We start from the raw sequence: 72,089 nt of genomic DNA on the forward strand, positions 1-72,089 counted from the left end.
TTATGAATGTTTTGATGCTTTTAGTTATTCATGCATGGATTTAGATTAGAATATACATAAATGATTAATTGGTGAAATAAGATTAATTTTTATTGGTTCTTGATTCACCGCTCCCCTCTTAGTAACCTATCCTATCCTATATTTTCAATAGATATCATCAAATTTTTTTTTAGATAACAAAATACCTTTGCCTTTCTCTATCTTCAAGTATAGATTGCTTTATCATCAGTCCTTTCAAATCCAATCTTCATAAGATAATTATGAAGTCTCTCATACCATGCTCTTGGTGCTTGCTTCAAATTATATAAAGCTTTGTGTAATCTACATACCATATTTTTATTGTTAACATCAACAAAACCTTTAGGCTGTTCTATATAAACTTCTTCCTCTAATATACCATTCAGAAATATAGACTTAACATTCATTTGATAAACTTTGAAACCTTTGTATGCAGAATAAGCAAGAAGAGTTCTTACTCCTTCTAATCTAGAAATAGGGGCAAATGTTTCTCCACACCATTTTCATCTAGCTTGTTTCTATATACCCACTTGGTACTAATCACAGTTTTGTCCTCTAGTCTAGGAGCTAGAGTCTATGTTTTGTTTTTCTCAATTTGTTCAATCTCTTCTTCCATGACTTTACTCTAGTCCACATCTTCTAAGGCATATTTCACTATTTTGGGCTCTTTCATGCTTAGCAAACATGTACCATTTCTCAAATTTTTCCTTGTCATTGGTCTAGCATCTTTATCTTCAATGATTTGTGTAGTAGGATGATGTCTCTTGACATATTTAGACAATCTTGGTTCAACTTTGGTTTCTTCATTTGGTCTCTCAACTTTTGAATCAGTATGTACATCTCTGTCAAGTAGTTCAACATCTCTTTCATGTACACTAATCTTAGAATCAAAATGTTCCTCAACTTCATTCTATAACTCGACACTTGAATATAACTTAGTTCCTAAATGTAGCTCGACATTCATGGTATGTGACTCAATAGTCACTGAAACTTGTTGTTGGTTTGTAACTTGATTTGAAGCATATTATTTAGTAGGCATACCTTCATAAAAGTATACAAATGATTTGTATTCTTCTAGTTCCTTCATAGGTTTAGCCTCATATACTTTTGTATACTCATCAAATTTCACATTTACACTTTTCACAACTTTGTTAGTTTTAGTATTTAAACACTTAGAAGCTTTAATTCTTGTGGAATAACCTAGAAATATACCTTCTTCACTTTTTGCATCTAGTTTACCATACCTAAATTCTTTGAGAATATAACATTTTCTTCCAAATACCTTAAAATATTTTACATTGGGTGAGTATCCATACCATAGCTCAAAATGTGTTGAATGAGTGCCTTTCTTGACTTGCACGTGGTTCAAGGTATAGACAATAGTACTTATAGCTTCTCTCTAGTATTTTAAAGAAACATTTTTCTCCATCATGAGTATCCTATCATAGTCTATTATAGATATATTCCTCCTTTCAGAAATTCCATTTTGTGGAAGGGTTCTAGGAGTAGATGTCTATCTTTTGATTCCTTTTTCATTATAGAACATCTCAAATTTATTTGATGTAAATTCTACTCCTTTTTCAGATCTCAAACATTTCATACTTTTACCTATTTTCTTTTCAACTCTTGCTAAGGACCACTGAAACATTTGGAAAGCATCAGATTTTTGTTTTAGAAACAAAATTGTCATCATTCTAGAATAATCATTAACAAGAAAAATAATGTACTTATCTCCTTTGTAGCTCTTTACTTCAATTGGTCCACACAAGTTGGTATGGAAAATCTCTAGTATTCCTTTAGAGGCATGAGTCTTACTCATAAAACTTGACTTTGTCATTTTGCCTAACTAGCATTGTTTGCACATTATATTGTTAGGCTTATACAACTTAGGAAAACTTCTAATTTTTCTCATGTTATTGATACTAACAAAATTATAACAATTAAAATGACATAACTTCTTGTGCGATATCCACACATCATCAAATTCTACAACTAAACAAGTAGCATCCTCTATATCAAGGTAGAATAGATTACTTCTAGTTTGACCACCCTTTCTAATCAATTTTTTGTTAGGATCATATATCTTAGAAATATTTTTTTCAAACTCAACCTTACATCCTAAATTATTTAGTTGTAACATGCTCAACAGATTATAGTTAAGTTCTTCAATATAGTAAGCATTGTCACATAAAATCTTTTTTGTGATCTTGATAAAACCTTTTCCTTTTATCAAATATGGTGCATCATTACCAAATCTTACACTATTTCCATCATAATAATTCAAGGTAATGAACTTAATTTTATCTCTAGTTATGTGATGTGAACACTCACAGTCAATGATCCATCTATCATTCTTGTTCACACAAAACACAAGTGTAGTTTCCTCATCTTCATTAGATTCATTCTTCATTGCAACATACACCACTTCATGATCATGATCATCAAATTCATCTTTTGTTTCCTCTTTAGCAATGTAGCAAGACTTCTTGCCTTTGTCTTTGTAATCTTTCCTATCTTCATCTTTTTGATTTTTGTACTTGTCACCACCTTTGTAATATTTCTTCTTTGGACATCTAGTAGCAATATGACCAACCACATTGCAATTAAAATAAATAATAGGTAGTTTACCTTTAGACTTGCCTTTACTTCTATGAAATTTCCTTTCCAATAGTGCTTCAAGTTGATCTACATCCTCCTCATCTGTCTCACTATCACTAGACACATATTTTGTCTTCTTCTTCTTCTTCTTCTAATCAGGTTCCTTCAATGACAACTTAGCTTTGAAAGTAGATTCTATTGATATATGATTGAAAAGATCATTTGGGTAGAAAGATTGTTGAAGAAGACTGTGTGTTTCAATCATTATTTTGTCACTGATGTCAAACCTACTACATTCTAGTAAGACAATTGCTTATATGTTTCAAGCATTATCACTTAGTTGATTGATGAAGAGGATTTGATCAACAGGATGTAACAAAAGTACTTAGAGGAAAGGTTGAGTTATGATTATGTATTGAAGTGCAAGAATCAGTTAAGATAGCGATAACATAATGTATTGATGATCTACTTGAGGTTACAAAATGACTAGCTACACTTAGAAAGTTTAGAAGAATAAGGTTGAACAAAGTTCATTTACCAAGCTTGACCAAGTTGATAGAAGGTTCGGTTCAAAGTTAGTGCAAGCCAAGAAAAAAGTCAGTTGGAGCCAAGTAAAAGAAAATTCTAGTGGATGCTGAGTAAGTTAGTAGATGCCAAGAAAGGTAGTTGGTTCCAAGTAATTTTTAGTTGATGCCGAGCACTAGTAAAATCTAGTAGATGCTGAGTAAGTTAGTAGATGTCGAGTAACATAGTATGTGTTGAGCATCAGTAAATTGATAATGTCAATCTGCTGCATTATGAAAAGATTGAAGATTCACTAAATAAAAGCTGATAAGTTTGTTTTCTTGGAGCTTGTGAATCAGGAGGAAGATAAGGTTGATGAGCTGGTGGCTTGTAATCTTATGTAAACTATTTTGAAGGTGAATTCAAATGGATTCTAGGAGAAGTTTCTAGAAAAGACAAGATATGGGGTAGATACATTGTATCCTACCTAATCCATCAAAAACCCTAATTTTGGTGATGGATAATGAATGGAAAAAGTGTTCTAATTTTATATATGTAGGGATGTTTGGTCATGAAGTAAAAGAGGTGAGAGGTTAGAGAGTTTTGATGTGAAAATCTGGCAATGTGAAGGTAAATGGTTTGCTTCATCAAGTGACCCAAGTAAGAAGTTTGAAATGGCGTACTAAGAAAGAAGGCTTAAAGAGGATGAATGCTTGAAGGGTGAACAAGCTACCAGAGCTGAAAATATTAGAAGCTAAGCAAATTTGAGGACTGAATAGTGATCTATAATCTGCAAGCAAGGTTGTAAGTTGTATTAGATCAAAGCTCTACTGTTACTTTCTAACAATTGTATCAACATAGGGTAAATCCTTTGGAGTAAGGTTGACTTAATAGTCATTGGAAAATCCTTTAATAGGGTGGCATTACAAGTGAATGGCCGAAAGTCCTCTAATAAGGCTCACTTTTAATAAGGTGATTGAAATCCCTTAACCGGGTCACATTTAATAGTGTGTGTTGTAACCTTTAATTGGGTTGGCCTCTAATTGGGTTCCCACATTACTTCATTGTGTCAAATGTCTTGATGGAGATGCTGTGTTTTATGCTTTACATTTTTGCATGTTGATTTGACAATAACATATTAGTTTTGGTTAACACACAATGAATGCAGCCATAGTTAAGAATGTTTTATGGGTTCACTGAATTTTGAAAAGTTTTATTTGTACATCTAGACCTTGAATAACTAATTCACCCCCCATCTCAATTATTCTAAAAGAATCCCAATAGATTCAATATTTTTAGGTTTGTAGTTATCAAAATTAAATAGATCAAAAGAAATGAGCCTACCTACTAGACCTTCAAGAGTTAGATCATTCCCTAGTACACATTTAGTTCTTGTATCACAGAAACTCTAATAGCATAGATGGGTAGTAGTGTTCTCAAAAATTTTCTTAGTAAATTATTATCATCTATTTTACTAGTAGCTCCTCTTATTGAATTACCAACATCTTTTTATCCTAGAGCAATATTTTTACCTTCTTGCATTCTTATATCATCAAACTTACCTTTGAGACTTTTAGCTTTAGCTCTTAGAACATTCTTGTCACCTCCATAGATGGTGTGTAGAGTATCCCACATTTTCTTTTGACTGTCACATCCTTTGATATCATCAAACTCAACATAGCTTAGGGCAGAGGCAATCTCCAACATTGCTTGGTTGTATTCTTTCTTCTTTTTTAGATCTTCAATAGTTAAGACTCCAGTAGGATCAACATGCTCAACAAAAATGGTAGATTGTACATGATCTCCAAGTCCTCCAAGGTGTAGCTTCATCAGAGTTTTACATGTAGGAAATTTATCTCTATTAAGCTTGGGTACTTCTCTTTTTGACATCTTGATCTTTATGTTTCTAGTACCCTCAAACTAGTCCTCTTAAGCAGATGGCTCTAATACCAATTGTTGGAATTCTTTTGAATAACTAAGATGGGAGGTATCAGTTATCCAAGGTCCATATGTACTATTAAATCTTTTCATAGCTTAGTGAGCCCATAAAATATTTATCATCATGCATGCATCTATAAGATTATGCAATCACTTAACACTTGTAGGTTACTATCAAATCAACTTACATAAATACAAACATAAAACATAATAGATTCAATAACACACTTGATGCAATGATTTATGTGGAAACCCAATTTGGGAAAAACCATCAGTAACATGCTACCCTTTCTCACTTTTTTGAAGTGATGTCCTATGAAAGGCCAACCCTATTAAAGGTTACAATGCACATTGTTAAATGTGACCTTGTTAAAGGATTTCAATCACCTTGTTAGGAGCGAGCCTTGTTAGAGGACTTTAGACCATGCACTTGGAATGTCACACAGTTAAAGGATTTACAAATGACTATTAGGTCAACCTTAATCCAAAGGATTTACCCTAGATTGATACAATTGTTAATAGTAATAGTAAGGTTTGATCTGATAACAACTTACAACTCCATTTGCAGATTATAGATCTTTGTTTTAGTCCTTCATTCTACTTGGCTTTCACACACTTAAGCTCTGATAGCTTGTTCAACCTTCAAGCATCCATACCCTTAAGCCTTCTTGCGTTGCTTACTAATGCAAACTCTTTTCTTAAGTCACTGAATGAAGCAATACCCTAGACTCCTTGTCTTCCTTAGGTTCTCGCACATGACAACCTTTGCTTCTGACCAACCATCTCTAAAAATAGTGAATTAAGATATTTTCCCATTCATTCTCCATCATCCAATTTAGGGTTAGGATAGATTAGGTAGGATTCAATGTATCTACCCTTGATTTCATTTCATTCCCTTCTAGAAACTTCTCCTTTAATCCTCTTTGAATTTGCCTCAAAATGGTTTACCATGAATTCTGTGCCACTAGCTCATCAGTCTTATCTTCCACATAATCCAAGAAATCAACTTTAACAACTTAGATCCATCAAATTCATGATCTTTCTAATAATGCTGATACTCACCATTAAGTAGCTTTTGATGCTCGACACATACTGCATTTCTCGACATCCATTAAAAAATCACTTGGCACGAACTAAAGTTTATTGGTGCTTGACATCAACTAAACTTTACTTGGCATCAATTGTTTCACTCAGCTTACACTAAAATAGACTTTTTCTCGGCTCCAACTATTTTTTTTCTTGGCTTGTATTAACTTTGTTCGACACCTACTATCCACTCGGTCAAGCTTGGTAGACAAACTTCATTTAACTTGTTCTTCTGAACTTGCTCAATGTAACCAACCTTTGCAACCATAAGTAGATTATTAATGCACTATGATATCACTATCTTAGTTGATTCTTGTACTCCTTTTCCATATCATAACTCAACCTTTCCTCTAGGTGCTATTGCTACCTCATTTGATAAAATTTTCTTCACCAATCAAATAAATGATAGTACTTAAATAATATAAGTAGTTGCCTTACTAGAAAATAACATGTTTAACATCAGTGACAAAAAATTGATTGAAAAACATTTATCATACTTGTATCAATATATTTTCAACACAAAATATCCTATCAAGGCATGCTATCCTAACCAATCACAAGTAGCATCAAATTCTTGCAAAGGAAGGATAATATCAGGATTACCTCGTGAAATACCTTTGGGATGAATTTATGAGAATGTTTGTTCAATGGAGGCGCCATGGCTTTTTGAAGTAGCAACATAAACACCAGTATCAACAACTGGGTCACCACTGGCTAGGGCCATTATAAACTAGCTTAAAAACTCCTACACTAAATATGGTTTGACAGGTGGTAAACACAGAAGGAGAGCTTAGAAAGGGATCCATAAGCAAGGAAACTCAAAGAATGCATGAAACAATAGAAGAGCCTTTCTCTATCCTCATTCCTTTTTTTTAAACATGAAGGGCACACTTTTTTATGTGAGAGGAATATTTATTTTCAAAATAGCTTTAATTATCCACCACACACCTTTTTCCTCTTAAACACCATTGTTGATCTTTCTTAGGTGATATGCTTGTGCATGTAGATCACTCAAGATGCATTCTCCACCCTTCATTATGCCTCTTTTGCCTCTTAATCTCAATTGTCAATATTTCTTTAAAATGAGGCTCTCTTCTCATTTTGTCAATCTTAGTCACTTATTCTATTATTATGTTGCATGTTTTCTTAGTGACTTTGGAGCTTTGAAGGACTTGGAGAATTCTTGCACTTGCATTCTCATACCTGCATTAACTCAACTTTCATTTACACTCTATATTAGATCACATATCTTAACTAGGATGATTTGTAACATTATCATTTTTGTTAGCTTAGTTTACATGTTGCACTTCATTTAGCTTAGATCATGCATTTTCATTGCATCCATTGCGGATTCTTGGATATTAGTCTCCTTTCTCTTGTCTTTGAATCTTTCATTTTATGGTGCACCTTGCAAGGGTTTGCAAAGTTAGGTTTATTTGAGAGCCATCATCATAGGTAGGAAGATATAAGTCACTTCTCAAGTCTCTCTCTCTCCATGAGATTCTTTGGGAATAAGGGTTTATAGAAGTGTACTAATTTTTGATATACATTTTATACATCCACCATGGGGCTGGACAACCTTGTCTAGATTCATTTTTTTTTAATTTTTGTCACTTTTTCTATTTGTAGGTTTGGGTTTTATTTTGCAGATAGAAATATCGTATGATAATTTTTCACTAATCATACAACACTTTTTGTAAGGGCATATGAGACATGGCCAATTGTTATTTTCATACTGGTTCTTGTACTTTGCCATACTATAGTTGTAGATTTTATCATACTATTTGATACATAATATTGTATCAAGCATAATTATCGTTTCAATATACTAGGAAGTATCATAACACACTTGTACAACCAATACTATCATTCTACCTATTTTAGTTATCTTATTTGGCTTATAATTTTCTTTTTTCACTTCTTGTTTGCTAAAGAAATTAGCTAGATAAAAATGGGCTACTAACATTGTTGCAGGCTTGTCTAAGCTAAAATGAAAAAAAAAATTGTATTCATGTTATTTCATTTCATGCGAGGCAATTACTAGTTGTTCATTTTATTAAGCAAATAAGATCCATTAGTAAGGGTTCATTATTGATAGGGAAGTATGCTCTTCACCTTTTAGGTGAATTATAAATCTTGACCCTTCAAAAATCAAGAAAGTGGCTAGAATACTCCACCCTTTAGTGGTCTTAATTAACCTTTCTTGGCATGGTTGGGGGAAGCATTGGGGAGTGGGAAAGTATGCTCTTCATCTCTTGGTAAATTAGAACTCTTGGCCTCCTTAATGTGGACCCATTTTGTTAATATCCTTATGATATTTTTACATTTAGAGTTCCTACTATTGGTGAAAAGATACCAATAGGAATGACCCAAAGTGGGAACAAGCAAAACCTAGCTAATTCAACCCACTATAATCACAAACCTCTTGACAAAGGCTAAAGGATTGGGGGGCATAATACTTGAATTCATTTAGTGAGATTACTTGTGATATTGTGACCATGAGGAAATTACTAGGTAAGTATGTCTAAGGTACTCTTGTGACCACAAAGTACATTATTATGTCCCATATCGAGTGCAAGAGGGGTGTTATGAACATAGCCATTACTAGATGCTTTAGGATTCTAAGGCCACCCTTTTTAATTGCTCAATATCTTGGTGCAAGGATTGATCCTAGTATATTACCTTGATCACCCCAAGATTTACACTCATCATATGTGTCCCTTTGGTTGTGTTAATAACACTTCCATGACAAATCCAATATCTATTGTGGGTAATCACTTTGTGTATGGTAGGGGGCATCAACTTGCAGGTAGAGGTATTGAGTAACGAGTTATATCCTTTAGGTGGAATGTGCTTGATGTGCATTTGAATATTCTAGAACCATAGAAATATTTTGAACATACACATGATGGTAGCTTTCATAGGGTTTTTTTCTTCAAAACTTCACAAGTGTTTGTATTGAAAAGGTTTCTTTGTCCCTTGTCCAATTGTTTGAAGACATATATTTCTGAAATTGCTTTTAAAACACTACCTTGTTGTTAAAAACTGAAAAACACTCTTCTATAGCTATTATGTTTCTCAAATTGATAAATAAATTCAGTCAAAACATAGGTCTCTTAGGCATGAAGTCACTAAAACTATCTCTGTTGAACAACTATCATATTTCCTACTTGAGAAGAATCATACAATACTTCTCAAATCTTCAAAGTGTCATTCTAGCATAAATATACTATCATATTTCCTCACAAAAACTATCATACTATCATAAAGTGTCATTGTTCTATACTATAAATTCTTGTATGAAACTACTTGTTGAACTTTTGTCGTACTACTTCCTAGGTTTTGTTGCCTAGTCCTACTACTTTCTCAATTTGACTTTGGCCATCTCCTTGGCTAACTTAGGTGTGTTCATATTTGGTCATATTGGATTCCTATGCTGAAATCTACATGTTTGGATATCTTATAGGCTGAAAATGATCACCTTGGATCTTTGGGTACATACTTGACTTGAGAGATTGTTCACTTGTCATTTTTGCTTACTTTATCTATTTTGTCTTTTGGCTTCTTTCCTGGCTCCCAACTTGAGTCAATAGTGTTGTAAGCTAGTTGGACACTTTTGACAAGCTATTTTCATTATTACCTCCTTTTGAAAAGTGAAGATTTTTATCTTCCAAGTTTGAACTCCAAGTGCTTTGTGTTATCCTACTAGGCTAAAAGCTAAGCTATTACATGTCGGTTACAAATAGGCTCCAATTTGGTCAAGGTAGTCATCCTTCTTTCAGCTTTGAATAATTACCTTCTCCAACTAGGTGTTCATGTAAGAAATAGTTTAAGGGTGAAACTATCTTTGACAAGGTTGAGGAAGACAAATCCACCACTTGGTATGATCCTCTTATCCATTTTGGTAGTTCTTTCGATACTCCACTTGATACTCCAAGAACTAAAAATAATGTGTCTTTCACCATGAATTTGGAAGAGAGAAACCCTCAAAAAGAGGAAATAAAACATACCAAGATGAATAGGAAATACTAGAACAAGAAAGGCTCAAAGAAGCAAGACACATAGCTTTTAGAGTGACTACTCACATCTATGATGAAATAAATGCTCATGATAACAATGCTTGTAGCTTTGGGAATCACTGCACATACACTTTTGAGAACCAAAATATTAATGTTACCTATAGAAATCCCTTTTCAAATCATGTAAAATTTGGTAATAATGGAAAAAATACCCCTCCAAGGACTCCAAGGTCTCATGTTGATGGATATGTATCTCTACCTAGATAATCCCACCATGAAAAACCTTACATGGGAGTGAGGTAGAAAATGAGATTACTAGTGAAGAACTCTTAAGATTCCAAAAAGATGATCATCTTCAAAGTCTTTTGCTTAAGGTGTTAGAAAAAAACGGGGACCAATATTCCCAATACATGACTTCTAGAGGATGGAAGCTACCCCATGATTATGATGTGTAAATCATTCAAAAGAGAGAACCAATGAAAAATGATATCTTGAGGAAAAAAGTCCAAGACTTACAAAGTGTAGGTGCACTTTTAGTACCCCTATTTCAAAACTTCAATATTTGGTTGTCTTGGTTAGATTTCTCATAAGATGCCTAAACTTTCCTCTAATATGTCATTGTAAAGGATGAAGATCATAATCTTGATATGCGGATGTGAAATGCCTTGTTTGAAATTTCCAAATTCAGATTCCATTGCCTCAATTCTGACTCATAATTTTAGTTGAAATTAGAAAGGAGAATGCAGAATTGGATTACAAAACCAGCATTGGGATGTAGAAGTGGAAAAAGAGAAATCTGCTACACATTTCCTCTTCTGAAAGTAATATTCCATCAAACATGTTCAATAAAGATTATGAGTTTCTTCAAGAGCAAATGGGAAGGGGTCAGAATATTTGATCATATGCATAACCTACACTCAAATTTGACATTTGAAATAGCAAATAAAATATTTGAGCATAGAGAGGTTACATTGGCAGAATATGCACTTAGATGTTCATTTTCAACAACGAGAAGCTGTTTGGTCATTTTCTGCAAGGAGAAGTGGCATTTTCATTTTTTGCAAGGATAAATACATGGTAGAATATTTCAACAAACCCTTCTCTCTATTTGGTAAAATTCCTCTTGGGAGCTTCAATGCCATGTTCAATTTCTCTGGTTCCTAGCAAACTGATCAAGCATCCACCAAGAGCCTTGTTGTGGATGGAGTTTCCATTGCATTGTTTATAGTTTGTTTGATTAATTTCCCTTGGTCTTGCGAGAAGAATTCAAGCGTGCTATTCCATTGACATGGGAGCCCACATATTTAGTAAGCTTTATTAAAACATATGGGACACATATTGTTACATTTGTAATAGTTGGTAGTAGAGATGAAATAAATGTTAAACAACATCACACATCACCATTATCTGAGAGAGAAATGCATGATTATGTAAAGAATATTGCAGATCAAAGGTTTTCTGATCTAGAAAATTCTCCAAGTTTTGGTTTAAGAACTATTAAGGAGAAGATTGCAAATCAATTTCTATTTAATAACCAAGAGATTCATCCACATCCTACTCATACTACTTCATATCTCACTACAAAAGAAGATGTGAGAGTCATTTTTAGGAGAAGGGGAGGTAACGAGCTTGTACATAGTCATAAGAATAGGCTTCAACTGTAAACTCATCACCAGATGTCATAGACATGGAGTTTTCTCCCATAACTTCTCTTGTGGATGCAGTTCCTGGAAAAGATCATCTTATCCATGCAATCAATCTCTATTTAGAGTATAAATTTCCAATTGAAGAGCTAAGGTATTTCTTGAAATTTCAAGTTCTTCGTGTATGGGCTCCACTTCCTAGTCAACTTCCTAGGCAACAACGAAAGGAACCAATTTTCCTTTCTCTACAATTTAGTTTGATGGGTCCTAAACTTTATATTTGCAAATCACATGTATGTGTTGGTAGAAGATCAGTGACAAGCCTTAGATTGGGCCTTGAAGGGAAAAAGTGCAATAGACTTGTTGTTCAGTTGCAACATTGGTTGTCTCTTCCTAAGATTCCACGATCACATTGGGATGCACATATACCAATTGGGCTTCCTAAATGGCAGGGACTAGAAGAACAAGATAGCAGATGGTTTGAACCTATTAAATGGGGAAGTGAAACTCGATATCTAATTGATAACATGAAAGGGGAAGTTGACTAAGTTTAAAGACATGTAATAATGTTTATGTACTCAAAAAAGTCCCGAGCATTGATATAATAACCTTTATATTGGTCAAAACTGATGTTCTAAATACATTTTTCATCTCGTGCCCCATTGGATGCCATAGCATCATCTTGCGAGTGTGAAAGTCCAATATCTAAGCCTAATATAAAGGAGGTAAAAGTCTCAATCGCCATTCACACATGAATCGACACCAAGTTCTATTTGGGGAATTGAAAATAGAGCATGGAGGTCATGACAGTGGATAAACCTTGTGATAATGTCCGCGGGTTGATAAGGAACAACACAAGTTGCCAATAGAGTGATGAACCCAAGCCCAAGCTTCATAGGAACTCGAGGTTAAATTTCTCGACTATAGTTGACTTCATGAACTATCAAGTGCAAATAATTCAGAGCATTTAGATTAAAAGACAATACATTTGTGTATTTAAAAAGACTCATATTATGTGCCCATGGTAAACATGCAAAGGTTATTCCTTGTATGTATTAAAGGTAGCCCGGTATTAATGATTCTATTATATTAACCTAAGGCATCATCACTATAATATCAGTATCGAACCCCAATCAGCAGTTGTTTGCTAATATGTTGAGATGACATATCATTCATCAATCAAGTAATGTGGATGATGTAATACAGATATTGAAAAGTCTACAGGAATGATATGAGATCTTTCACAAGCTTCGTTACACTAATGAGTCTCTGGAGTCTGCTGCCAAGTCATCACATCAATACATCAGCGATCATTTCCTCCCTGACAAAGCAATGGATCTAATTGATGAGGCTAGTTCTCGTATGCATCTTTGTCATTCATAGCTCTTTGAAGAAGCAAAGGAGCTTGAGAGAGAAATGAGGCAGATTACAAAAGAAAAGAATGAAGTTGTTCGATGTCAAGATTTTTAAATGCTAGAGAGCTATGTGCTTGCGAGATGGAGTTGAAGGCACAAACCTCATCCATATCACATCAAAGACAAATATATGCAAAAAGTTCATTCGCATGAGCATAATTTTCCAATCCTAGATTTTGTGCAGATTGACTGCTTTGAAAGTGAAAAACTAGCATGTGATTTATTTTGTTATCCACTGATGATAAAAAGTAGACATCTTACTTATGATAGCCGATGCAATGCTCTGAAGAGGATATAATTATAGCTTTTTCTGCATTAGGAAGTTATGAGCGTGGGTTGTAGGTAAAGAAATGTGCACCATTTATCAAGGAACTAGCTGTAATTGTGGTAAGCAGAAGATAGGACACTATTTTTTGTTTTCCAATAGTTGAAAACATAATATACTGACAAGTCATAAGATTTGAAGAGGCACATGTCTTGATGAAGTTAATGAGGGATTGAATTGGGTAGATACCAACATCATACATTTTACATTAGAGCTAATTAACAAAAGCTGACACATCATATGGTGATTCATTTTTGAAAGCTTTTGAAATCTCAAAGTGACATGTGGCGTGCTCAAAAAATGAAGAGCTTGTCAAGATTAAATTTTAATAACTGAAGAGGTAGAGGAACTAAATGGTCATGAGAAGATTAACCAATCACTTGAGAATTTATTTATGGTAGATCTTTTGGAAGGGAAAGGGGTTCTTCTTTTCCTGCATATAGTCAAAGAGCTGGATTAGAGGAGAGGGCATGTTGGTTTAGGTTTTTCATTTCATTGCATATAGGGATGGGAAAATTTTGGTGAAGTTGGTTGCAGAGACAATCAATTTTAGTGCCATTATTTTACCATCCACTTTCATCATCTGTATTTGATGTTATTTCATTGTGTTGAATTGAAGACGGGAGAATAAATAGAGCTTTGTTTTTTTGTTTTCAATTTAGCCAAGCAGTAGAATAATCATAGAATTATAACTAGTTGTAAAATTGCATCAGCATACTTCATTTGCATTTCATAACTCACATAGTCATTCTTCATTTGCATTTCATAATTTGCATTTTCAAATTGTTGTGTTGGGAAATTCATAAGATTGTGAAAATCATCAACATAACATCTTTGCATTTAGATCCTGCCGGAGATTTCACTTGCCTGGGTGGAACACGGTTTCCTTTGCTATTCTCTGGTTAAGAACATACTTGCTGTAGGAATTAGAATTGAAACAAAATTCATTAAATATTTTTCACATAGGGAGCTGTACCTTAATTCAGAGGGAAACTAGTTATTCTCAATAATAGTTTTCCAACTGTTGTGTAAAGTTGTTCTTCAATACAAATTGGACAAATTAAAAGGAGAATAAGAAGAAGAACAATATGTTTACCAACACAAAGAAAATTTTCATGCATGAAGATGGAAAAAGAAAAACCTAAAACTTCATTCATTGAAACCATATGTGCACTCCCTTTTGAAAAATAAATTTATATGATGCCCATATTTCTAAATATGACACTTGTATGATGACAATGGAGATCCACATGATCATGTTAGACAATTCTATGCACTTAGTATAGACTTTAGGCATGAAGACACATACCTCATAAGGCTCTTTCCAAGAAGTTTGAATGAACAAGCCATGAAATGGCTCACAAAAATCTCTCCTCCTCTTAAGTCATTTGATGAGCTTGTGCGACGATTCATTCAATATTACTTGTACACCATCCAACACCATGTTACTATGATAGACTTATGCAACATCAAGAAAAAACAAGGGGAACTTTTGTAACATATTTACAAAGATAAAGAAGGTTACACTATAGATATCATCAACAACTACCCAAAAATAAGAAAATTGATATCTTCACTAGCACTCTTGTACTTGAACTATATTATGATCTTAGGAAACAAGCGTTCCTTACATTTAATGACATGATTGAGAGTGCATATTGTATTAAGGATGTCATTATTAAGAAGGGTGAAATAATCCTAAAAAAAGATTAAAATGACAATGGAAATGGTAAGGACAAAGGAAAACCTTGGAATAAGAATAAGTATATTGTTAACGATGGGTAGTTGATGCACCTAAGACCAAGGAACACTAGTAGAATTTTGGTAAATAAATGACTATGTGACTAAAACTTTTAATCACAAGACTAAAAAATTTAGTCATGTGACTAAAAGTGATCAACTTCTAGTAATGTTTTACAAATTATAAGTGACTAAATAAATGATTAAAATGGTCATCGAGTAAAAACACAAGGTTAGACAAAGATAAGTGACTGAATAAATGATCGAATAAATGACTAAAAAATTGGTCACTAGTAATTAATCACCCAAAAAAATGACTAAATGAATGATTAATGATTCTTTATCATATTAATACATTCTAAATAATTCTACTTAGTTTTTGTAATTTATAAGTATAAATGACTACTACTCATATATTATTTTTCTTTTGAATTTGATCATAATGCATAGAAAGTAAGCCCTTCCATGAAAACCCTACCTAAGCACACCATTTGGACACCTAGGTTGCTTTGTGCACAAAGTACCTATTAAGCTCAATAATGAACTCAAAAAGAAATCAACAAATGATAAACTCAAAAGACACCAATTAATGATAAACTAAAAAAATATGCCAATTGATAATGAACTAAAAACAATCACAAAATGATGTTAAACTATTTCAAAAATGATATGTGAGTTCCCTCAACCAATGAAAATGAGAAAAATTAATACTCTCCTTGGATTAAGTACATTAAAGAAAACAAATTAACTCCCCTTTTCCACAAACATCCTCCAAAGTGTCTCAAAAAATATAAAATTGATTTATAACACATAAATTGGTAAATAATAATTACAACATGGTAATGAAAAATATAATTTTATCATGTTTTATGTTCATTAAATAATATATAAAAATTAAAATTAATTTTCTACATGATCTTCCACCATAAATTATCTCGTCCCTGTGTTGCATAACTTTGTTGATTGAAGACTTTGCTTAAAAAAATTCCTTCCCTTGAATATGGACATTGAGATGTTTATCAAGGGAAACCAACATTGAGCTACTTACTAAGGTGTCTCCATTGTGGACATGATGCAGCTTGTAATGGAACCTCTAGTTGATGCTTCACCCCTACCATTTATAGTGAAGTGTGCCTCAATATTTAAGGTTTCATTCTATTAATTTTTAGGTAGTCTCGAGTGACTATGAAAGTCACTAATTCCTCTTATCCCCCTTAGGTTGATATACATTTCAACCAACTAAATCAAATATTCTTACCTATTTTTGGGTTCTATGGAGATATGATAACTTATAAAATAGCACTTGCACCTAGAGGAGCAAGGGTACGTCGATAGTGACAAAAAGTGGATGCTTATAGAAGATGGTTTCACATATATTATTTTTGGTATAATATGGAAGGATATTTTTTGTTATAATATGAAAGGAAATTTAAAAGACAAAAATAAAATAAACATAGTTAAATAATAAATAGTGGGTCGCATACATACTTTGTTCTTTAATTCATTTGTCATTCTTATCGATACCACTAGTTTGTCGTAGAAAAGAATTTCTCTATCACTTCTTTGTAGAAAATTGTGAACCTTTGATGCAAGAATATCAACGTGGTATGCAAGTTATTAATAATATTATTTTTGTGTTGTTACTTCTAGGGATAGATGGAATGCCACTTGAAAACAATTATTGAAATTCTAGCCATTTAATATCCATGACATAAAGGTGAAGAATAGAGTAAGGGATTCTAGTTAAATTAATCATTTTTGAAATTTCACCACAATATTTTAAAAAAAAACATAGTTAAATAATAAATAGTGGGTTGCATACATACTTTATTCTTTAATTCATTAGTCATTCTTATCCATACCGCTAGTTTGTCATAGAAAAGAATTTCTCTATCACTTGTTACTTTTACGGATAGATGGAATGCCACTTGAAAATAATTATTGAAATTCTAGCCATTTACTATCCATGACATAAAGGTGAAGAATAAAGTAAGGAGTTCTAGTTAATTAATCATATTTGAAATCTCACCACAATATTTTCTCTAGTACACTCGAGCTCCCCATAAGGAAGATCCAAAATGTATCTATTCTCTAGCCAATTGAGTTTTGGGAAATTGTTGTATGTGGATGTGAAGGTTTTCATGGTGCTTGGGATGCAATCATCTAGATTTTTCTTAACAAACACATAGAAATCATCAAAGAAACCTTAAAAATAAAAAATAAACATGACACCCCTTCTCACTTGCCATAATTTGACACTTCTCCAATAAATGAATATAACACTAAGGATCTTCAAGACATGGCTTTTCCAAAAATCTTCTTGAATGGTACTGCATTACACTTAAAACCTTGATGTAAACAAGTTGAGATACATGAATATGTTTTGTACTTGATGAGATTTCATGATAAGAGATTGGGAAGTCATTCAATGTTCAAATATTTTGATTGAATCTTATTATGGGACATCATAGCCAATGACTTTCTTCTCTTTTGGATGAACAAAAGTATAGAGGTTATGTGCCAACACCCCTTGATAATCTTCACCTCCACTGACAATGATTTACCTATACATGATTAGATGAAGATACTTGGAGTAAGCAATTTATTTTGCAAATCTCATTATCTAAAAACTTTAAACCAATGTGAAAATCTTAGGAATTTCTTAGTGAGCAAGGTAAAATATAAAGTCCAAGATCTACTTCTATTAAAGTTAAATGTTAGAAATTAAAATTAATGCAATCATTGAATTTCTTTTACCTTATTGTTTGGGTTTGTTTTTAGTTTAACAAATGAAAAGTTTTATAACCCTTGTGCTCAAAATCTCTAGCATTAGAAGTTGGTAAAAGCTATTTATAAAATTCCTCAAGATATAGAAGATACTATATGAGATTTTCAACATCCAAGAAATTGGACGCACAAACGTCTTGTACCATTCCATATGAGTGCAAGGATCAAATCTATCCAACAACAAATTGAAACCCTAGAGATCAAAATCATTCAAAATGGTGTGGACATGATGAAAGGTAGAGTTGCATCTAAGCCTCTATTTTTAGAAGCTCAAAACAAAGCCATGTCTACTTCTATCTCAATCCATATATATAAACATTGCCTACTTTGCTTTCTCTTCTAACTACACTTGTCTATTCATTTCTTGCTACTCCAACTATATCTTCAATATATGGAATATGTGGAAGACCAAGATTTTTAACCATTAATAAAGGATTGATCATATTAGTTAGAATATTCTCCAACCACAATAATTGTTACAAAAATAATTGGACTTCATACGCTTAACAAACAAAATATAGAATAATACAAATAAAATTAATTATAAAAATGAAAGTCTATGAAGTATCCTAGCATTAAGCCTCAGAATCACAACTCAAAATTTATGTTCTTAATGTTGTTACATTCATAAAGTTCTTGTTCAATCAACCATTTGGTTAGGTCTTTCCTTTTATTATGGGATTTATTGCTAGCCAACAATAGGCATAAATTTAAATAATAACATTTAGTTTATAATAAATATTTTTTGATGAATTGAAATATCAATGTTAGTTGATAGTAAATAACATTTGATGAATTAAAATAATAGTTTTTAGTTTATAGAAATAACATTTTTGTTTGTAATGGACGGTTTCAAATGCATCATTTTGTACTTTTAATCTAATGTCATACATAATTAGTTGTAGAACATGACCTTTAATATTTTTTTTTTTATACATGATGGTGTTTATTGAGTCTATTCATTTACAATAATGCATAAAAAATTATTAGGAAAGGAGAAGAGGCTTTCCTACACTTAACTCCATGCAAATTTCAATAAAATCTTTTGTAGTCAACCTTTACCAAACTTCATTGTACACAAGTTTTTAATCTAATACATTCTCATCACCATGATGTATAATGTATAGGTGCAATAATTCATTCATTTTAACCATATTATATTTTCCCTCTCTTTGTTTCATTTTCTTTACACAATATAACATTATATTATCCACTATTAATATTGTTAACATAAGACTAGGCACTCCTCTTTAATGTGTGTGTGTGTGTGTGTGTGTGTGAGTGAGTGAGAGAGAGAGAGAGAGAGAGAGAGAGAGAGAGAGAGAGAGAGTTATATGCTCATAAAGGTCTTTCAAGCCACTATTGCACACAAAGCAATATAAATGTGAACATCTACCTCATCTGTTGCCCAAATTTGTGCCTACCTCATCATTTGTAGCAAACATAGCTTTTACAAAAAATGGGTTAGAGAATGATTATGAAATCAAGATGATCCGTGTGAATGTTTGGTTTCAAGCAAGTATTTAGAGAAACAAAAAATGGTGTTGAAGGTCAAAATTCTACTTTGAAGATGAATCATCAATTTATGTCAAGATTGTATTTAAAAATTATATGCAAAAAAAACTACATTTTCAGTAAGATACTAAAATTAAATTAATATATTTTTATTTTCATATAAAATTTTACACTCTTATAACATATTAACTTATATAATAGATGTATTCTAAAAAAATTGATCATTCAACACCCTACACATCAAACCTTATTTTGAGATCTTGTCATTAAATGTCCAAATCTAACAACATAACTCAAAACCTTAAAGACAACAATTGTTGTCTGGCATGATCTTTTCAACACAAACATTCCATCTATAGTTATGAGATATTAACAGATTAATTAGATATTTAAAATACTTTACCTAAATAGTGTTAAGCTTGTTCCTCCTTAATCTGAATAGAGCACTTGTTAGTGATCTTCATAATGATTTTAAGAACTATATAGAACAAAAGTGGTTTTTCATTGTGGCAGATAATTTGGGAGCTCACAATCTATTATTTGCAGTTCAATTCTACCCATATATTTACCTATTATTTACCAATTTCAAATATCTTTACTAATTTGTTAGAAGTGAAGTTTAGAAAAGGTTACACATCAAAGATAATAGATTCATGCTGTGTAGTTAATGCTTATGATGCTTTGTGTTTGGTATCTAATCAAATTTGTATCCCCCACAATTGTTGGTACTTGGATTTTGTAAATTTTTCATATAAATTTCCTTTTAGTTATGTGATTAGAAACATGTCAAATGAGCAAAGAGACTAAAAGTTTTCAATTTCTTTGATGAGGAGTGTGAGGCCTCGCCTCGACCCATCGTAGCATAGTTGATACATTATCATTTTGATACTCATGACTCGATATGTTGGGACACTATTTGATGCACTGAACATTATTAGGCTATTTTATGATGTGTGATGCTTTACTTTCAAATATTTTATATCGTCATTTAATGCTTTATGAACATGTATAATGATGAAGTAAATGAATGTAGAACTAACACTTTGATTATGCAATTTTTAATGGTAAAAAATATGAGTAGAATGAGATAAACAACTGATTGTTGGAAAGATGGATGTTTTAAATTTATATAATTTTACTAATACATAATTTACATATATGCATGTGATTTCTTGAACTACTAATGTGTGCAATGAGTGTGTAGGATATTTAGCCGAGAAACCTAATGGAAAGATGGAATTGAACCCCTTGCTAATTTGTGCTAATTTGCATTGTCTTTTTTTTTGAAGGTTGTTAGATGGTTTTACCATTTTCTCCTAGCTTTTGATAGGTTCCTATTAAGTCTTTAAGACTTAAAAACATTAAATTTAAGTACCCTAGGGGTAAGGGTATGGGTTGGGAGTATTTTCCACCCTCCTAGCCTCTTTGGTTGACTTTTAGGGTCACTCAAAAACCCTACTTTTGGTTGATTGCGAAAATTGATTGCCTCCCTCATGAGTTGGTGACTCAAACCTCACCTTGAGGTTTACCTAATGTGTAGTTGAGTTAGGATCATATTTAGATGCATTTTTTTGGAGAATTTTTGGGTGGTTACCCAATATCTAGTTTTAGAGAGAAGTTTTCAAGATTGAAGGAAAGGAAGGAAAAGCTCTTCTCAACTTGTTCATTTTACTATAACCTTATTGTGAAGGTAGGATTTCTTCACTCTTTTGTTCATGTTCTTCAAATTGTTCATGCTTTAAGGCATTGTGTTGTTTATTGTATTGCTTGTATGTGTGTTGAGTTTGCTTGGGAGAGATCAAAACTTGTCCTTGGATGTTTTTCTTATGTTTTGCTTTGAATTTTGAGGGGATTGTATGGGTTTTTTTTGGCATTACTCACCCTTGGATAGGGAAGAAGTGGCCATGTACAGGGGAAGGGCCTAAGTTGGACCTCAATAGTGTAGAGTCTTTTCTCATGATGAGAAGAGGGAAAGAGGGTAGGGTGCTATGGGCCCCTACTTGTCATCACATACCATATTTTGAAAATTTGAATTCTTGAAGAAGAGAAGGAATGAAAATCCTTGTTGTATTGGCATCGAAAGGGCATTTGTGGAAGAATGGAAGTTCTCAAGTTTTAGCCTCAAAAGGGCTATGTTATGGTATGGTGATCAACATCTCCTATTGGGAAAATCCACCTCCCCCCTAGTCTAGTTCAATGTTGAACCTATTGTACAAAATCGAAATGGGGATGCATGCTTGAATTGTTCTTCATATTATGTTGTTTTACCTCCGGGTCAGTTTTCATCTTCTCCATAATTCCCTTGATGCATTGAAGATATTGGAAAGGATATCTTGTGAAGGACCTAGAAGAGAATTCATTTGAATTGTAACATTATGTAAAAATGTATTTTAATTTTGATGTATTGGCAAGGATGTCAGATTTTCTTATTGGTTCTTTCCTGATGGAGCCTTGAACCAAGTTGATTAATAGAGAGAAATGATTGAGAAAACCTCCTTGCATTTTATCTTATGTTGTTTCAATTTATACATGTGTGTGGAAAAATAGATTAAATGATGATGCTTTTGAATTATGCAATCTTCAAGTTTCAAATATGTTAAAAGGAAAAGAAATTTGGTTATGTTGAAATTTAAAATCCAACTTCATATGTATTAGGAGAAAACTAACAATCCTACATTGTGGATAAACAAATTCATCACTTTCCTTGTTAAACTATGTAAGTGGCAAAATAAAATTAGATAAAAAAAAATACATCTCCTTGTGCCAATTAAGTGATTGTAAAATCCAATTCGGGAGAAAGCATACATCCTGGTTATAAGATCAATTGAAAAACATAAGTTGAAAAAATTTAAATAAATAAATAAATAAATAAATAAATAAATAAATAAATAAATAAATAAATATATATATATATATATATATATATATATATATATATATATATATATGTGTGTGTGTGTGTGTGTGTGTGTGTGTGTGTGTGTGTGTGTGTGTGTGTGTGTGTGTGTGTGTGTGTGTGTGTGTGTGTGTACCCTTGTATTAAAATGTATGACCAAAGAAAAACATGTCTCAAAACAAAAGGAATTTATGCAAGTTTAAAAGATATCAATCAAACACAAGATAACACTTAGAAAATTAGGCCTTGAAAATAAAAATATTCACCCCCCAAGAGCAATTTGCTGTTTGGAGTTTGTATGGGGATACAAAAATTTAATCCCATTGTCAACAAAGCATATTCCCCTCTTGATTCCCTTTAAAAAAAATCTTTTATCAAATTCCTCATTTATAGAAATAAATAAAGTTTGGTTTAAAGCAATATTTATATTTTAGAAATACCTCCTTTTTCTATGAACTCACCTAATAAACTTTAAATCATTATTGCACCACCCTTTCCTTTGTTCTTAACTACACCCCACTCATCCTACCCAGGCATGGTCAGGGCTTCCTTCATTACTTCAAGCAAATCAAGCCTCCCTCATGCCCAAATCCTTTGTGTCAGAGGTACCTGCGAATGTCATGTGGGGGTAGGTTGAAATACACTTGTTTTTTAAAACTTAATGAATTTGCGCTATCAAGTCATGTAGCAATAAATGGTAATATGAAGCTTGTCTTTATTTTGTTTTTAAACCATTGTTCCTTGTCATGTGAAATCCTCTACCAAAGAAACCTTTGATTCATGTGCCCCATGGCCAGGCTGTCATAATAGTCTTGTCAAATTTGGGATTAGTGCAAGTTTGGTTGAATAGGTTTATGAATGTTGTTTTAAACATCCCCTTACCTTTATGTCTACACTTTAGACCTGGCATACCTGCTTCTCCAAAATCTTTAAACCTACGTACTTGTTGTCTCAGGCTGCATGGCATTGCCTTGGATGGCACCCAGGGTTTGGAGAATATTTTTAAACCTTTAAAAATAAAATAAAAATGATTATCTCCTTACCTTAGTGCCTAGTTTATCTTGCATGAAGTAAAGGAGGAGGGGGGGGGGGATAGGTTTGCATGTGGTTAGACCTTGGATCACATGCCAACGTGGGAAAAGAATAAGGAAAGAGAGATTAGGGAGTTAGGTTTGGGGGTGGGATTAAATTAGGACAGTTTTAAGTTAATGTTAGTTTAGTTTGTTGTTTGATCTATTTATTATGTAAATGTTTTTAAATTTATATTAGTTGTTATTTTATTTTATTAGAATGTTTAGTTAGTGTTTTAAGTTAGTTGTTTTTTTATTATTATTTATAAGTTTTTTAAAAATTTAAGTAGTTATAATTTAAGAATAGCTAAATTTATGCTGGTTTAAATTTAGTTAGTTTAGGTGTTGAAAGAATATTAGTTAGTTTAGTTGTTAATAAATTTAATTTGTATGTCTTAGAGTATGAATTAAATTTTAGTTAAATGCATTATTTATTAAGTAATATCATTAAGGATAACATATTATGTTTTATGGCATTATTATTTTTATTATTATTTTCTTGTCTAAATATAAGGATAAAGGAAATCGATTTAAATAAATGGAGAATTTGTTGATATGTTTTAATTAACTATCGATTATTTAATATTAGCCTTGATTTAAAGAATATTGTATAGATTAGATTTATATTATTTAAATGGACATTTGAATCAATTAATCTTATAGGTTAAATGATAATTTTCTTAATCAAAGTTTTAATGATTAATGTTAATAGAATTTAAATTAATTATAAATAATCATGTGATAGGTCTCTTAATTAATTAAATTTAGTTTATTTAAATTAATTAATTGATTTTATCAAACGAATGTTTAAGTTTAAGAACCTAATGCTACATGGTGATTTTATCTGAGTGGTAGTCTCACAGTATTGTTAGGAGATATTATATCCGTCTTGTAATGTACCCTAGTCTTATCTGAATTTTAAACATATTGAACTCTAACAAATTAATTTAAAAAAAATAAAATAAAAAATAAAATAAAATTTGTGTGTTTTGCCCTATATTTTGGGCATGACAAGGAGATAACAAGAATAAATTCTATAATAGCTTCCCTATGAGATGGAGAGAAGAAACTAGAGAAGACTATAGGAAAAATAGAAAATACGAACAACACCTTATAGATTACATCTATTCATTCACGACAAGCACATAGGGATGCTACCTTACCAAACACATGTTTCTTCAAATTGTCACCCGTTCCTACAAATGACCATGGAGAAAGTACTATACATTCCTCCTACCCACTCTCCACCACACTTAGGCCACTTCACATGGTGTTTATGCAAGCAAGAGGCATTTTTGCCCAATTTAAGTCCCAGAGATTCTTGTGTGAGTCTAGCTTCCTATAGCAATAACTTCTACACAAAAAAAAATGCCACTAAAATTTTATTTAGAAACCAATAAATATGATATGCATCTCTAATAAATTTGCATTGTGAACAAAATATAAACTAAGTAACATGAAACCACCACAATGTTATTTATTTCATATATTTAGGGTAGAGTACAAATAATTTTCACAATATCTTAGCCTTCTTCCCACAAAAAAAGAAAAGAAAATCCTCTCCCCAGTGATTGATTTTGGAAAGAATATATAAAAATGACAAATAGTTAAAAACTATTTTTGGCAACCACCAGACCCATAAAGGTTTTGTTCAATCCTTTAACAAAACATCAAAGTATGCCCTAAAACATTAAAATATGCCCTAAAACATCAAAGCACCCCCATAAATAATACAAAAATATTATTCTTGTAGTTGCTCCTACAACATTCTCCTTCTTCATATAAGTGTGCGCAAACATAGCTAGGTTTATTAGGTAGAATTGTGTAATTAATTTTGATCCTTAATAGTTTCTTCTTACAAATCACCATTTGCTAAATCTTGTCAATACGTATTTGGGACTTGAACTCTCAAGAGTCCTAGCTTTTCTCATTGCAATGTTTCTTCCCTACACCCAACAACTATCATTTCAATGCAAATCTCATTTCACTCTATCATCTATGAGTGTTTTCTTGTTATTTGAGAAAATAGTTGTACTTTTTTTTCTTTGTTTCCTAGCATGTCATTTACAACAAGTAAATTAACAAGTTGAAACCTATCAGCTAAAGGATCTTTGTTGTACAAACTAGGAAGATAGATGAGTGCTGATTTTTAATAATAACAAAACCCTCAACAAACCACTATAAGAACAATTTACTCATTGATTTTATTGCCTCCTTGAACAACAATGGACCAAAGACTTCATAAAGATTGTTATTCTTGGAATGCCACCAAATTTGCATAAAGCTTGCTGATGTGTGATAAACAACTCACAAAACTAACCAATTTGATGATGTTTCAATTATAGCACTAGCTCATAAGATAGCATAACATGCACAAGAAGCCATCCTTAAATTTCTTTGACATCATTTTCTATAGTTGGAGACAAGTTTTTTTTTCTTGCAGACAAAATTTAGTTAACTATTAGGATTTACAATTGACTCATTTAGGGTTCATGTGTATGTCATAAAATCTGGGCCCTTTGAGAATTGTCCACTGTACAAATACAATTGTTGATCGCTATTCTTTTGTAGCTCATACCTCTAACCAAATCTTCAAAAATGACAAAGCATTTTAATGTGAATATGAACTGAAATAATATTTCTAATGCCCTTAAAGATGTTCTTTGCTCAAATCAAGTGCTTATTCTTAGTTGATGTCTAATCTTATATTGAACTAGGGATATACCCCTTAGTTTTCATTTTGGTACATCCTAAAGAGGGATGGAATCATATTGCTTACCATATCACAAGGAAAAACAAATTATATCTACAAAGAAAATAAATAGTATCTCCTTATATAAGTAGGGCAAAATTGGTGAATCTACATCTTCTAATTCTATAGTGTAACCCAATACCTTCAATACAATTGGGCATCTTATTTTCAGCAATTTCATCGAATAATTAAGTACAAGAAGTGAGCCAGCAAAGGTAGCCAACCTCTATAATCATTACTCAGAACCTGTACTCACCAAAATATGAGATGTAAGGTGCAATAATCTTGATGTTTGTATACAAAGAAACTAGAGTTTATCAATCATTTAACCTTCTTGGAGTTTGCCCTTTAAGATGGGATGTTAAACCTTAATGCTTTTTGTATATGAATTGATGTTGTTTAAATAGGTACATATCCTATCTACTAGGAAGACTTTGAAATAGAGAAGGCCCTTTAAAAATACTAGAATGACATATTTTGGCTGATTAGTGATACAAGTACCTTCAACACCATTGGAGATACTTGGCCAACCACAATTGAAGATTTGAACAATCAAATGAAGTCATAAAATTGACGCTTTTCTTTTTTTTAGTGAAAGTGAATGAAATATCAGATTTTTGGGTGGTTGTTGTGCAACATACCAAATCATAAAATACTTCATTTTTTTTGAAACAAATATTGTAATGCCCTACCAAGGGATCCAAAGAATTAACCTAGAATTTCACTAAGTTTGGTAGCATTTTTTTTTCACATGAAAGTAAATACCACTTTATAACTTATGCACCATAACGGAAGCAAAAGCAATGTCCATCTAAGAGTAAACATAACATACACAACAGATTACATTCTTTAAGGATCCCTTAACGTTGAATTACATCTAAATCAACTAACATTATTGAATCCATCTAATATAACAACCACATGAAATAATAATGATAAGTCCAATGTTTATATATTACATCTCTAAATGCTCAATCATCCACTATACATGTCACAGGGTATGAAAAGCTTAAAAGAATATACATATGTGGAATAAAGTAAATCATCCTATTCTAATCCATCATACATCAAAGTAAAAATAATCACATGTCATACATGATACATCATCATAGAAGATATAAACATCCATCATAAAAGATCAAACATAATAAACTAAATGCACGGTTCCTCCCAACCGTTAATAGCATCATTAGACCATCATGGGCCCTAGCCATCCCTCCGTGCATAACATTCCAAATCATCGAAGAGATCATTAGTATTAACATAGTAGGAATGTCACTCCTGACATATACTACATCATATGCAGAAAGTAATCTAACATGCAAATATAAGCATAAGATAACATCATCTAACATATGCTAATCATCAATGAAAGGATACATATCCACCATCATGAAGGATGCATCAAACATGATGTCTCAATGGATCTCAAATGATAAGAGTGGAAAAAAACTACCACCCGATCGCATGGTACCTAAGTGGTCCACTCCCATCGTGCTGAGGAGATAACCTTAAGTCCCAAATAGGCTATCCAAAAACACAAAGCATAAATCGCTATAAGTCTAGGAATCCTAAAAGTATACTATCTCAAAGGTTCCAAACACAAAACCGACATCGAATTCCCAGAGGCACACAAAGACATGTAGGAACCTACTATGCAAGCAGGAAAGTGTCATTGCATATATCATGTAGAAGTTACCCTGGCAGTTAGCTAAACTCCACGGGTCCCTACTGATCCTCATGCAACCACTAGTATCCTCTCATACTGACAAGGCATACTATGGAATGCAAGGTCGCAACCATGCATTCTTTCTACTCCCATCCTAGTCTATACAAGCATTCAAGGCATGGGTGAGAACAAAACAATTATCTTTTTAGGTTCATTTAGTTAGTATTAGGTGTGAATGTTATCACTTTTTAAACAACTTACAATGAGTTACCTTGGCAGCCTCTTAGGGCCCCGGACCCCATTGCAAGCCACTTCCCGACACTACAAGCAGATAACCTACCCTAAGCTCATGGAATCATAAATCTCAAAATCATAAAAGATAATCCATACTAAGAACATCAAATATGCACAATAAAGGCATCAAATCTCCATGAGCAAGCATCCATAGAAAATCATGACCACAACAGCTCTCTATTGGCAACTGAAGCATCACTGATAATCAAAAGTATCCATTGGTTCTCAATAACCAAAATATATCTCAAATCATACTAATCGAAGACTCCAAAATGGTTGAGTCAAAACATGTCACAACATGACATCATAAATCAACATTTTAGTCCCATCATGGCGACTGGAAAATAACCAAAGATAACTGATCGATGACTCAAAAATGGTTAGGTCAAATGTCTCATACATAAGAATTTCAGCTATAACAATTAGTAATTGCAAACATTACATAGAGCATTCCATCACATAACCATGGTTGGGTTAATAAATATTGGAAATAAGACATCATCACGACATCACAATCATAACCCCCAAGCCTCTGGTAGACGTCCTATAATTGGTCAACATTAGTCAACCCAAAACCCAAAACAAATAGCATATAGAAAACACAATGCAAGCACATGTTTTGGTTTTGCAAAAATTACATCTTGAATTAAATGTAGAGGTCTTAGTTTACGTTTTCAAGTTTGGATAATGAATGGAGGAACATTTTGTATGTTTTTCCTAGCCCATGTATTTGTTTGATAGATAAAAGTTTCTCCCTAAAACCTTTAGAACCAATTTTCCATTTATTCTAATGATAAATTGTTTACATAAACATTAGTTGAAAAAGACCCCCATCACATTTAAATAATAATTGAAAATTTACCAACTCTTTTCATATTCATCTATCCAAGTTAAAATGATTAAATTGAATCTATATTATTCAACTATAACATTATAAAATAATTTGTTATTAAAAGAAATACTCTCTTAATACAAACCATTTATCAATATAATAATTATTTATTATTAATAATGTATATACATACATACATATATACATATACATCTACATATACATATACATATACATATACATATATATAAATACATATACATATATAATTATCATTTTATAAAAATGAATTATATAAAAAAATTGAATTATAATAATATATATATAATATTTAATATCTTAAAACCATGCATTAAAAAAAAGTCGAATGTTTCATCCTTATCATCTGCTAGCGGTCACATATACGTGCGCAACTTTTATGTGTAGCAAACTCGTGTAGGCCTGTTGTCGCAGACCTACGACAATACATTGTCATAGGGCCTGCTGCTGCCTCTACTCTCAATGCACAAAGGGTTGGGGGTACGGGTTCGTCCCTCCCCACCCCTTTTTACCTTGCAAAAATTTTATATATATATATTTTAAAAAGTTTTTAATAAACGTTTACATAATGCGCTATTCATTAATTTTTTTAAGATGCAGCGATTAATATATAGACATTTTCTAATCACATTTTCTTCAGATTTGTTTATATATATATATATATATACACACACACAAAATGTTTTCCTTCAATAAAACAAAAGGCCTTCTAAATTTATTTAAAGGTTTCAATTTTAGAATTTTCCTATAAACTATTTGATCTCTAAATTTTACCCAATAATTTTCTAATGGATTTGGTTACAATTTAAACCCTAGCCCCATGTTCTCTTCAGATCTATGCATATAAGGTATTTTCAAATAAATTTTAACTACCCATATTGAGAATGCAAACAACCAAAATGTGGATATCCTCAAAAAACATATGGAAGACACAGAAAAGACAGGAAGTGCAAGATGCAGAAATAGCGTAAGCAAAATCACAAGAGTCTACCTGGATTCTGATGCTAATTTGCTCTTCTTCAGAAAACTCACAGAGCAAGCTCCTCCCTTCTCCAAATTTCTTGAGTCCTCCAATGCTCTAAAAAGCTCTCCAAATGCTATGTCTAAGCTTCTAGGAATGCCTAAATATAAAGAGTTCTCAGGAAGCACCTAAAATGTCTCTAGAAACAACTAGAAGGTGTCACCAACTAAGCATGTGTCTTTTCCAACCTTCTAGACGAGTCATAAGCTTGTAGACACCATGTGCTTAATTGGTGCACTAACCCTCGTGTTGTTGACATATGAGAAATAAAAAGGTGCATTAACTCCTAGGCAAGCTTATAACTCCTATTTAATTTTTATATAACTTTCATTTTAATTTTTATAACTTTTATTATTATTATTTATTTATTACTTTCTTATTATTTAATAATAATAATAAATTTAATTTCTAATTTTCTTTTATTTAATTCTTTTTTTCTCAATTAATTCTCATTTAATTAATTATAATCAAAATATCAAAGATCATGATATTATATTAATTTTCTCCAAATAATTAATTTATTAATTAAATCTATTTATTAAGACTTAATTAATAGAAAATTCACCATAGACCTCCAAAATAAAATATAAAAACCCATCATAGAACAATGCACACAAAATCAGTCTAAAGGGTTAAAAATCATGAAATATGTCATCTGACACATTTGGTGGGTAAATATCCAAATACTTGTCCTACCTCACTAGGACAAATGGTTTAAGGGTTTGGGATTTGGACTTGAGAATTTATCTCCCTTCTCTTTCATTGAGATAGTGTAATAGGGTACGCTCATCTTGGCAATTTAGGGAAGTCGATACTTGGTACCTGCAACTTGCATAAAAATCATGCATGTACATACTATATATATATATATATAATGCTAAGCTAAATAGGCAATGGCAGGAAGTGGTGCATCGTGTAGATCTTGACTAGCAGGTGACTATGACTCCCTTCCTTAACCACATCAAAAATGCCATACAATATGAACAAACATGCACACCATACACATACAAGTATGGAGTAAGTATCCATAATAAAACACATGAGATAATAAACCATCTAACTAATCATCATCAATAACTGGAAGCAATATAATAATCATCATGCATACATGAAATGTAAATTCTAAATGATCTCATCATATATCAACTGAATCCATAACATCATATCTAATAGTCTCAAAAAAATACCACTAATCCATAAAAGTACTCTAGTATAGTCTGATAATGATAACAACAATGTGTCCAAAAAGATGTGAACGAGGGCAAGCACTACATCCACCCCCCCTGGATTAGGCTTACTCCTGGAAGCCTAAAAACAAGTAGGGATATAACTCCCGTAATCTAGCTGCATCCTCCCATTTAGCTGAAGAATCATTAGTAGGGTCCCATTAGACCCTTACCTTCTCGATGGTTCGACCCCTGAGGGTCAACTCTCACTGCTCCAGAATACGAACTGTCTCCAAAGCCAGCTGCCTATCCTTTACCTGCAACACATTCCAATCAAGAACATGTACAATATCAAGAATATACTATCTAAGTACTGAAACATGGAAAAAATCATGAATGAGAGCTAGGCTAGGCGGTAGAGCAAGGCGGTAAGCAACTAGGCCAATCCTCTCAAGAATCTCGAATGGTCCCACAAAGTGAGGTGCTAGCTTAGAACCATTTCCGTATCGGATTGGACTCTTTCATAGACACACTCTCAAGAAAACCTTGTCACCCATAGCAAACTGCTTATCTATCCTATGTGCATCGGCATACTTTTTCTACCTATCTTGTGCCGTAGTCAAATGCTCATGGATACACACTACCTATTGCTCCATATCATGAAGCATCTTAGGACCCAACAGGATATGATCCTCAAGACTATCCCAACTCAATGGTGTATGACAAGGATGTCCATATAATGCCTGAAATGTAGCCATGCCAATAGAACTGTGATACCCGTTGTTGTAAGAAAACTCCACTAGGTAGAGATAGTCCTCCCAATGTGTCTGCCTATCCATCACATACATCTGTAACATATCCTCCAAAACCTAATTCACCCTCTCTGTCTAACCATTTGTCTCTAGATGATATGCTAAACTGAAATTTAATTGCGCTCCAAGCTCATGTTGCAACAATGTCCAAAATGCCGATGTGAATACAGGATCCCTGTCAAAAATGATCTTTTGGGGAATACCATGTAATCTCACAATGTCACACATGAAGATATTAGCTACAAAAGCTACTGTGTAGGAAGACTTGATTGGTGAAAAATGTGCCACCTTAGTCAACCGATCAACAGTGACCATGATAGCATCATGACGACGAACAGTCATAGGTAATCCTACAATGAAATCCATGGAGATGATATCCCACTTCCAAGAAGGAATGAGATTTGGCTGCAAAAGTCTAGTCAGGTGCTGATGTTCTGCCTTGACTCTCTGACACTCAAGACATCTAGCCACAAAATCAACAATGTCTCGCTTCATCCCAAACGAAAAGTACAAACGTCTCAAATCAGCATGCATCTTCTTGACACCTGGATGTGCTGAGTAAGGTGTACGATGGGCCTCTACTAGAATTAAGGTGTGAAGCTCATTTAGAAAAGGCACATAAATCCTCCCCAAATGTCTCAAAAGACCATCTGATTCTTGAACGTAGCCTGCAAACTTACCTTCCAAAGGTCTTCCTGAATCTATCTCTCTGCACACTTTCTGTTACCAAGAATCTGTAGGAAGTGCCTAAAGAATTTGACTTCTCAAATCCACACTAAGAGTCATAGATGATAACACATGTCTCCTGCAACTCAAAGGATCTGCCACCACATTCTTCTTTTCCTGAATGTACTTAACCTCAAAATCATACTCGCATAGAAATTCCATCCATTGCCTCTAGCGAGCATTCAAATTAGGCTGAGTGAAAATGTACTGAAGACTGCGACGATCACTGTGTAGTTCAAATCTGTGCCCCAAAAAGAAATGTCTCCACCTTGTCAAAGCATGAACTACTGCTGCTAACTCAAGATCATGCGTAGGGTAATTTAGCTCATGATCCTTGAGCTTGCGTGATTCATACGCAATCACCCGTCCATTCTGCATCAAAACTACTCCAATCCCTTCTAGGGAAGCATCTGTACACACCATGAAATCACCTTTTGGATCAGGTACAGCTAAGATTGGCGCACTGGTCAAAAGCTCCTTGAGCTTCTAAAAAGCTTCCTCACATTTCTTCGTCCACACAAACTCTTGCCTTTCCTCTGAAGAGAGGTGATAGGATGTGCTATCCTAGAGAAGTTTTGGACAAATCTGCGATAATAACTAGCTAGACCCATGAAACTATGAATCTCTGACACATTAGTCAGTGTAGGCCAATCTATTATCGCCTGAATCTTTGCAGGATCCACTGAAATACCATCACCTGAAATGACATGCCCTAAATACTAAATTTTTGATTTGAAGAATACGCACTTAGCTGCATTGGCATAAAGATGATTGTCTCTTAAGCACTATAAAACCAATCGCAAGTATTCCTCATGCTCCTTCTGAGTCTTAGAATATATCAATATATCATCAAAAAACATAAGTACAAACCTATCCAGATAAGATCGAAACACACCATTCATCAAACTCATGAAAATCGATGGAGCATTAGTCAACCCAAAAGGTACCATTGTAAACTTGTAATGCCCATAGCGAGTTTGAAAGGCAGTCTTGTGAATGTCAGCCTCCTTAATGCGAAGCTGATGGTATCCCGACTTAAGGTCAATCTTGAAGAATATTGTAGCTCCCTTGATATGATCAAATAAGTCATCAATCCTAGGTAGAGGATACCTATTCTTAATAGTCACTTTATTCAACTATCTATAATCAATACAAAGGTGCAAAGAACCATCTTTCTTCTTCACAAAGAGCACTGGAGCTCCCCATGGTGATACACTAGGTCGAATGCTCCCTTTGGCCAAAAGTTCCTCTAGCTAAAGATGTAGCTCACTGAATTCCTATGTAGTCATATGATAAGGAGCTTTAGAAATAGGTTTCGCTCCAGGAATCAGATCAATACTAAAATCAATATCCCTCTTCGGAGGCATGCTTGGAATCTCACTTGGAAAAACATCTACGTACTCCTATAAAATTGGGTGATCTAAAGTCTTCCTCATGGGAACTTCCTCATCAAGATCATTTACCATAACAAAAAATATCTGACATCCCTTACGGAAACTCCGCTTCAATTGCATAGCAAAAATCATCCATAGAGATATAGGCCTTGGTATCCCAACTATCTTCACATCATTCCCTTGGTCATCTTGACACATAATAATATTCTTCCTGCAATCTATACTATCTCTATGAGAGCCAAGCCAGTCCATACCCAAAACCACATCGTAGGAACCAAGGGGTATGACTCAAAGATCCACTATAGTAACAAAGCTTCCTAAGCTAAGCCCACACTTATGAACTATAGAATCTGTGGAGACCTTAATGCTTGAGGCTAGTTCCACTTGCCAACCATGATCTTGCTTCACTGCATCCGGCTTACACTTAGAAACTATAGATGGTGATGTAAATGAATCTGTAGCTCCTAAATCAAATAATACTAAAAGAGATATACCTTGAATAGCACCTGTGGTCTCAACCATTGTTCCCTCATGATCTGCCTGACGGTGATCTACTGCTGCAAATACTCTATGAGCTCTACCTGCATCTCCAACTGTAGGCTCTAAAAATATAGGCCTAGGTCTTGAAAATTGAGGTGCTCACTGTGGACATTGAGATGCATAATGTACAATTTGACCACATGAAAAATATTATGTATTTCTACCAGATCCTTTACCCATAGGTGGTACATTCGATTGCTGACGGTTGTTCTTGCTAACAAAAGACTGACTGCTCTGAGCTAGCTGATTGGGCTGATTTTGTTTATTGCACTAAGCATTGTGCTTGTTCTTGGAGTTAGAACCTTTTCCACCACCTTGAGCCTGAGAATTTGATCCCTTCTACTACTGTGTCTACTAAGACTGCTGCTGATACTGTTTCCCCTTAGAAAAAGAAGGCTTCCTGTTACCACCTAAATTGTAGTTGCCTTTAGATCCTGATGCTGCTGGTGCTCCTACAAAGCCTCCTTGACCAAGGTTGACACTTTTCTCAACAAGGATAGCTCAATGTACTGCATCCTTGAGGGTTTTTGGCTCAAATGCCTTGACACCCCCAATTATACGGTTATTCAAACCCCTAATAAAGTGTTGTGTCAACTAAGCTAAATTTTCACTAAATCCTGAAAAAGACATGAGCTCATAAAACTTACGCTCATACTCAATCACTGACATAGTACACTGTCTGAGATTATGAAACTCATCTGCCCTTTGCTATTTCCATTCCTCTGGTAGGAATCATTCACAAAAACTCTCTAAGAATAATTCTCACGTGACACTGCTCATATCGATTCCCAGCTTCTTCTCATCAATTGTCCACCAAGTGGCCCCAAAATTCTCCAAATTGGTGATCGCAAATATTGCCTTAACATTGCTGTCAAAATCCTGCATGGAAAAAATCCTGTCAAGGGAAATAAGCCACTGTTCGGCCACATAACTAGAACCTTGACCATTGAAAGGCTTGACCTTGGATCTCGAAAGATCCTTCATCTAGGTTGACATAATGGACCTCTGTTGATCCTTTTGAGGACTCCTAGACCTAGGTCTATGCTCTTGTTCTGTCTGATGTGCTTTGGGCTGATCTTGAATAGGAGGTAGATGTTCAAGAATAGTCTGCATCATCTGTCTCAAATCAACCTCTTCAGACCCAGCTTGGTCCTCTCTATAGTTCTCTTCTTGCTACCTGCTAGCATGCTCTCCTCTGCTCTCATCATGATCAGATCCCCCATGGGCAGACTCATGGACACTGATAGCTCTTCCACGACCATGACCTCTACCACGATCTCTAATAGAAGACCTAGTCCCAGATGCCATCCTATAACAATACAAAGTACTATTACAATCAGAAGACACATGTTTGCAAAAGTCTAAGTTCAATTTAACTAAAATTTCCAGTTTTGAAAACTAAGTGTTGAAGTATGAAAAATATACAAGTAACAGTTCAAGTTCTGTTTTAGTTCACCTAGTTTTAAGTTTGAAAAGATACACTTAATAGTTCAAAGTTCTAGTTGTTCTAAAATACCCAGAGCTCCTAATGTAGAAACTTGGGCTTTGATACCAAATGTAACGCCCCGCCAAGGGATCCAAAGAATTAACCTAGAATTTCACTAAGTTTGGTAGCATTTTTTTTACATGAAAGTAAATACCACTTTATAACTTATGCACCATAACGAAAGCAATAGCAATGTCCATCTAAGAGTAAACATAACATACAGAATAGATTACATTCTTTAAGGATCCCTTAATGTTGAATTACATCTAAATCAAATAACATTATTGAATCCATCTAATATAACAACCACATGAAATAATAATGATAAGTCCAATGTTTATACATTACATCTCTAAATGCTCAATCATCCACTATACATGTCACAGGGTATGAAAAGCTTAAAATAATATACATATTTGGAATAAAGTACATCTTCCTATTCTAATCCATGATACATCAAAGTAAAGATAATCACATGTCATACATGATACATCATCATAGAAGATATAAACATCCATCATAAAAGATCAAACATAATAAACTAAGTGCACGGTTCCTCCCAACTGTTAATAGCATCATTGGACCATCGTGGGCCCTAGCCATCCCTCTGTGCGTAACATTCCAAATCATCAAAGAGATCATCGGTATTAAATTAGTAGGAATGTCACTCCTAACATATACTACATCATATGCAAAAAGTATTCTAACATGCAAATATAAGCATAAGATAACATCATCTAACATATGCTAATCATCAATGAAAGGATAAATATCCACCATCACGAAGGATGCATTAGCCACAATGTCTCAATGGATCTCAAATATTAAGAGTGGAAAAACACTACCACCTGACCGCGTGGTACCTAAGTGGTCCACTCCCACCATGCTAAGGAGATAACCTCAAGTCCTAAATAGGCTATCCAAAAACACAAAGCATAAATCACTATAAGTCCAGGAATCCTAAAAGTATACTAACTCAAAGGTTCCAAACAAAAAACTGACATCTAATTCCTAGAGGCACACAAAGACATGTAGGAACCTACTATGCAAGCAGAAAAGTATCATCGCATATATCATGTAGAAGTTACCCTGGCAGTTAGCTAAACTCCACGGGTCCCTACTAATCCTCATGCAGCCACTGGTATCCTCTCATACTAACAAGACATACTGTGGAATGCAAGGTCGCAACCATGTGTTCTCTCTACTCCCATCCTAGTCTGTACAAGCACTCGAGGCATGGCAAGAACAAAACAATTATCTTTTTAGGTTCATTTAGTTAGTATTAGGTGTGAATGTTATCACTTTTTAAACAACTTACAATGAGTTACCCTGGCAGCCTCTTAGGGCCCCGACCCCCATTGCAAGCCACTTCCTGACACTACAAGCAAATAACCTACCCTAAGCTCATGGAATCATAAATCTCAAAATCATAAAAGATAATCCATAATAAGAACATCAAATATGCACAATAAAGGCATCAAATCTCCATGAGCAAGCATCCATAGAAAATCATGACCACAACAGCTCTCTATTGGCACCTGAAGCATCACTAATAATCAAAAGTATCCATTGGTTCTCAATAACCAAAATATATCTCAAATCATACTGATCAAAGACTCCAAAATGGTTGAGTCAAAACATGTCACAACATGACATCATAAATCAACATTTCAGTCCCATCATGGCGACTGGAAAATAACCAGGGATAATTGATCGATGACTCAAAAATGGTTAGGTCAAATGTCTCATACATAAAAATTTCAGCTATAACAATCAGTAATTGCAAACATTACATAGAGAATTCCATCACATAACCATGGTTGGGTTAATAAATATTGAAAATAAGAAATCATCATGACATCACAATCATAACCCCCAAGCCTCTGGTAGACATCCTATAACTGGTCAACTCTAGTCAACCCAAAAATAAAAACAAATAGCATATAGAAAACACAATGCAAGCACATGTTTTGGTTTTGCAAAAATTACATCTTGAATTAAATGTAGAGGTCTCAGTTTACGTTTTCAAGTTTGGATAATGAATGGAGGAACATTTTGTATGTTTTTCCTAGCCCATGTATTTGTTTGATAGATAAAAGTTTCTATCTAAAACCTTTAGAACCAATTTTCCATTTATTCTAATGATAAATTGTTTATATAAACATTAGTTGAAAAAGATGCCCATCAAATTTAAATAATAATTGAAAATTTACCAACTCTTTTCATATTCATCTATCTACGTTTAAATGATTAAATTGAATCTATATTATTCAACTATAACATTATAAAATAATTTGTTATTAAAAGAAATACTCTCTTAATACAAACCATTTATCAATATAATAATTATTTATTATTAATACTGTATATATATATATATATATATATATATATATACATACTCTTTTCATATTCATCTATCCAAGTTAAAATGATTAAATTGAATCTATATTATTCAACTATAACATTATAAAATAATTTGTTATTAAAAGAAATACTCTCTTAATACAAACCATTTTATCAATATAATAATTATTTATTATTAATAATGTATATATATATACTCATATATACATACATATATATATATACATATACATATATAATTATCATTTTATAAAAATGAATTATATAAAAAAAATCAAATTATAATATTATATATATATATATATATATATAAAATATTTAATATCTTAAAACCATGCATTGAAAAAAAGTCGAATGTTTCATCCTTATCATCCACCGGCGGTCACATATACGTGCACGACTTTCATGTGTAGTAGAATCGTGCAAGCCTGCTGTCATAGACCTGCGATAGTACACTATCGCAGGGCCTGCGGCAACAGTGCCGCCAGCCTCTGCTCTCAATGCACAGAGGGGTGGGGGTACGGGTTCATCCCTCCTCGCCCCTTTTTACCTTGCATAAATTATATATATATATATATATATATATATATATATATATTTTAAAACATTTTTAATAAACGTTTGCATAATGCGCTGTTCATTAAATTTTTTAAGATGCAGCGATTAATATATAAACATTTTCTAATCACATTTTCTTCATATTTGTTTATATATATATATATATATATATATATATATATATACACACACACACACACACACAAAATGTTTTCCTTCAATAAAACAAAAGGCCTTCTAAATTTATTTAAAGGTTTCAATTTTCAGAATTTTCCTATAAACTATTTGATCTCTAAATTTTACCCAATAATTTTATAATGGATTTGGCTACAATTTAAACCCTAGCCCCGTGTTCTCTTCAGATCTATGCATATAAGGTGTTTTCAAATAAATTTTAACTACCCATATTGAGAATGAAAACAACCAAAATATGGAAATCCTCAGAAAATATATGGAAGACATGGAGAAGATAGGAAGTGCAAGATGCAGAAAAAGCACAAGCAAAATCACAAGAGTCTACCCAGATTCTGATGCTAATTTGCTCTTCCTTAGAAAACCTGCAGAGCAAGCTTGTCCCTTCTCTAAAGTTCCTGAGTCCTCCAATGCTCCAAAACGCTCTCCAAACGCTATGTCTAAGCTTCTAGGAATGCCTGAATATAAAGAGCTCTCAGGAAGCACCTAGAATGTCTCTAGAAACAACTAAAAGGTGTCACCAACTAAGCATGTGTCTTTTCCAACCTTCTAGATGAGTCATAAGGTTGTAGACACCATGTGCTTAATTGGTGCACTAACCCCCATGTTGTTGACATATGAGAAATAAAAAGGTGCATTAACTCCTAGGCAAGCTTATAACTCCTATTTAATTTTTATATAGCTTTCATTTTAATTTTTATAACTTTTATTATTATTATTGATTTTTTACTTTCTTATTATTTAATAATAATTATTATTTTAATTTCTAATTTTCTTTTATTTAATTCTTTTTTTCTCAATTAATTCTCATTTAATTAATTATAATCAATATATCAAAGAGTATGATATTATATTAATTTTCTCCAAATAATTAATTTATTAATTAAATCTATTTATTAAGACTTAATTAATAGAAAATTCACCATAGACCTCCAAAATAAAATATAAAAACCCATCATAGAACAATGCACACAAAATCAGTATAAAGAATCATGAAATATGTCATCTGACACATTCGGTGGGTAAATATCCAAATACTTGTCCTACCTCACTAGGAAAAATGGTTTAAGGGTTTGAGATTTGGACTTGAGAATTTATCTCCCTTCTCTTATCATTGAGATAGTGTAATAGGGTACGCTCATCTTGGCAATTCAGGGAAGTTGATACTCGGTACCTGCAACCTACATAAAAACCATGCATGTACATACAATATATATATATAATGCTAAGCTAAACAGGCAATGGTAGGAAGTGGTGCATCGTGTAGATCTCAACTAGTAGGTGACTACGACTCCCTTCCTTAACCACATCAGAAACACCATACAATATGAACAAACACGCACACCATACACATGCAATTATGGGGTAAGTATCCATAATAAAATAAATAAGATAATAAACCATCTAACTAATCATCATCAATAACTGGAAGCAATATAATAATCATCATGCATACATGAAATGTAAATTCTAAATGATCTCATTATATATCAACTGAATCCATAACATCATATCTAATAGTCTCAAAACAATACCACTAATCCATAAAAGTAGTCTAGCATAGTTTGATAATGATAACAACAATGTGTCCAGAAAGATGTGAACAAGGGCAGGCACTACAAATATTTATAGTTTATATGAGAGATGAATGCCAAAAATTTTACTCATTACTTTCTATGTAGTCATCCACTTCTTATTCAACTAATTCTTATTTATAGATTAAATGGTTGTCCATCTCTCAAACTAAAATTAAACCATTTAATGATTTGTTTTCCTATGACTCACCCTCCTCTTCTTGGAGTTAAAATTCTCATTGAATAATGAATTTAAAGATATTTATATTGATCAAATGGAAATTGCATCCCATGAACTTTTTCCTTCATTCTCGATCCAATTTAATCAATCTGTTTATCCTTAGGGCAATGGCTAATGTAAAAGTGACATAATCTAGGATGAGAACCAAGAAGAAACTTGATTCATACCAGTTTCTACCTACACTATTTGATTATCTGTGCAAGAATCAAAAAATATTGGGAGATATTTGGAGATACTTGGATGTTCCAAGGTTCCCTCAGTCTTAAAAACCTCATCACTACACTGCACATACCTTCAACCATAGGCAAGCCGCAACACAAAGTAAGTACCATCCAAAGTTATAAGTTTTAAAGTAATTCAACAATAATGTACTTACCCAAGGTAAAGGAAGTTACTTAAATTTCATAAAAAATGACATCAAGATGTGGTCAAGACAATGAAGCAAGCCATGACCATGCAAAAAAACTATAGTTGAAAACCAAGTAGGGCATTTTGATATTTTTCCATCACCATAATTCTATCACCAAATTAGAGAGGAAGTGCCATCTTGTTATATCTTGAGGATTTTTGAAGCATGAGGAAGCACTGGATGTGTTTAATCAAATAAAACTATAATGATTGATATTTAATCCAAGGTATAATGTCTCTGCTCGAAAGAAATGCCACCAAGAAATTTATCTTCAAGGATAGGGATGCTATGGTCTAAAATATTAGCTGTTACCATATAAATTGACAACTGAAAATTCAAAATCATATAAGATCCAAACATGGTAAGAAAATGAAGCATATGTGTTTTATTTAAATGTAAAGAATCTGTAAGATACATCAAATTCTGGAAACATTTCAAAAGTTTGATATATTTGTGGATTATACAAAACATTCTTAATCCTTTCAATATATAGAAGAAGCTCAAAAATGGCTCCAACAGCTTCCAAGGAAATGTTTTTGGTACTACATAATTCTATATTTTCTAGTGTTTTCTAAGATTTTAGAAGTGGTGTAAAAGCTTTGACGCCCTTCTCTCCCAATTCCCCTGAATCAAGAGTCAAGGATCTTAGCATGCACCCTTCTAAATCAGATGAAAATACTAACATAACCTCAAGTGCCTTATCATCAAGTCTTGTAAGACACACATCTTTTTAATTATTATGAAAATTTAAAAGGGCTCTTTTTGCAACAAGGCTGCCTCTACTCCAAAGCCGTGGTTGCATAACCATATTCTGGTGCAAGAGTTTTTGAGCTCTTCCATTAATGGCCTCAAGAGCTCTATGGCTAAAGCTCCATCAACAAATCCTCCCAATTTTCCTTCCCCTCTTTGTATGTCAAATTTAGTTTCCCTCTCGATAGTGGTCATGACCTTTATCTCAAGAAAAGTGCTTTGTTTTTGTGATTTTTATTAGAACAACTCAAACGTGAGTTTTGAAGATTAAGAAATCATACTAAATTTAATCAATGTAGATTTATGAATAGTAATTCACTCCAATCCACAACCATCACTCCACTCCACTCTCCTCCATCAACTACATGAAAAAAGAATAAGCTAAAAGTTTCATATCTAAATTAGAGGAAACCAGAAGTCCACTCAATGTTGTAGCTAGCAATGAATTAATTCATTGGAAATTTCTGCCCAAAAACAATCTAAGTGCAAATTTCATGAATCGTATAAAGATTGGTTGAGATTTCAGCGATCATGCAAAGATTCTTTGAGATATTAATAAGATTGCAGAAATCTCAAAAACATTTTTTTTGGAGACTGCAAAATATTTTCATTTATTGCTAACAAAGTAGTTTTGAACAAAGATTAAAACAATTGATCATATTTGGTATGAATGGACAGGTTTTGTGTAAAGTCTCCACCTATAATAGGGGCCCATAGAATTGCTAAAAATTAGATTAAAGAGATCATGGGCACAACTCCCTAAGAAATAAAGTTGCAAATTATATCTTAAAAAGTGTTCTATAAGTCATGATGAAAAACAAACCCTCGTGGATAAAGTTTTGAGAGAATAATTTATTTTGAGCTAATAGGATATTATATATCAAACTATTAGTATATGAGATGTCTTAATCGAAAAATAAAAAATGGTGCAAAATAATGCTGTAGGAAAATTTAAAAAGATGTTAGGAAAGGCAGATGGAAAGAGGTAGTGACAAAGGAAGCATTGAAGAAGCAACCAACATTCATGTATATGCATTAATTGCATGTGTAGTGGGGTGGGATGGATAAACAAATTAATATGAAGTGATGAGGATGATGCTTTGACCTGCAGTGTCTTCATAGGGTTGTGACTATCTAACCAAAAATTTACACTGCATCCTCAATGATGTTGGTGATGTATGCTCATGCATATATATCTACAGATGCTTGGAAAAATGTGTGTCATAAGCCACTGTGCCTTGTAACATGTGGTCAATTTGACTCATATAAATAGTGAACAAAAATACATATCTTGCTAAGGGAGACACAAAGTTTGTTTTACAAGTTTTCTTCATATATTTTACAACATAGAATGTGTATAAGAAAAATAAATTCAAACTTTAATTTTTATTTTATTTTAAAACTTCTTATACTAGAGGAAAGAAATATTATGTGAGATATGTTTTAAGGATATTTATTTTCATTTTTAATTTAAGAAAATCATATATTAACATAATTTATTTTTTAATAGTATAAATATATATATTTTAGTAGATTTTTATAAATATGTTATATGAAAAATTTAACAATTATATATATATATATATATATATATATATATATATATATATATATATATATATATAGGTTTAAATTTTTTAGATTTAAATTTGTAGGTTTAAATTTTTTATATCTTAAAACAAAACTTAAGATTGGAAGCAGAGCTACTTTCTAAACTTATACTAGCTTGATGGCAGAATGTTTTTGCTAGCTACTCATAGGGATTGAAATAAAGGACTTGGAAGATGGCATGGAAATGAAGATTCACTTGTGTTAAGGCAATCCATGAGGTCAATTTGGTGGCATTGTTGAAGAATTCAATCACTTTTCGAGATTGTGTATTAAAATAGGGTATGAACATCAAAATATATTTAAGGTATGTGAATTGTTTAATACAATACTCAATGCCATCTCAACCAACATTAAAATTGCGTCAATTGTTTGACTAAATTCCTTAAAGAAATTTACCCATACACCACGAGTATGAACTATTTGACACAATGCTTTAATGAAATTTTCAACCATCAACAAAGTAAAAAAAATGTTTCATACAATGCTTGAAATAATTTTTGACCATAGACAAAGAAAGCAACCTGTCTGATTATACTGCCTTAAAAAAATGTTTGACTGTAGGCAAGACATGTGAACTATATGATTAAATGCCTTAAAATATCTATAGGTAAAGCACAAAAACTATTTGATAGAATTCTACTAATAAAATCATTTCAATATTTTTAGAAACTTCTTAAAAAAATACAACTATGATGTTGATTTTGAAACTATTCATCTTTTTTAGGTATCAAATGTGCATGTGACAAACTAAGATGGGTGAACTATTTGACATAATTATACCAATATAATTGCTTTAAGGGATTTAGAATCTTTAAAATAGATGCAACTAGGTATCATGCTGAAGTAGAAATTCTTCATCTCTTTTTGGTATCATCTATGCTTGTGCAATAAACATAGGTGTTTTCAACATGTTATAGACGTATTTATGGTGCACATTTAATTGAAAAGGCTATCATAGTCATGTGTGTTAGATGTATGCAAATGATATCCACACTCTACATTTATTTCATCAATGGAAATCCCATTCTTTTTTTACTTGAGAACATTATTACTTGGAATCACAAGTGAAACAAATTATCCCCAAATTTTCTCAATTATTTCTAGAAATGTAGATGTGAAGAAGCCAATCAACAAGGAAAAGATACTCCAAGCTATGGCTTTGGATAAAGATGACGATAGTCTTCCTTCCATAGGTAAAATGGGTCAATATTTTTAAAAATTTATTGTCAAGTAAGTTTCTATGGAAAATCTTCTATGGTGAATCCTTGACCATAGTGTGTTGCATCTATCAACAATTGTTGTAGAGGGTGACTACAAACAAGAGAAAATGATCAAGGTTTTAGTTTAGGATTGATGACAAGATCTAGAATTTAATGAGGCTCATATGATTATTTCTCTACTGATCTAGAGAGTTAAATAAAGTTGTAGATAGGCCCAAAGGACCTATAATTTCACTCAAATTTTCAATCTTGTCACAATTTTTACCAGATCAATGGGTACCCAACTAATTAAAATTGAATTTTATATTCAAGTCTTTAGATGGGTTACCTCTTAGCCTCTTTGCTAAAACTTCAGACTAGTCCTCTGCTAAGCTGTACTCACAAAACATCTTCAAATTCTCCCTATGCTTTCTAGTCTCCCACAAGGTTTTTGCATTTTTAGTCATCAATGCTCTTGTGATTTCCCTCTCTCTTTCCATCACCCTAGTTTGTGGCCTCTCCATCCAACATATTGTTTGTGATATTTTTCCTAAGACCCTTTATCCAAAACATTCCTTCTTTGGGAAAAAAGAGTTTTTTCTTCCATGGATAGTTTCTCCCTTTGCATGACAACAATAGTGTTGACATTAAGTCAAGTTTGTTATTAGTGACAACACTTATTCAGATTTTGTATCAAGCTCATTGAACAATCTATAGTATTTTTCATGTAATTTAATAGTCACCGAGCTTTATAGTTCCTACCGAGCATCCCAATGGTTGGATGCATATTCTGGATTTGATTGTGTGCCATATTTTTGCATCAACATTTCAGATCACACTCAGTGATCCATCATCAGGATGAGAAGAGCTAGAGAAGAGAAATGATAAGCTACAGACCAATAAAAGCAATACTGTAGTGTGGGGAGAAAAGGGGACAAAAAGATCAAGGCATCAAAGTCAACTACAATAAAGAAAGTGACAGATATCAAATTTAATAATATCAAAAGAAAGAAATAAAGACATATTATAGAAAGTTAAGAAAAATGATCAAAACTAAAAAACAGAAATAAAAATAATAAAGCTAATAATGAAAATAATAATAGAAAGAAATGAATAAGGATAAAAAATAAAAAGGATACAAATAATAAAGAGTAGGTATAAAATATATATGCGATAATAGTAATAATGAGGGAGGAGTAAAAAGTTTTAGGCAAAAATGAAAATGAAATATAAAAATACAAATAAAATAAAAAGAAGCAAGAGGTGCAATGGAGAGAATAAAAACATATGAATATGAATAAGTATATATACCAATGGTTACCAAGTGAATTTAGTTATTGTGAAGTGCAATAGTTCAAATCGAGTAGAATTAGGTAGTGTGAAGTCCAACAATTCAACTCGAGAAGTTTAGTGGTTACCAAGCTTCACAGTTTCAATCGAGCTAGTAGTTCATGTGAAGTGAAGTTAGTGTTAACCAAGCTATGTGATGATTAGTGTTTACCCAGTGTAGTCATGGTAAATGAGTAATTTAGTTTCTACCAAGTTACACAGTATCTACCGAGTCACTAGTGCAGACTGAGTTTGAGACTACTCTGAGATGATTAGTATGGATCAAGCTTCTACTTCTAGTGAATGCATGACAATGCCAAGTAGTGACAATGGACGCAATGTATCAGAACTTCACCAAGTCAGTCTTTAGAAACTAAGTGTCTTCATTTGAGCCAACTTTGTAATATTGGTGTTAACTTGTATGTTGGGCGACTTTGTAATTTTCTAAATTGGATATATATATATGTAATGTATTGTATCATATCCATGTATGAAAAGGGTGTGAGAGAAAAAGAAAGAAAGCATGTAATGATGAAAGAGTAAGAAGGATGTGAATGTGAATCAACAACAAAGTATATTGTAAGGCCACATTAGAAAAGGAGCAACAGAGTCATATCTATCACATAAAGGGGATTAGTACTTCAAAGAATCTCTATCAGAAAATTAGTTGTAAGTCAGAGATCTACTATTTCATTGCAATAGGTGAACCAATCCAAATCCTCTAACAAGGTAGACTTAACAACCTTTTGTCAAATCTCTTTACCGAGTGCATACTTCATTGTATGTTTGTAAAACCTCTAACAAGGTGGATCTAGAACTCCTAATTGCTCCTAACAGGGTAGATCATCAGAAGTGATCATTGTAAGCCTTAATAGGCCAACTTTATGCTATAGTATTGAAGTTTTTTGGGTATCATCCCCAACCTAGTTTTACTTTCTATTTGGAAGGTTTCTAGGTCACCAAATTATTGTATTCAAGTGCCATGAATGTTTTATGTTTTTAGTTTCTCATGCATGTAGTTAGATTTGATTTAATGAATAAAATGGTTATTGGATTATTGCAATTAAGATCTAAATTTGGTAAAGTTTTTGACGTTACTAATTCACCCTTTCCCTCTTAGTAACCTAGCATAGTCTTGAATATTTCCAACAATTGGTATCAGAGCATTGTGGTTCTTAGGATAATGCTCGACAGCTTGAGCAAAGATCAAGGACAATGGAGATATTTATACTTGATAAGGCAATTGACAATGAAAATCTAGTTCTAGAAATGGCCATTGCACAACTCAAGAAAGCTAAGGAGCAACTTTCCCAATCCTTGAAAAGAAGGAAGGAACTTGCAAATCAAATGAATGGTCATTAGTATATTGAAGACCTTTTCCCTTCAAGCAATTCAGATGAAGAAAATGATGCAATCAAATAACTCTTAGAGAAGAATGGTTCCTTGTAAGAAGAAATAAGGAAGCTCAAAAGAGAACAAGAAATTTAGTTAGTAAGGCTATGTGAAATCTTGGAACAAAGGAACAAGATGAAAGAAGAAATGGATGGAAGAAAATATGAGATCCATAACCAATCCCTTTAGCATGTAGATCTTATAGGTCAAAATTCTGATGTAAATGAAGAAATCATGAGTGAAATATATATCAATGAAAGATTAAGAAATGGTCTAAATTCAAAAAGAAAAATCAATTGAAGAATAAGAAGTGAGCTGGGATCTAAAAAGAAAATTAGTGAAAGATTGAAAAATGACCTAAACACTGAAAATAAAATCAATGAGAGAATGATTAAATCCCAAGAAGAAATGAATCAATTGAATCAACTGAATGAGTAGAATCTCTAGAGAAAAAAAGGTAAAGCAAGAATTGGATACAAAGAAGAAGGAAAATCCTCCAAACAAGTGCTCAAAGGAATCAAAGACCCACTTGTAATTAGTGTGGTAAGATAGGTCATACATAAAACAAATGTTGGAGTAATAGTAAAGAAAAACTCAATGGTAAATGTTACAATTGCAATCAACATGGTCACAAGGCTAATGAATGTAAAGAGAAACCAAAATTTGAAGGCAAGTGTCACAAATGCAAGAAACAAGGTCACTAGTCATCAGATTCCAGAACCAAGTCATTCAATCCAACAGAGAAAATTGTGAAAGCAATACTTGATTGGGACTATAACACTTGGTATATATGTCATTACTATATAGAGTATTGACACATTGGCATAAAATGTGTTAAGCATCACACAAGGAAGAGAGATACCAACATAAGATGTTACACTTGTTCATAACTTGGTCATCTAGCCAAGAATTGCATGAATACAGGAAGAATGAAAATGAAAAGAAAGTGAAAGTAGACTACATCAGAAAGAAAATGAGGTAGCAATGGATCCCTAAATCCACTGAGGAAGTTAGTCTATGAAATTATGGTCATTTCACTCAAGAAGTGGGTGACTCCACCATTTCCAACTAAGTTCTTAATAAGAACTAGAATTGGTTATCATGATCACATCCAAACAGTTCCAAAATTGAAAGGAAGCAAGGATCCAAATCAATATTTAAGATACAAAGGGATCATAGAAGATCAATATCAATTATCGCTGAGTTACTTTCTCTATCGAGTAAGGTTGGGTCATGGACTCTACTAAGCAAGGTGAGGAGTAACTAGTCACACATGTTTAGTTATCGAGTTATGAAGCATTCACCGAGCGATTTGAACAGATAGTGGATGATAGACTATTGCACATAATGATGTCATCATAGCTACCTTTATATTGAGTATTAATGGTGAAGTTTTATCAAAAGGTAGGAAATCAAATTCATTTTTCACCAAGAATTTTAAGTGTATTGTGATCAAACAAATTGTAGAGCGATCAAGTGACTTCAAGCAAAATTTGCAAAAATTTTTTCCAACGTTTTTCAAAACCTACCAAGTAGCCATGGAAACATCAAGTAGTAGTAGCAAGGAAAAGAAAGGGTCAAAAATGTTGGTTTGAGGAGTTGAATGGAAAACACTAGATTTCAAACTTGTGACTGCAATTGTTGAAACACTCGATCCAAATGGAGCACAATCACAGATCCCTCCTAAGGTACTACTCATTAACAATATCCAAACTCATTTTTATGTGTGCAATTCAAGAAATTAGAAACCTAGAGATGGATGATGCCCTAGGTGGATTTTGTGTGAATGATGTTCTTAAACTTAAACATAAGCACTTGGAAGATAAGGGTTTAACCCACATTCCCCACTGCCCCAAAGTTTTCAAATCAAATGGATTAGATACATCCTAAACTGAGTTCACAACAGTCAATTATGGCTTGAGCAACTATTTTTGATCACTAAGAAGATGATTCATCATATCACCAGCCTTCCCATGCTCTCCAAAGCCAAAAATACTAAAAACCTAGGTCGGGTGGAGTTAGAGAAGAAAACCCTGGTCGAGTGGGACAATGAAGGTATGAAGATCAGTAGTGTAACTAATGCAAAAATAAAATTTTTCATACATGTGATAGCTCATAAGATCTACAGTTCTAGTCATCTAAATAGTGTGTCATGTGAAGCAGTAGACTTGGCATTCAAGGTTGTGAAGGACAATCTGTCATATGACCTTGCAGACTTGTTGTTGAAACAATTTAACAAAAACATGGAAAGTATTAGGACATCTAAGAACAACCCTTGAAAATTTGGTTCATTGTTGACATGTCTATTTTTCTATGTTCAAAATTTTTTCCCTTCTAAAGGTATAGTTGTATGGAAAAAAGATGTGCTAGTTTTGTATTAGATTAATGAGTATATTGTAGGAATGGGTGAGAATTTTGTTAGCATAATGGATAATTACTTTGATGTCTTCAAGGAGAAAATGAAAAAAAAAATTAGGATTCCTAGGAAATTGGTTCAAGATTACAAAGATGATGTTTGTTTCATGGTAGACAGTGACAAAGTCTACATTTAGGCACTGAAACCTAGAGTTGTATGGGTAAAACCTCTTCCCTATGTGGTGAACATTGATGAAGAAAAGGACATAATTGAAGCCTTCATAAATAAACCTGTTGATCCAAAAAATCACCACACTTTCGAACATATGATGAGGCCAAGGCAAGAATAAAGCTTGAAATCAAGCTTCCACAGGAAGTTAACAAAGACAAGAGGAGAATAGCAAAACTCAAAACCAGCACACCTCTAATGTTGACCAAGGGTAAGGGAGAAGATGATGATGAAGAAGAGGATGAAGAAGAGTTAGAAAAGGAAGAAGATCCAGTAAAGAAGAAAGGCAAGGTGATCATCACCAAGCCACCCAAGCCAATCATTGTAGTGTTCACTAGGGGATCTAGGAAGAAAGGCAGTGAAGTTTTGTTTAGCAAGCCTCCTCCCACCTTCTAGGAGAAACTAAAACAATTGGAAGAAGGTGTAGGCATAACCAAATTCAAATCATTAAAGTATGAGACCAGGATAGAGGCTGAGAAGAAATAGGTTGAAGAATTGGTGCTAACCAAGATCGGAAAATAGAAGTATTCCCTAGATCATATAGCCTCCCAAATCTCTAATGAACTATTAGAGAAATTAAAGACAAGATGGAACTCAACTATGCAGATAGAAAAAGATATCTATGAACAAACCCTGAGGCAGTTGTTATCGAGCATCACAAATGCTGAGATAAAAGAGTCTATGAAGAAAAATGAAGAAAAGATGACTCTTAGATTTGATACTTTTTAAATTTATCTAAAGGATATAGAGCATGTAGTCAAGAATGCCACAGGTACATGGAATAATGTTTATCACTTGCATAAACAAAGTGACTTCCTAGTAGAAGTCAAGGATGATGACAGTGATGATGAGGAAGAAGAAACATACTCTAAGCCAATACATTTTGACAATGAAGAAGTTGAAGAAGATAAAGAGGAAGAAGCTACCAAAGAAGATAAAGAAGATGATGAGGAGACTGATCCTATGAAGATAGTAGCCATAGTCATTGCCTCAGTTCCTCACTGTCCAATCAAATTGGCAACTACATCAAGTTCAGAGATAGCTTTAGCAAGTTTGATTGTGACCACAAAAAATATATCAAATGTCCAATCACTCTTCTCTCCCTCATAGCTCAGCACATCACTAATAGAAGTGTCTACCACTTCATCTACCAAGCTGCGGCCTCCTTCTTCTTCAGCTCCCTAGTTAGCATCATCAACAATGAGTACATTATGTTCTACAATTTTGTGTTCTTCAACAGTAAGTATAGTTTTAAGTTCTACAATTTTGGATTCTATAGTTTTGTCTTCTATAGCTTTGGATACTTCTATAAGTACTTCACTTTTGGATTTAGTAAGCATACTAGTTAGTATTCCATCTATTGGTACTATATCAGTTTTCATAGCTAGTCCTACTATCTTTACTATTGTTTCCATTCTAGATTTTAAGACATTAAGTACAAAGGTAGTTGAACCTAAGGCTCAACCAAGTACAATATTTTTGAGTGGAAAGGCGATAGAGGAGGATATTGACCTAGATGAAGAGATTGAGATTCCAAAATGGGATTTTGATAATGCCATTGTAGATCAAATGCAAATAGCTAGTCAACTCCTTCAAAAGAAGGCAAAATAAAAGAAATTGAGAGAGGAAAGAGACAGAGAATATTAAATCATAGAAGATGCTAAGAATATTTTGACTGAGGTGATAGGTGTTGAAGTTGATACTTCTTAACACATTTTGTTTCAACTGGAAGAGGTAGTCCAAAAGTTTAATGAGGACTCCAGTGGTCAAGACAAATTGATTGAGAAAGTAGAGAAGAAATTTGATAACAAAGTGCTTGAGCACATTGCTCAACAAATTGCCATTCAACAAGTAGAGCTTTCCTCAATTTTAACCAATCTTGAAAACTCTTGCACAAATACAACATCACTTTTTTTGAAAATTATGTAATGTTATCAAGTTCACAAAGGAAATAAAGAGAAAATTAACAAAGATTGATGAAGATCTGAAGGCTAGTGCACAACAGTTTCAACTTGACCCTAGTTCAAGCTTTGCACATCATATGAAAATTAGATTCTTGTCAGATATGCAGGTAGAGTTGTTGAAAGAAGAAGCAAGGATCTGATCTTCACTAATAGATATTCAAAATATGATCCTTCTCATCATGGATACAATGCAGAAGAACATTGTTTACTCAAAAAAATTGATCCATGAAAACAACTTCTCCATTACAAATCACATGATAGAGCTCTTTGTAGAAGTCCAAATTGCTCTACGTACGTGCAAAGTTTTCCAAGAAAATTTGGATAAGACTTCAGCACTCATACTTAAGGTATATTCTAATTTTCTTTCTTATATTAGTGTCTATGTGTAAATAAGTTTTGAATAAATCTTTGGCATTATTGTCAAGAAGGGGGAGAGACAGTATGTATATATGGGGAGAGACACTTAGTACATATATTGTATGGAGGAGAATCATGCAAAGGAAAGAAAAGTATAAAATTTGTAGATATAGTATACTGTATATACTTCCAAAGATGAATTTTGAAAAATCTCAAAAATAGTGTACCACACCGAGCCAATATCATACTGTGATGTATATAAGTTTTGGCTAATAAGTGTTTTTGTCACTAATGCCAAAGGGGTAGATTGTTGACATTAAGTCAATTTTGTTATAAGTGACAACACTTATTCAAATTCTGTATGGCTATTGAGCTCATTCAATAGTCTAAAGTGTTTTCCATGTAATTCAATAGCCACAGAACTTTACAGTTCCTACCGAGCATCCTAGTGGTTACCAAGTGAATTTAGTTAGTGTGAAGTGCAACAGTTCAAACATAGCAAAATCAGGTAGTGTGAAGTCCATTAGTTCAACCTGAGCAATTTAGTGGTTACCAAGCTTCGCAGTTTCAACTGAGCTAGTAGTTCATGTGAAGTGAAGTTAATGTTAACTGAACTATGTGATGATTACCAAACACAGTCATGGTAAACAAGTAATTCAATTTCTACCAAGTTACATAGTATCTACTGAGTCACTAATGTAGAATGAGTTTGAGACTACTCTGAGATGATTAGCATGGAATGAGCTTCTAGTGCTATTGAATGCATGATGATGCCGAGTAGTGACAGTGGATGCCATGTATCAGAACTTCACCAAGTCAATCTTCAAAACTTGAGTGTCTTCATTTGAGCTGACTTTGTAATATTGGTGTTAACTTGTATATTGTCCAACTTTGTAATTTTGTATTCTATCATATCCATGTATGAAAAGGGTGTGAGAGAAAAAGAAAGAAAGCATGAAATGATGAAAGAGTAAGAAGGATACAAATGTGAATCAGTAGAAAAGTATATTGTAAGGCCACATTAGCAAAGAAGTAGCTCATATCTATCACATAGAGGTGATCAGTACTTCAAAGAATCTCTATCACCAAATTAGTTATAAGTCAAAGATCTACTATTTCATTCTAATAGGTGAAAAAGTCCAAATCCTCTAACAAGGTAGACTTAATAGTCTTTTGTCAAATCTCTTTACCGAGTGCATACTGTTGGTGTTTTAAAATGTACTAAAACTACTAAGTGACAAAATGCTTAATACCAGAATGACAGTACATACACAATCTAAAGACTAGCCAATTCTTATTAACAATTGTATATGCAAAGTATTTGGACCCAACTTCAACAAAACCACAGATGGTTTTCTACTCTTTTGGCTTTGCAAAACCAGGGTGGGTATAACCAGGGATGATTCAAAATTGGAACAACTGTATGAGGATTATTCTTAGTTTCATTCTGATTCTCATTTCAAGATCCTCAAACATATACATAATTATTACTAACTTGATAAACACATCCCATAAAATAGATATGGCCAAGAAATCTTCTATAGATCTGTAGATGTTCTTAACAATAGTGGCTAACTAAAGCTAAAACATTCCATGCAGACAAGTGCTGGCCAGCTTTGAAGATCTACAGGAAATAAAAGTAAAATTTGATTTGATGCTGCATTTTGATAATCATTTATGATATATTTCTCTTTCAACTGTATCAACTTGATCAGTGCCTAATCCATTGAGGTTCAGAGTCTATAGCAAGTTCTTAGATCTAGTTTTTTTCCTTACAACAAATTCTATTAGCAATTCTTATCAAAATTCATCATTCAAAACCCTTTCCACTACTAAAGAAACCTTATCACATTCATCAAAGCTTTTATTTAATCCATTGAATTAATAGCAGTGATAAATAGATATACAACCTAACTAGATTGCATTCAATTGCACAAGCCTTTACTTATACAATATCAAGACAACCAAGTAATTGAAAGGAGACAAGATTTAGAAAGAATTGATATGGGGACAGTTCACAATTTGTATTCATTTTCTTTGAAAATGGTATATCCTTTACATTAGACTTAGAATGACCTTTAGAAAGAAACACAACTCATTCTATATTCATGTATTCTTAGAGAATTGATAGAAAAAATACATTATAAAGTTGCTTTCAAAATTTGGACCAAAAATAGATTAAGCATAGTACTTAGAAAAATAGAATTCAGACCATTCTTTAGCCTTGGGATCTCACTTAAATAGTGTGAGATGTAACAAGCTTCAGGCTAAAGACAAATGAAAAGTGTCCTTTAAAAGACACTTACATATACTTGTAACAAGATGACAAAAATGCGAGTAAAAACAAAAGTTTTACATCAGACATTCCTTTTGTGGGCCCTTTTGTTACATGCTCATGTGTTGCTAAGTTGGTTGCTATTCTGATCCTTCCTTGTATGCAATAGCCAAATTAACCAATGATGAAGTTTGTTCTAATGATGGCACATCAACCTCCACCTATGGGCTTTCTCCATCTTTATCCTATATGAGGAAAATAACTTCTACCTTTTCCATTTCTTTAGTTGTATCAACATCCTGTGGTCTCGGGTCTGTAACTGAAGGTAACAGATTATCCTTGTCTTCTTCTTTCGGTTGGGTTTGAGTAGTGACAGGGTCAGTGATTTGGATCTCCTCACCTTACATTTCATCACTATCATCAAACTACTCAATGGGAGCCCTAGATTTTGTTAAAACTGTTATCAGAAAAAAATTGCTGACTGGCTTGTTCTAAAATAGGGTCTAATTCCCTTCCCCTAAAATCTACTATAGTTAATTCAAAACTTGGCATAGGAGGCTCCTGGGGGTTCCCTTCATTAGTTTCTACCTGAGTAACAAAAACTCCTCCTTGTGATCCCATTTGTTCAATTTGCTCATTGGTGAGCTGCTCCTCCTCAATTCTCATTGGAGTTTGGGAAGGTGAGTAACCTTCATCATGTGATTCCTCTTCCCTAATTATTTTTCTTCTTTTGGGAGAGGGTTCAGGGGGTCTTTCTTCAAAAATAGTACTAGTAGATTCAATTATTTGCTTTCCTTTGTTTACAGTGGGCATCTAATCCCGAATGACAGTATATCCTGTCCTCTTTCACACAACCAATGGACCTGCCCCTATGTTAGGGGTGAAACCCAATTTCCTCATTACTTCACTAGCTTTATCTGGAAAAGAATCAATAAAATGTTGTTTCTTCTCATTCATTACCTCCATTATTTCAGGGAATGTACTCATGAGCTTATTTATTCTATCTACTAAGAGGACTGTAATCCTTGTCAAAACAATTAATAAAATCCAAAACTTTTGAATAGACTCTCCATTTCTCTTTCTTTGTTTTTTGCTCCTAGAGAGAATATTCATTCCTTATTACATCTTCACAAAAATAGAATTCATGCTGAATTGGACGAAGCTTGATCCTATGTCTAAGAGTAGAATTAAAGAAATCTTCTGCATCACAATAATGAGAGTGAGATATTGCCATCTTATACTGATCCAAAAATTTGTAGAGGAAGATCCAGCCCTCTTTAGTTATTACAAACTGGTGAGCTATAGTGCAAGTAGGAAAAATTGATCCTGTTCCCCTTTTGTGCAAAAAGGTCTACTCCACTCCTCCCAACTACCATAAAAATTTAGCTACTCCTACCTTTAAAGGCACCTGATAGGGTAGTACATGGGGTGTCCCTTTGAATCCATAAATTCTAATGATAGTTGAGACCAGATATGGGATGATATCTCCCCAATTATGTGAAACTTTTAGACTATGGGGTCTGTCCATAGGCCTAACAAGGTGCATTAGTGCCTTAAGAATTCTGGGATTGTCACTCAATATGAGGCACCTTAGTTTAGAAGCAAAGTGCTTATCAAATCTAACAAAACTAGCATTTTCTACTTCCCCAACCATGTTTGCACTCCATAATTGAACTGGTAGTGCTTCCCCCTCTTGTTCCGTACTTAAAACCATTTCTTTACCGAAATATGTAACCCCTTGAAATAGAAACATATGCATCAATAGGGAGTACTGACCCCAAACCTTCTCCACCTTTCCCTTTGCAATCCCCACCAATCCACTGTGAATTTCATTAGCCAGGTAAGATGCAAAATCAAAAATTATTTCTACACCGAAAGAAGAGATTTGGGTGATCATATACATGAAGCTCATAGGAATAAAATCTTCTTCACCCTCTCCAAAGACTCTGCACAGGGTCCTGTATATCTCTACTGCCCTGGCATTAAAGCATGATTTCTTGAAAGGTTCTTTAGAAGATGATGTTATTGCTGGTAGGTTTCCAATTCTGCCTATGTGGGCCTTCAGTGCACCTTGTCTAACTACATCCCTTTTTGACATATATTCTTTTTCTAATTCTATCAAATCAATGGGCACATGATACCTAGTGAGAGGTCCCAAACTGAAAACTTCCCTAATCTCTTCTGGACTGATGGTAATTAAAACTTCACCATCCATTCTTCTCACTACCCTAGTGGCTTGATCATAACTCCTCGCCGTAGCCTCAAGAAGGTCATAATCCATAAACACATTGGGAACAACTAGCTTTCCCAGATCAAAATTCCATATATTGGCATGTGGGGCATATAATTTCCTTTCTGCAAACCATTTTTTGAACAAACTCAAACCAGTTTGAGAAGTTTGAGCATCCTAGACCCAATTACCCTTATCATACAATCCATTAGCTATCCTTAGTCTAGGGTTCAATGAGGTTAACCTTTTAACTTGCACTGTCTCTACAGTAGACTCAGGGAGCAACTCAAGCAAGTCATCATGCACATTTCTATCCAAATAGTTTATTTGAACTGAAAATCCCTTCTTTAGAGGCATCTTGGATTATTTTTTATAGAACTGAAAAGCCTACAAAGATTATGGTAGTACTACTTACTTGAATTCTGTCTTTTTTTTCCTCTGTATTTTTGCAAACTTTCTGCGAACAGACAATTTCACAAATTCTACCAAACTTCAGCATGCTTTCCTTTAGTAATTGCTTCTACACAGGAATGGCTCAAAATCTTTGCTCGCGTAAGATGAAACTGATGAAATCTTCTATGTTAGACTCTATTTTTTTCATGCGCGATGCTTTCATGTCTAATTAATATAGAGAGTGGCACCACATTCTATGTTTAAAGCTGCGCCGTCGATCTTCAAAAATCCTACGATCATGTGATATAGAGAAAACAACTAGGTATTGCACTTGACATGTTGGTCAATTTATCCAATGAAAATTTACCACGTACATAACTTTTTTCTTGATGGCACTTATGTCCGAACCCACTGGCAACTAAGGACACGTGTTAGCAGGTCACTACTTTGTTATGCATAAAGAATGAGCACCTTGCCATAGCGAAGCAACGACAACCATTGATCTGATCTAAATTTGACAGATGATAGGTTACTGGGCTTGCTTAGAAAGATGGAGGTGGGCCCTTATTCGCTATGTCACTATACATATCTCCCTAGCAACTCTTCATAGCAAGAAGATGACGGCCATTGATCAGAGACCTAATCAAAGGTGGGGAAATTGCACGTAGTTTTTTGACTTATACTCACTACGTCGCATAGCTTAAATAACATGCAACTTTTCAACGCAAGATAGGGAGGACTGTTGATTCTATTCTAATCTGACGCTCAGGATCTCTTGCACATTTGATCAGAAGGGCATTGATGAAGTATGGAATTCTGCACAGTTGGCACCCTTTAAGATCTTACTTTAGTCCTAGTCATCATCCCACGTTACTAAAAGTCCCACCAGCTCTTGATTTCACGGTGCCTCGCTACTTCGCTAACGGCGAGATGTCAAATTTTTCTGATAGCGAGGTAGCAAGCTCCAAAAACTTTAATAAATTTTGGCACCGTGAAATGCAAGGGTCCATCAGATTACTATTGCTGCTATTAACTGCTTCTGACAATGACAGTTATTACTTATCATGCCACCTGGATTAGTCATGGTACTAATGAATTTCAATGTTACTGACTCTTCAATTTCACAGGCCCTCGCTACTTCGCTAACGACAAGATGTCAAATTATTCCAACAGCGAGGTAGTGAAACATCAAAAAAATCATCATTCCGGTGCCGACTTCAGACTGCTTCTGGTGGGTCCCCTTTCCTATTTTTTGATGGTAATTGCAATGTGTACTTGACTAATAAATCAGCCAAAAAACAAAGCTCTGACCGCCGTATCTTCATTTTGCGGTCCCATTTTATAAACTTTTCAGCACTCGCTACCTCGCCATACATAAAAAGTGCCCATGTTTGCATAACGAGGTAACGACAATGGTGGATCTACTTAGATCGGATGGTTGGGGAATATGAGAGGAAAGGTATCTCGGGGGCATAGAAGATAAAAAGACAATAGAATATTCACCTTATTTGAAAATTCAAATATTTCATGCCTGACAATTTATGAATAGAAAGAAATGTAGGGTTTTCACAAAAGTTTTTCAAAGGCTAGCAAACGGATTAATTATCTAGAAACCCTATTATCCACTAGAATGAAAAATCTGACTTTTCTACAATTGGACAAAAAACTTCTATCAAAGAAAAAGTCAGACCAACACATACTTCATTGTATGTTTGTAAAACCTCTAACAAGGTGGACCTAGCACTCCTAATTGATCCTAACAAAATAGATAATCAAAAGTGATCATTGTAAGCCTTAATAGGCCAACTTTATGCTGAAGTATTGAAGTTTTGTGGGTATCATCCCCACCCCAATTTTACTTTCTATTTGGAAGGTTTCTAGGTCACCAAATTATTGTGTTCAAGTGCCATGAATGTTTTATGTTTTTAGTTTCTCATACATGTAGTTAGATCTAATTTAATGAATTAAATGGTTATTGGATTATTGCAATTAAGATCTGAATTTAGTAAATTTTTTGAGGTTATTGATTCACCCCTTCCCTCTCAGTAACCTAGCATAGTCTTGAATATTTCCAACAAATAGTCACTTGGCTCCTTTAACCTTCTCCACTAGAAGAATCCCTCTCTTCATTTATGGAATAACTACTACGATGTAGCTCACTAACTCCTTTATGTGAGTTTATATTATGTTGGGATGAGGGGCTTGTAACTTACTATCTTTTGGAGTGGAAAATGACAAGAATAAATTATCTAGGAATGGAGACCATGTGCTAACCATTGCTGCCCTTGAAAATGACTTAAAGTAACAACAATTCCTCTTAGCATATGTCTAAGGGACAATAATGAAGTGCATCCTACCAATATTTTATCTACTTAATTTTTTTCCTTCTCCCCTCTAAGCTTAAATTTTTTGAGTTTAATCTAAAGAGGGCTCCCTTTCTTCCCTTCTAAGATTCTAATATTAAAGATTTATAGGCCTCATACAAATCCTTTAGGTGCAATCTATGCATCTTAGGACTTCCAATATAAATTCCCATTCAACACCCAAGAGTGGCTAGTGAAACACAAAAATAGGGGCTCCCACTTGAACAAAATCTAGTTATGATCTGTTAGCCTTAGTTTTGAGTCACCTTTTTAATCTTTCTTTTCATTTACTTTTGAAGCCTAAAATCTTATGTCAAGCAAGTTCCTCTTGATTTCTAACTTTTAAGATTCACCATACCTTGCATATAGAAGCCAGTCTTATGACATCTTTCACAATTCTCACTTTTGAACCTCTTTGAACCTTGGTTCAAATTAGTTCAAACTAGTTTAGCTGAAACATTTTTGGTAATAATCTTTTTCTATCGGTGGGACCCACTAAGTGTGCTAGATGCTTACTTGAACCACTTTGAATCTTGGTTCAAAGTAGTTCAAAAGCAGTTTTGTTACTAAAGAGAAATTCAAAGTAGTTTTGTTACTAAAGATTGTGTACAAAAATATTAGTGATTCCCAAAGGTCAACAGTTCCCAAGAAATTAAATGAAGTGTCAGAGTAATGATGAAGGGGTTTTGTCTGATTTATCATGGCTTGAGATGAAGGATGAGTTGTCATCATGATTAAGGAAGGCAAATCTTTCATTTGGAGGTCGGATTTGGATGTCATAAATTTTTAATTATTGCAAGGACATTCACAAAGGGTGATCATTTAATTAATGTGTCTTGTCATAGTTTCAAGTGTGAAAACCAAGCCGTAACAAAATTGCAATGAATACTTCATTATGATGTGGTACTTTTGCCAGTATGTTTCCTTACCTTTTAAAGAATAAGTTTCCTACTTAATTGTTTTATCATGAGCATAGGTGAATCAAAATAAAAGCACCAATAAGTGAAGAGAAGAGGTTTGGTTTTATTTTAATAGATTGTAGGTGAGAATACAAGAAATCCCTTGTCCTTTCTTTTGTGTGTTGCTTTGAAGAGCAAGAATAGTTTTGGGTTTTTCTTTCTATTGTTTAGAATGAGGTCTAATATACATCTTTTTGGTAATATTTCTAGTCTTGAGTGTAAGAGACCTATTATTTTTGACACTAATTTAGGAGTCAAGATTGAGAAGCTACAAGGAAATTTTCTTGAGAAAGCTGATGAATTTAATGGTTGTCTAGAGGTCCTAATGAGTGGTCTAATCAAAGCTACTATTTTTCCTCCCACTCTTTTGAGTCCTAAACTGCTTTAGTTGTGCATTGATCACTATGATGTTAGAACCAAGAGTATTTTGAACAAGGTTGGGGAACTAGTTTTTTCCATCTCTAGGGAGACTATCTGATCAGTGCTACGTCTGCCTGAGTGTATCTTTGCTACTCTTAGCCCTACCTAGTCTCTGATTGAATACCAAGAGAAACTAGACATGTACCATAACATCTTGGATAGGAAATGGATAGAGACCAATTATAAAGGTTGCTCAAGGCTACCCAAAATAATTACTAATGATCACATGAAGGCCCATGTTTGTGATCTCATAGTGTTGTTACATCAAGTTAAGGGTTCTGCAAATGTTTTCCTCTTTGAAGACTGGATGTATCACTACATAGAGATTATCTTGAAAGGAGAAAAATTCTTAGATTGGGCAGAATTGATAGCTAGTGTTGGTGTTTGAAAATGCTGGAGGGTTTTCAATTATCCCCATGAGAATATGACACATCTAGGGATAGCTAACTCGCATTTTCAATGTGCCACTTTAGACGCCAACTATAAGGCTAGACCCTTCTTCTACTTTAGGCTCTGTTAGACCTAGGCGGGTAGACCTCAGATTCAAATGATATCGTACTAGTGCAAAACATATCCTTGAATCTATTAAGAAGATTGAAACCCCTTATATCTCCTAATGACTTAATGCAATGATAGAGATCTACAATAGCTGAATGAAAATATATGGAATGCACAAGTTGAGTGAGGGTTAAACATTTATAGCTCTTCAACATGAAAGGGTAAAAGGCTTTTGATTAATAATGTTGAATTTCAACAAAACTTCAGATATGCAACAATAAGACTTAATGATCCTGCAGCTGATCAGTGCCTTAACCATTGGGAAATTCAATCAATCAAATGCATACATATGGATATCTGATACTTGTTTGTATATTTAGACATCTGATCTATCTATTTAACTTGTAAATAGACATCGATGCTCAAATTAAATCCCATTCTTACATAGTATCCCCATCAGTAAACTTGCAACCCAGTTGATTTCCTGAAGCATTTACATAACGCCTTGGGTCATAAGCAATAATGAATAACATACAGCCTCAAGGGACTACAATTACAACCTAAGCACTATGTCAAAGGTTATAAAACATTGAAAATTATCTAACAAAGGAGACAGGATTCAAGATGAAACTTAACCATCTACGACTCTTTGTATTTATTTCCTTGAAATTAATACAAACATATGCATGAAATGAAAACATGAAAACACCTAACAGATCTAAACTTACTGTATATTCCTTCCTACTGCTGTTCACATAAGAGAATTCTACTAAAAAATATGGTGTCTCAGTATTGGGAATGCATCAAGGCTGGAACCAAAACCTTGGTATCACAGTAGTGTGCACATTTTCTCCAAAGAACTAGAACCATGAATGGTCTAACAGTGCAAAACTAGAAACCTGCTGGTATTACCCAGAGCAAACTGCCAACCACAACAATAGAGAAAGAAAAGAAAGATATAGCAAAGAAAGAATTCATGGATCTGATCTGAAGATGACATGTGTCCACTTGAAATTCCCTCCTTTGCAATCAAAAGACTCTCTCTAATCTCTCTCCCCTTTTATCTGATCTTTGTCTTCATCAATTCTTGTAACTGATTTGCAAATATCTATTTTTGAATGATGAAAACTTACTGAGTCACCAAAATATCTAAAAACTTCATGAAAATGCTAGTGAAAATTGAGTTTTTACTAAGTGAGTCTAATCAGAATTTGACCTTAACTGCATTTTTGCTGCCCTTTAACCATATTTAGGTCATTACTATGTTAGAAATCAGTTCTGATCTTTGATTACCTGAATACAGTTACAATTTGGGAACCTGGGAGAGAACTTGGTATAGCTTGAACACATTGCTACCTGTGCAAAATTTGACTCCAGATAAGGAAAATTCAAATTCTCACAATTTTGACGATATATAACATCACATATTTTGATTATAGGAAATGCACTAAATCTCAGTTTGAAAATTGCCCCTCTAGGTAGAAACTCAACTCTACACATCTTGAATTTTAAATTTTCTAAATTTAAAAATGCCTAATGTTGAAACTTTGGAAAATGACCTTTTTTAAATTTAAAAATGATTTGACGTGGACATTTTTCTTTAAAAAAAATAAAAAAATTTCTTATTATTTTCCAAATTTCTCCTCTCCTTTGAATTCAAGGTCAACCCCAGGTTTGACCAGTGCCATGTGGCACATTCTGATTGGTTCAATCCTACACAATGGGTGCCACATGTCACCCCACATCAGCATGCCATGTCAGTATCACTATCTCGCTATGGCTAATGGGTGATCATCTTCACTTGTCGAGATAGCGACGTCTATTAGATCAACCATGTGGCACCATCTCGTAGCCCAGATTCCACGTCAGCATCTCAACCACTGCATATCACATTATTGGCCAACTCTGAACAACTGCCACTGAACTACCATGTCATCATGCTTGGGACCCGCTGCCATGCGTCAAAATCTTGCTTTCTCACATTTTTTAACCGGCTCACATCTTAATCTTGCGAGAATGCATCTACCACACGATTGGGACACGTGGCATCATCTCATTCATCTTTTCCATCTATCTTTTGCCAAATTTTGGAGGTTTTCTAGTGACCTCGCTATGTCACTAGCCGAATTTCCAAGATTTTTCCAACTAGTGAGGTAGCGACTAGCCAAAATTTTTGAGTTTTTTCGATCAAAGTTTTGGTTTGTCACGTTGATGTCATCTTTCAAGGTCGGGCTTGCTGGTGCACAGGGCCCACAACATCGCATGCGGCTTTCAAAAAACCTCTTTCCTTGAGACACAAAGCATTGATAAATATTTGAATATAAATACTAAAAAATTCTTTCCCCCAATCAATATGGGATAAAATGAATGAACTCTGCTTGCATTAACAATGACCGTGTCTTCAATTGGCGATTGCTTCTCTACATATGCATTGGTTGCCCTTTGAATTGACTTCATCCATTTTCATGCTGCTCCTTCATCTATGTGGATTTCTCTTTTTTTAGCATATGACGTGATTTTGTCTTTTGAATAAGTGGAGGTTTAGTCTTTCCTTTGTTCTTTGCATTTTTTAATCATTTACTGTAGTTTCCTTTATTGGCTGCATGGGATATCCCTGTTCATTTCCAAGATTCCTTGCATGGTCTTCATGCATGATGCTACATGTGGTCTCTCTAACAATAGCTTGAACCCTTTTTTATGTAGTCTCTATGTTATTTGTGTGAGGCTGCCTGAAATGTTTACATGGACATCGGTTAATTTCACTTGATGCCAAGGACATGGTTTCTCCCATGATCTCTGTTCTTGCTACCACTTCTTAACTTTATAATTTGCATTTTCTTTTGTTTTCTCGCAACATGCCTGCCCTATTTTCTTCTTGACATTGCATGAACCAGTGCTCTTTCAAAATGCTTGAATTCACTTCCAAATTTTATTTTATCTTCTGGTTGCTCTGTTTAGCCGCGGCTTGCCTTTTCATACTTGGCATGGTCATTCTTCTTTATAAAATGTCTATGTGAAATTAAAGTTAGAGAGGAAACTTTTTAACTTTTCTTTTTTACTGTAGATGCCTCTTATTATGTAGGGACTGCTCTGTCTTTGACAGTGTGGGGGAACCCTTTTCTTCAACATGGAGCTAACTTTTAATGCTAGCAGCTTCTAAGCCAACTTTTGTGTGGGATCTCTTTTCAACTCTGTGGCTATTGCTTAGAATCTCAGTTGACTTGTATTGAGCTTGAAGATCTCCCCTTTGATTGCCTACTTCTAACCACTGGGTCCTTTATAACAAGCTGCCTCTGTTCTTGATTGGCATGATCCAATTGATGCATAGAGAGTGTGCATTTCTGAAAGTCAATGGTATTAATCAATTGGTTTGTCAAGCACTCATAGTACTATCTAATGAGTTCCTTTTGAATTAGTCTGTGGATTCCCTTTTAATTTCAGGCTTTTACTTTGAATTTGCTGAGGCTATTTATTTTTAACACTGGCTCCTTTTTTTTATTAGCTCTATATCAATTTCAATGAAATCAAAACATTCTCAATCACACCTTAAAAACATCAGAAGCACATTGTGAAAAGATATTCGATGATACTCTATAAATAAGCCAATTGATTCTCCATTTAGGTCCATGTAAGTTTGGGTTTTAGCAAGGAAATATATATATCACTAATATGACCTTGGTTAAATATTGCCTCAAAATATACCAGATCAATAGGTATATCAGCTGATGCAATCAGTCGGACCCTAGAGTGGGTCTGGCTAAAAAATAAAATTCATTTTTGAACAATTGAACCATCAAACTAACCACTAACCTTCTCAGACTGATTGGAATCAATTTTGATCACAAATTGATCGTTAAAAACTCAATTTGTCACTTTCTGCAAACTATGAATTTGGTGCCATGAGGTCTATTGACTGCCTTTGAAAACTGACCCAAACATTTGATCGAGCTTCGAAAATTGGCACATTGAATCTCCATTCCACACTCTTGCACCTTGTCAGATTTTGTCTCATGAAAAATTCCTAGTCAAAATATATTGACCATCAAAGTCGCCCCTTTAGAATTACCTATAAGCAAACATGTCAGAAAATAACAAACAGGGTTAGGATTTGGCTTTGAAAACTAGGTAAACTGACTCTTGAGGAAATGAAAATTGGGGCATTGGTTCTCTGTCATGAGGACATTATGAATCTATGATTTTGGATCATGAAAAATAATAGGACGCAAATGGCAATCAATCAAAGTGGGCTGCTCAGATTTTACAAACTGGAAACGGTGACAGAAAAGTGATTTTTGCAAATGGAATTGACCCAAAAAAGTGTGCAAATTGATTCATCATGACTTGCAAATTGACACACTTAAAGTATTTTTGGAGGACAACACAGGGGTACAATCCATTTGATCTTATCAATCATGGATCAAGAGATATAACATCCCGAACATGGGTTCTGACAAATTTGTATATGCTGACACTAGTAAAATGTTATAAATTGCATTTGAAAATTGATCAAATGGATTTTTCATGAGCTAAAACTTGGAACATAACAAGTCTCTGACATCTATAATGCAATGAAAAAGGAATTTTCTCATTTTGGTCAACTAGGTCAAAGTTATAGCTCATCAAATAGGGCTTTCCAGAATTATGTGCAATGTGCATCAACATGACAAATTTAAATGACCAACTTTGAGGGATTCAAAACTTACACAAATAGACTCAAAACAACTCAAAATCTGAAACATAGGTTCTCAAGTATGGACACTAGGCACTCCCAAAGTGAAAAGTCACAAAACATTTTTGGGTGAGAGATATTCAATTGCAAACACAACCTCCTACCACTGTTTTACACAGGTGAAAATGCAAATTTGGAACTAGCTCAAAACAAGACTTTACGAAATAGCTCAGAATGACAATTCAACTTCATAAAACAAGTAGGCATATTGAATGGAGGGTGTTAGAGACATTAAATACATCATGGGGATCACAGGTACAACTGGGTACAAAGTCATTTTAAAGCATTTATAGGGCTCAATTTCTTCAATGGTGCTCAAAATTTGGGCCACAATTTTGAGCGCCAACAACTAGTTCATTGAGGAATCAACTCAAACATTCTAGGATTTTGAATGAAGATTTCCATATGTTCTCCTACTTGACCTATACATTACAGGTGTTAGTAATATTGCTTTCCTTCCCTATGAACCTTGGAATGAAGAGGTAACTATTTATCAATATTGTCCCTTTCTCTAAAAGGACAGAGTGTTGGAAGAATTTAGGAAAACATACAATGTTTCGATAGAAAGTGTACATTTGAACCTTAGAAAAGCACCCATGCTGAGGATATCCCCAGATGCCCAAAAATTGATTCAAATGTATGCAAGTTATTTCATTCAATTTCCTAAGTTTATATACCTATGAGTAGGGGGATTTGAAGAAAATCTAGTAAAGCTACCTCGATATGCTTTAGATTGTTTTATTATAGCTAAGATATGTAGGAAACTATTCTCTATGATTAAGGATAATCTACCCTAGGAGGACTGGGAGTCTATTATTCCTATCAAACTCAGTTATTTAGCTTGAGTAATATGATTAATGCCTTTGTGATTGGAAGTAAATTCCTTAGTTTCAATTTTGGGTCCTATCAGGGAAGGATAAATTTTTATAGCAAAGGTTTCACAGCAAAAGTACTTAGTCTGAAGGGTCAATCACCAATAGTTCCTCACTTAGAAGATTTGTGGGAAGATTGCCATGATGAGAAAGAGGTGGTAAAAAGGGATCACTAAAGATTAACACTTCCTAAAATTAATTCTTTGAAATTGAAGTTTAAATTGGAAGGAATAATTGAAGATGGTTCAAAAGTTGTTAAACCTAAATGGGAAGAGGCAAGTAAATGAAAGCAATTAGAGGTGGACTTGAGCCAGGGTGAAGAAGATGATATAAATCTAAGAACTAGATCTATTCTAACACATACAGATAACTAGTTAAGGAGAATAAATATGAAGGTAGTTAATCAAAACAAGTTACAAAATCCCCAAAGAAAGTTTCTTTCTCTAAAACATTAACTTTTGATATCCAAATTTCATCTCATGTTATAGGTAGCATTTTGACTCCCAAGAAGCAAAAAAGAGTGACATCTCCTAAACAAACCATGACTCCTAGAACTAGGTCCAATACCAAATCTGAGGTACTCATATAGTAGAAGGTTCAGAAGGAAGAAATGATGACTCAAGGACAAAATCAAGGAGAAGGACTCACCTATTTGGAGAATCAAGATGGTGATGTAGAGCTAATAGAGGCTTCAAAGTCAGATCAACCTAGTTTCATGACTCTTCCCAAAGAAAATCAAGGAATGCCGACTACTTCCACCATTCCACCATGGTTATCAAATTCAGTCAACAAGAAACATAACCTTCAACTAATGTCTATACCAATTAAGGATATTGTCACCAAATATGCAACTCGTGGTTCTACGAGCAAAAAGATGAAAAGCAATGTGTGATTGATCAAAGACCTAGTGATCAAAAAGGTGACAATAGAGGTGGCTACCTATAAATAGAAAGATGAATATGGGGAGATTGACGTAGAATATTTCAAGGTCACTACTATGGAATTGGGGGCCATAACTAGAGATACCAAGAACCACTACAAATTTTTTGTTGATCATATGCTGACTCAGTCTAAAAAGGATAGCAAAAAGAAGAAAGAACTAAAGAGACTGGTAATCACTATGGTCGAGTATATAGATTCCCTGATGAATTTGGGTGCCCTTCCATTAATTTAAACTCCACAATCTTTTGACCCCAATTTGTCAAATAGCCAACAATAGCTTAAATAGATGCAAAGGGGAAAATTACTCTCAGATGTAGTGTAAGAGTGGGTGAAATCCATAATAAAAGAAGGTAGTAAATTCATTCTAGATTTTACTACCATTTACATTGAAGGAGAAGTGCTGTTGGGTGAGGTTCAAACCCATGTTTTGGTGTGGGAGGCCGATCAGAGCCGATGCCAAGCCATTGTGTTTCAAGTCTACAAAGTTCAAAAATATGGTGTGTTGAAGTTTTTGAATGAGAATCCCATTAAAACTATAGATTTATGCATGCTATTCATCCTCAAAAATAATATGGGTTGGAAGTATTCAATTTACAAAGAAGCAATCGAAGAGATGCGATTAGTGGAACTCAAAATTGCTGGAATTCATAAAGAGCTCTTAAGGGACATACAGATTGTCAACCCTACAAGTATTTTATAGTTTGAGGATGGCAACATGGACTCCAAGATTTTGACCAAAAACTTCAATGATGCCATGTCTAGAATAAATGACAATGACAACCCTACTTCAAAATATTTCACCACCCTGGCCAACATTGAATCAATGTTGTATTTGAACAGGAACCTTATGTCAAGTCAAAGTCATAGGATTAGGGAGCTTAAATGGCAAAAAGATGCCTATAGGTCAAAACTACCCAGCCTAAAAAATCCTCACTCTCACATGATGTAGGAATTTGTGAGTGCCTTCAGAAGCTGGAAACTTGTCAAATAGACCATAGCATATAAAGAGAAGGTTGACAAGGATGTTTAATTGCAAACAATTATTTTCTAGTATTTGAATTTTAAAACTATTTTAAATAACTATTTCCTCTTCTTATAACTATTTTTAACCAAAAGGCTGGGCTTTAATGGAGGCCTTTTCAGGTTTGCAAAAGACTATAAATGTTGGAGTATTTGGCTAGAACAAGGTTAGATTTGAGTAGCTAAAAAATACTTTATTAAAATTACTTTTATTTAAGTTGGTTGTGCAGAAATAGTAAGGGATAGATGGTAATATATATGAAATTCCTCTCTTAACAACTTTGTGCTTGGGAAGTCTTTTTGAATATATATATCTATCATATTTTGCCATGCTTTAAAACTTAGTGTTTGAGTAGAATCAATTATGGTTACTTTGTGAGCCATGATGGTTAATCTTGTATGACATCTACTGCTATTTCTCTTACTATTCGTATTTGTTTCTCATTTCCTAAAATTGGTTTAAGTTGTAGAAATTAAGTTCATGAGTCAGTCTTGATTACTCATGGAAAGACTATGAGCTTTTCATTCTTTGATTTTGTGAAATTGTAAATCATTCCCTCAATGCCCAAGAGTACATGAGTGTCCCTTAATCACTTTTTGGAAAAAGTGTGCAATTCTTTTAAATTTATTGATAAATCATTTGTAAAGGGAGATGTACCTATAAAAATTCAGAGGGAAATGACTAACACAATGTTTACCCAACTGTTATGAACTTAATTGAATTTTCTAGCCTTGGGCATAGATTGAATTTTTGATTTTGTAGGAAAAGACAATCTATTCACTAACATGATCTCACATGAATTATCCAATAGAACAATATGTGGTAGTTTAGGAGCTAACTCACAAATTTAGGCTTTTCACTATGTTTTTCCTTAGATTGTAAACCTCAACTCCAAAATACTGTTTCTATACAATACCTACAATAAAATAAAACTCATAGCAACCCAATCATAGAAATTAGAAAACTTACTCCAGAAATGAACATTAGGGAGCTTTGGTCAGTCAGTAAAAAGAAATATTTATAGAAATTGGAGCAATTGAGTAGCAAAAGCTAAAAGCACTAGACCCAATGGAGGTAGGAATTTGGGACCAACTACTTTATCAGAATAGAGAAAAAGAGAGTATGGTCCCACTTGATATGTAGAGTATGTCACATGATTGTGTTGATGAAATCACTATTCTTATTTCAAATTCAGGTGAAGAATGTCAAACCATCATGTTTCAAATTTGCATCTTTTATTAGGTTGAGTAATGTAATTATAAATTCAAAATAAATATGTGAATGAATGGTGCTAGAAATTTCTTTTTCTAAATTAATAGAGGTTTTTATTTCTATAACCAGGTTTGGATCTATGGTCCCATTCAGTGCCTAGATAGATATTGATGGTTGTACTTAAACTTAATTAAGATCACATGAAGACAATTATAATTAGTATATCCACACAATATATCATAAATTCTCTTATAAGAGCCAATATATTGAAAGTGGTACCTTTTGTTTTAACGTGTTAGTTGATTGCAATAAACAAACTTCCATGTTGTCTATATTTGTTATGCTAGTATAAAGGAGTATCAAATATAAATGGAGATACTTCTATACAATGAAACCTTAAGAAAAATAAATATAATGAAAAAATCAATAATGAAAATATCTATAGATGATACTAAGTATGCCAAATTATTTGGACCTCAAAGATTAAAAAAATTAAAAATGCAATATGTCATGTAATCGACTAGTGCACTTAGCACATCAAAATTCTTACTCTCTTCTAGGCAATCTTTTGTTAGTGAAATGCACAAAAATGTAAGTTTTTGTTTTCAATTACTAATTTTCTATATCTTCTCTATAAAATCTATGAATAATTTACTTATCAGTGGGAAGTTCCTTGACATGTTCTAAAAGTTCATAATCCACCTGCCCACCAACAACCCTCTAGGACATTTCAAATCTACATACATTATAACTGGGAGGTATAATGGGTCCAACAACAAAAATGATTCTACTCTAGTTGTAACTTCATGACACCAATTTGACCATTGTATATAATTATGTTCTAATCTCAGAATGAAAGAGAGCACAAATAGAAGTGTATAGATAAAATAGTTAGCATGATCTAGACAGTAACATTAGCTAGATCTAAGAGCTCGACAATCTTCAAGACATTTCTAAAATACAATTGGGATGACACAAGAAGAAAAGCTCAACAATGACATATAGGCTCTTAATTGAGCTCTTGCATATCTAGACCATGTAGCACAATAAATCTATCACATATCTAACTTTAGAAAATAAAAAATAGTTAGTCAAACCATGAGTTAAGGATAGTAATGACTAAAAGAATAGACATAGAATTAACTTTGCATCATCAATAAAAAGAATCAAAGGAAGTACACATAGTGTAGGATTCTATAAGGCTTCAAATCATATTTAACATCAATAATGAAGCAAAATAAGTATATTCGCATACCCAAATAAATCACATGGTTAAAAATAAAGCACAACTTTGTCTCCGATAGTTTGATTTTATATTAGAAGCTTACTAGGTGAATCAATCCAAACCGTACATTGAAAAATC

The 72,089-nt window shown here is 33.5% G+C and overlaps 1 pseudogene; it reads left to right on the forward strand.

Annotated features, from left to right (window-relative positions):
- The first annotated feature begins 11,144 nt into the window (after window positions 1-11,144).
- LOC149577878 (MACPF domain-containing protein CAD1 pseudogene) lies at window positions 11,145-12,354 on the forward strand (annotated as a pseudogene).
- The last annotated feature ends 59,735 nt before the right edge of the window (window positions 12,355-72,089 follow it).

Source organism: Cupressus sempervirens, chromosome 1, assembly GCF_028749045.1.
Source record: "Cupressus sempervirens isolate cs-2001-9-10 chromosome 1, ASM2874904v1, whole genome shotgun sequence".
Taxonomy (NCBI): domain Eukaryota; kingdom Viridiplantae; phylum Streptophyta; class Pinopsida; order Cupressales; family Cupressaceae; genus Cupressus; species Cupressus sempervirens.